This window comes from Schistocerca americana, chromosome 5 (assembly GCF_021461395.2).
Source record: "Schistocerca americana isolate TAMUIC-IGC-003095 chromosome 5, iqSchAmer2.1, whole genome shotgun sequence".
Classification (NCBI taxonomy): domain Eukaryota; kingdom Metazoa; phylum Arthropoda; class Insecta; order Orthoptera; family Acrididae; genus Schistocerca; species Schistocerca americana.
In genome coordinates, this window is record NC_060123.1 from 138,927,159 (window position 1) to 138,999,247 (window position 72,089).

Here is a 72,089-nt window from a genome sequence, read left to right on the forward strand (position 1 = left end):
AGCTCCTCTTCTGGTTAGTGGTTGGTGACACCTGAAGATGAAGTTTTAAGCTTCGAAAGCAGTCGTTAATTAAATTAAGGAAATAGCTGGCAACTGAAGCGTATTTTTAGTCTGTAAATATGTTCCTCAGTCGCGGATGTTCTCCTGATCAAACATTCTCCATGTGAAGACAGTCTTGACCCAGAGCCCCTCTGTTACATCACGATCCATCCTTGGTCAGCGTAGAAGACACTGGTGCTTTTGCTCGTGCCATGTCCAATTATTGTTACCTTACTCTTCCTCCTCTTGAATATTGTTTGTTTTACGCACTTTCGAGCAGTCTAGTCAACCGTGGACATTTTGTACAGGATAAGTTGCCTCCTTGTTCATCTTCAGGTTCTGAATTCCTCCTAACGTTGCACATCATTAACGCTGTTAGCGGCGGAGCAGTAACATCATTCGAACGGTAGAGCAAGTAACCGGCCGCTTTGTACAGTACGTGCTTGGATGTCAGACGTCCATCATTGGCAAGCGCACCTGCGCGGAAGAGCCCGTTTTCTCCACAACTGACACAAATATCCCCGCGTGATTAAGCCCGCTGCTGAATATCTTAAATTCTGCATCTCGGCCCACGCCTTGGCATCGCTTTCACATTCGCGGTCGGTTCCTAAGAGATGGCATCTGCCCGCGGAACATCCCGCTCGCTCCCGCTGGGGGTTTCGCTCGTTTCCATAGCGACCTGCGCCCGCGACCGACCCGCCTCCTATCGCTTTCGCCGTCTCACGTCCTTTTGTGCAGCCGCGCCGCTGGAAACTACATGCACCCACCGTTTCCTCCGCATCTCTCAGCCTTATGAGGCAAAAGGCGTAACGGCGAGTATTTTCTCGGTCCCAGGAACCTTGGGCTACGTCTAAGGACATACACTGAGACCAAAAGTAGTGCTTGTATCAGAAGGTTTCCCTCTAAAAATTAACGTGAAGAGTAGGGAGGATGCGGCATGTTATCTTGGATGGAGAATCACCGACAGCTGTAGAAATAATTTCGGGTGTTCCCCAGGGAACTCAGTTGGGACCCTTGCTGTTCACGTTGTACAGTAATCACCTTTGGACTTTTCGCACATGATGAATTCACGTATAACGAAGAACTGTCTGAAAGAAGCTGCACAAATATTTAGTCATATGTTGATAATACTTCAAACTGGTGCAAAGCCTGGCAGCTTGCTTTAAATCCTCAGAAATGTAACATTCTGCTCTTCACCAAACGAAGTAACGTAGTGTTACATGACTACAGTAAGTAAAAGATGGAATCGGTCAAATCGTACAAATAGCTTGGCGTAACAATTTATGTATACGAGGTAAGTTTTAAAGGTATGGGGATTTTTTGTTTTTTGGAAATAATTTTCTTTATTCGTCTGCATTAATGTTATCTCCGTCAAAGTAGTCCCCATTAAACATTATGCACTTATGCCAGCGCTTCTTCCAGTCACCGAAACTCTTCTGCAACTCGATGTTTGGGATAGCACTTAGCTCTTTCAGCGATGCGTTTTTAATCTCAGATGAGCTTGTAAAGCGACGGCTTTTTAAGGTTCTCTTTACTTTTGGAAACAGAAGAAATCCACAAGGGGCCATTTCTGGATAATATGGAGGCTAGGGCATCACTACAACTTCGTTTTTCACCAAAAATTCACCAGCAAACGATGAAGTGTGAGCAAGTGTATTATCGTGGTGCAAAAGCCGTGAATTGTTTCGTCCCAAATCCTGGTGGTTTTTCTTCGGATTGCTTTCCGCAAACGTCGTTGAACTTAGTAGTACTCTTTACTGAGCGTCTGACGTTTTGGAAAAAACTCATAATGCATTACGCCGTTAAAAGCGAAGAAAAAAAGTGAGCGAAACTTTCACTTCTGACCGCACTTGCTAAGGTTTTTCCGCTCTTCACAATCCACAATGACGTCACTGGGATGATTATGCCTTAGTTTCGACGTCATACCCGTACACCTATGTTACGTCACCAGTTACGACACATTTCAGTAGTTCTGCGTCGTTGCTGACTTCATTTAACGACTCCTGACCAACTTCTATTCGCCGCTGTTTTGCTCGAAATTCAACAGCTTTGTTACAAATTCTGCCGTCACGCGTTCCATACCCGTTGTTGTTGTGGTCGTTGTTGTTGTTGTGGTCTTCAGTCCTGAGACTGGTTTGATGCAGCTCTCCACGTTACTCTATCCTGTGCAAGCTTCTTCATCTCTCAGTACGTACTGCAACCTACATCCTTCTGAATCTGCTTAGTGTATTCATCTCTTGGTCTCCCCCTACGATTTTTACCCTCCCCGCTGCCCTCCAATACTAAATTGGTGATCCCTTGATGCCTCACAACATGTCCTACAAACCGATCCCTTCTTCTAGTCAAGTTGTGCCACAAACTCCTCTTCTCCCCAATCCTATTCAGTACCTCATCATTAGTTATGTAATCTACTCATCTAATCTTCAGTATTCTTCTGTAGCACCACATTTCGAAAGCTTCTACTCTCTTCCTGTCCAAACTAGTTAGCGTCCATGTTTCACTTCCATACATGGCTACACTCCATACATATACTTTCAGAAACGACTTCCTGACACTTAAATCTATACTCGATGTTAACAAATTTCTCTTCTTCAGAAACGCTTTCCTTGCCATTGCCAGTCTACAATTTATATCCTCTCTACTTCGACCATCATCAGTTATTTTGCTCCCCAAAATAGCAAAACTCCTTTACTACTTTAAGTGTCTCATTTTCTAATCTAACTCCCTCAGCATCACCCGAATTAATTCGACTACATTCCATTATCTTCGTTTTGCTTTTGTTGATGTTCATCTTATATCCTCCTTTCAAGACACTGTCCATTCCGTTCAACTGCTCTTCCAAGTCCTTTGCTGTCTCTGACACAATTACAATGTCATCGGCGAACCTCAAAGTTTTAATTTCTTCTCCATGAATTTTAATACCTACTCCGAATTTTTGTTTCGTTTCCTTTACTGCTTGCTCAATATACAGATTGAACAACATCGGGGAGAGGCTACAACCCTGTCTCACTTCCTTCCCAACCACTGCTTCCGTTTCATGTCCCTCGACTCTTATAACTGCCATCTGGTTTCTGTACAAATTGTAAATAGCCTTTCGCTCCCTGTATTTTACCCCTACCACCTTCAGAATTTGAATGAGAGTATTCCAGTCAACATTGTCAAAAGCTTTCTCTAAGTCTACAAATGCTAGAAACGTAGGTTTGCCTTTTCTTAATCTAGCTTCTAAAATAAGTCGTAGGGTCAGTATTGCCTCACGTGTTTCCATATTTCTACGGAATCCAAACTAATCTTCCCCGAGATGGGCTTCTACCAGTTTTTCCATTCGTCTGTAAAGAATTCGCGTTAGTGTTTTGCAGCCGTGACTTATTAAACTGATAGTTCGGTAATTTTCACATCTGTCAACGCCTGCTTTCTTGGATTGGAATTATTGTATTCTTCTTTAGTACCCGTGGTCTAGGGGTAACGTCTTTGATTCATAATCTAAATGTCTTCGGTCCCGGTTTCGATCCCAGCCACTGCCTAAATTTTGATAAATAATCAGCATTGGCGGCCGAAGACTCCCGGCATAAGAAGTCAGCCTCATTGTGCCAACGGCCATCTCAAAGAGGGCGGAGGAGCGGATAGAGGTTCAGGGCACTCTCTTGTCCTAGGGGTGGGAAATTGCCCCTAAAGGCGGAAGAATTGGCAATGATCAACGACATGAGGCTGCAGAAGGCAATGGAAACCACTGCATTAAAGACACGTAACGTGTATCCACAGGACATGTGGCCTGTAATTGAAGAAGTGTCATGATGATCTCTCCATTGGCAAAAGATTCCGGAAAAGTCCCCCATTCGGATCTCCGGGTGGGGACAGCCAAGGGGGAGGTTACCATGAGATAAAGATTGAATAATCTACGAAAGGACAACGTTCTACGAGTCGGGGCGTGGAATGTCAGAAGCTTGAACGTGGTAGGGAAACTAGAAAATCTGAAAAGGGAAATGCAAAGGCTCAATCTAGATATAGTAGGGGTCAGAGAAGTGAAGTGGAAGGAAGACATAGATTTCTGGTCAGATGAGTATCGGGTAATATCAACAGCAGCAGAAAATGGTATAGCAGGTGTAGGATTCATTATGAATAGGAAGGTAGGGCAGAGGGTGTGTCACTGTGAACAGTTCAGTGACCTGGTTGTTCTAATCAGAATCGACAGCAGACCAACACCGACAACGATAGTTCAGGTATACATGCCGACGTCGCAAGCTGAAGATGAACAGATAGAGAAAGTGTATGAGGATACTGAAAGGGCAATGCAGTATGTAAAGGGGGACAAAAATCTAATAGTCATGGGCGATTGGAATGCAGTTGCAGGGGAAGGAGTAGAAGAAAAGGTCACAGGAGAATATGGGCTTGGGACAAGGAATGAAAGAGGAGAAAGACTAATTGAGTTCTGTAACAAGTTTCAGCTAGTAATAGCGAATACCCTGTTCAAGAATCACAAGAGGAGGAGGTATACTTGGAAAAGGCCGGGAGATACGGGAAGATTTCAATTAGATTACATCGTGGTCAGACAGAGATTCCGAAATCAGATACTGGGTTGTAAGGCGTACCTAGGAGCAGATATAGACTCAGATCACAATATAGTAGTGATGAAGAGTAGGCTGAAGTTCAAGACACTAGTCAGGAGGAATCAATACACAAAGAAGTGGGATACGGAATTACTAAGGAATGAAGAGATACGTTTGAAGTTCTCTAACGCTATAGATACAGCAATAAGGAATAGCGCAGTAGGCAGTACAGTTGAAGAGGAATGGACATCTCTAAAAAGGCCCGTCACAGAAGTTGGGAAGGAAAACATAGGTACAAAGAAGGTAGCTGCGAAGAAACCATGGGTAACAGAAGAAATACTTCAGTTGATTGATGAAAGGAGGAAGTACAAACATGTTCCGGGAAAATCAGGAATACAGAAATACAAGTCGCTGAGGAATGAAATAAATAGGAAGCGCAGGGAAGCTAAGACGAAATGGCTGCAGGGAAAACGTGAAGACATCGAAAAAGATATGATTGTCGGAAGGACAGACTCAGCATACAGGAAAGTCAAAACAATCTTTGGTGACATTAAAAGCAACGGTGGTAACATTAAGAGTGCAACGGGAATTCCACTGTTAAATGCAGAGGAGAGAGGAGATAGGTGGAAAGAATACATTGAAAGCCTCTATGAGGGTGAAGATTTGTCTGATGTGATAGAAGAAGAAACAGGAGTCGATTTAGAAGAGATAGGGGATCCAGTATTAGAATCGGAATTTAAAAGAGCTTTGGAGGACTTAAGGTCTAATAAGGCAGAAGGAATAGATAACATTCCATCAGAATTTCTAAAATCGTTGGGGGAAGTGGCAACAAAACGACTATTTACGTTGGTGTGTAGAATATATGAGTCTGGCGATATACCATCTGACTTTCGGAAAAGCATCATCCACACAATTCCGAAGACGGCAAGAGCTGACAAATGCGAGAATTATCGCACAATCAGCTTAACAGCTCATGCATCGAAGCTGCTTACAAGAATAAGATACAGAAGAATGGAAATGAAAATTGAGAATGCGCTAGGTGACGATCAGTTTGGCTTTAGGAAAAGTAAAGGGACGAGAGAGGCAATTCTGATGTTACGGCTAACAATGGAAGCAAGGCTAAAGAAAGATCAAGACACTTTCATAGGATTTGTCGACCTGGAAAAAGCGTTCGACAGTATAAAATGGTGCAAGCTGTTCGAGATTTTGAAATAAGTAGGGGTAAGCTATAGGGAGAGACGGGTCATATACAATATGTACAACAACCAAGAGGGAATAATAAGAGTGGTCGATCAAGAACGAAGTGCTCGTATTAAGAAGGGTGTAAGACAAGGCTGTAGCCTTTCGCCCCTACTCTTCAATCTGTACATCGAGGAAGCAATGATGAAAATAAAAGAAAGGTTCAGGAGTGGAATTAAAATACAAGGTGAAAGAATATCAATGATACGATTCGCTGATGACATTGCTATCCTGAGTGAAAGTGAAGAAGAATTAAATGATCTGCTGAACGGAATGAACAGTCTAATGAGTACACAGTATGGTTTGAGAGTAAATCGGAGAAAGACGAAGGTAATGAGAAGTAGTAGAAATGAGAACAGCGAGAAACTTAACATCAGGATTGATGGTCACGAAGTCAATGAAGTTAAAGAATTCTGCTACCTAGGCAGTAAAATAACCAATGACGGACGGAGCAAGGAGGACATCAAAAGCAGACTCGCTATGGCAAAAAAGGCATTTCTGGCCAGGAGAAGTCTCCTAATATCAAATACCGGCCTTAATTTGAGGAAGAAATTTCTGAGGATGTACGTCTGGAGTACAGCATTGTATGGTAGTGAAACATGGACTGTGGGAAAACCGGAACAGAAGAGAATCGAAGCATTTGAGATGTGGTGCTATAGACGAATGTTGAAAATTAGGTGGACTGATAAGGTAAGGAATAAGGAGGTTCTACGCAGGATCGGAGAGGAAAGGAATATGTGGAAAACACTGATAAGGAGAAGGGACAGGATGATAGGACATCTGCTAAGACATGCGGGAATGACTTCCATGGTACTAGAGGGAGCTGTGGAGGGCAAAAACTGTAGAGGAAGACAGAGATTGGAATACGTCAAGCAAATAATTGAGGACGTAAGTTGCAAGTGCTACTCTGAGATGGAGAGGTTAGCACAGGAAAGGAATTCGTGGCGGGCCGCATCAAACCAGTCAGTAGACTGATGACCAAAACAAAAAAAATCTTCTTGAAGTCTGAGGGTATTTCGCCTGTCTCATACATTTTGCTCACCAGATGGTAGAGTTTTGTCAGGACTGGCTCTCCCGAGGCTGTCAGTAGTTCTGATGAAATGTTGTCTACTCCCGGGGCCTTGTTTCGACTTAGGCCTTTCAGTGCTCTGTCAAACTATTCACGCGGTATCATATCTCCCATTTCATCTTCATCTACATCCTCTTCCATTTCTATAACATTGCCCTCAAGTACATCGCCCTCGTATAGACCCTCTATATACTCCTTCCACCTTTCTGCTTTCCCTTCTTTGCTTAGAACTGGGTTTCCATCAAAGCTCTTGATATTCATGCGAGTGGTTCTCCTTTCTCCAAAGGTCTCTTTAATTTTCCTGTAGGCGGTATCTGTCTTCCCCTAGTGAGATAAGCCTCTACATCCTTACATTTGTCCTCTAGCCATGCCTGCTTACCCATTTTGCACTTTCTGTCGATCTCATTTTTGAGACGTTTGTATTCCTTTTTGCCTGCTTCATTTACTGCATTTTTATATTTTCTCCTTTCGTCAGTTAAATTCAATATTTCTTCTGTCACCCAAGGATTTCTAGTAGCCCTCGTCGTTTTACCTACTTGATCCTCTGCTGCCTTCACTACTTCATCCCTCAAAGCTACCCATTCTTCTTCTACTGTATTTCCTTCCTCCATTCTTGTCAATTGTTCCCTTATGCGCTCCCTGAAACTCTGTACAACCCCTGGTTTAGTCAGTTTATCCAGGTCCCATCTCCTTAAATTCCCACCTTTTTGCAGTTTCGTCAGTTTTAATCTACAGTTCACAACCAATAGATTGTGGTCAGTGTCCACATCTGCCGCTGGAAATGTCTTACAATTTAAAACCTGGTTCCTAAATCTCTGTCTTACCATTATATATCTATCTGGCACCTTTTAGTATCTCCAGGCTTCTTCCATGTACACAACCTTCTTTTATGATTCTTGAACCAAGTGTTAACTATGGTTAAGTTGTGCTCTGTGCAAAATTCCACCAGGCGGTTTCCTCTTTCATTTCTTACCCCCAATCCATATTCACCTACTACGTTTCCTTCTCTCCCTTTTCCTACTACCGAATTCCAGTCACCCATGACTACTAAATTTTCGTCTCCCTTCACTATCTAGGTAATTTCTTTTATTTCATCATACATTTCTTCAATGTCATCGTCATCTGCAGAGCTAGTTGGCATATAGACTTGTACTATTGTGGAAGGCATGGGCTTCGTGTCTATCTTGGCCACAACAATGCGTTCGCTGTGCTGTTTGTAGTAGCTTACCCGCATTCCTATTGTTTTATTCATTATTAAACCTACTCCTGCATTACCCCTATTTGATTTTGTATTTATCTCCCTGTATTCACCTGACCAAAAGTCTTGTTCCTCCTGCCACTGAACATCACTAATTCCTTCTATATCCAACTTTAATCTATCCATTTCCCTTTTTAAATTTTCTAACCTACCTGCCCGATTAAGGGATCAGAGATTCCACGCTCCGTTCCGTAGAACGCCAGCTTTCTTTCTCCTGATAACGACGTCCTCCTGAGTAGTCCCCGCCTGGAGATCCGAATGGGGGACTATTTTACCTCCGGAATATTTTACCCAAGAGGACGCTATCATCATTTATCCGTACAGTAGAGATGCATGCCCTCGGGAAAAATTACGGCCATAGTTTCCCCTTGCTTTCAGCCGTTCTCAGTATCAGCACAGCAAGGTCGTGTTGGTTAGTGTTACAAGGCCAGATCAGTCAATAATCCAGACTGTTGCCCCTGCAACTACTGAAAAGGCTGCTGCCCCTCTTCAGGAACCATACGTTTGTCTGGCCTCTCAACAGATAGCCCTCCGTAGTGGTTGCACTTACGGTACGGTTATCTGTGTCGCTGAGGCACGCAAGCCTCCCCACCAACGGCAAGGTCTATGGCTCCCAAACGATTTCACAGCATGAGCCAGCTGGTACGCCAACATCATCAGAAACTTCTCTGACTGTGGTTCGGTGATCTTAATAATCATTTCCTTCACTTTTTCCACCTTCTGATCGGTTGTTGAAGTGTTGGGGCCTACAAAACGTTAGTCAGCATCAACTTCTTCACAGACATCTTGGGAACAAAAATAGGGAAAAATCTCACGAATCGGACTAATATGAATTGCGAAATTACAAAATTTCCGATTCTTTTTGAACACACCTTGTACATGAAAGTGAACGATCAAATAGTCCCTAGTCATACGTAAGGCACGTGGAAAAGTGTGTGTCATTTGTGTAGTACCAACGAAATAAAATCATTCTCTAACGAGACTGTCTAATTAACGCTCATGCGAGCCATCCTAGAATGTGGCTCAAGTGTTTGTGACACATATCAACTATGAATAACAAGGGATGTTGTTCGTATACAAAGGACAGCAGAGATAGTTACAGGTTTGTTTGACCAATGGAGAGCGTCAGGGAGATGCTGGGAAAATTGAACTGGCCATCGCTTGAAGACGGACGTAAATTGTCCAGTGAAAGCCTATTTAGAAAGATTCAGGAACCAATATTAAGAGGCGAATCTAGGAATGCACTACTACCAACTACGTATCGTTCCCAAGGACGAGTGAGGACAAGATCAGACTAATTACAGGGCGCACAGAGTCGTTCAAGAAGTAAACTTTCCGCACTCGATACTTGAATGGAACGGGAAGAAGACCTAATAACTGGTACAATGGGAAATACTCTCTTTCATGTACTTGACAGTAGATTTCAGAGCATGGATGCAGACACAGATGTATTCATTACACATAGAGCGTCTGATAGACGCCTAGTACTTGTTGCGTACAATCTCTGTCAAGTGATGAAGCGAACGTGCAGACACGTGTTCATAGAAATTTCGAATGAGATTCGACACCGTACCACAGTGTCGACAGACGCTAACGTACGGAACATCTTCGTAAGTATACGATCAGCTAAAGGAATGTTTCATTGACGAAACCAGTAAATTAATACATACGCGACTGGTCCCAGGCAAACGTTATAGGACATCTCTTGTTCTGTATACTTCCAAATTTACTCACAGGCAACGTGGTAAGCACTAACAATAACGTATGCTGAAGAAAAATAATGTATAGTATCGTTCTCCATAATACTGGAGGGGAGGGAATTAGAAAGACTTGTAAACAAACCAAACTGCTACTTCCTGGCATATTAAAACTGAGTGCCAGACCGGGACTCGTACTTGGGGTCTATGCCTTTCGCGGGCAAGTGCTCTACCGAACGAAAGGTAGGATATGAGATACTGGGGGAAGTACACATGTGAGGGCGTGTCGTGGGTCGTGCCTGTATATCCCAGTCGGTAGAGCATTTGCCCGCGAAAGGCGAAGTTCCCAGGTTCGGGTCCCACGTTCCAGACACAGCCTGCCACACAGCTTCAGTCTGCCTGGACGTTTCAGACCAGCGCACATGCTACTGCAGAGTAAAAATTCATTCTAAAAAATAAAAAATAGAAAAGGCTGTTGCTAAGCTTTAATTGGACTATATTAATTTTTCTAGGAGTGCAAGTTCCGCAAGATATGCTGGAGAACTTCTTTGAAGTTCAGAGTGTAGGAGATGAGGTAGTCGCAGAAGTACTGTTGAAAGGCTGGGTCGGAAGTCGTGCTTGGATAGCTCAGTCGGTAGAGGTCCTAGCTTCGAGTCGCGGCCCGGCATATAGTTTTAACCTGCCAAGAAGTTTTAAATCGGGGCGGTCTTCCCTCTGGAGTGAAAATTCATTCTGGTACCTAATTGCTGTCGTGAATCTTAGAGTATCTGTATTTTGGGAAAGTATTCTTTTTCATTTAGTTTTGTTGGCATTTAGACTATTCAGCCAGCACCATATGATATCATCAGTACATCCCACGATCACAACAAATTTGTGTTTAGGACATATAGAGCAGTATATGTTACCGTCTGTAAAACGCTTCATAATTATTTTGTACGTTTTTGCTCTGATAGGGGCGATATTAATGGAAAGTGGTCTTTCATCTCACTTAGGCTTTTCCACAAAGTTATACACTGATCACCATACCACTCAAACGAGAAGAATTTGTGTGCTATACAACATTCTGTTGTTGGGTCGCACTAGCATTTCCTGTAGAGGCGACTGGGGTAGTTTTTGGGAAACTGGAGAAATAAGAATGGCTCTTCAGACACGTTCTTTTAATAGATTTCAGATTTTCTCAAACAGGGATGAATACAAAAAAATGCGTAAGTATGTATGGACAAATGTGATTGTTTTAACAGTAGCAGTATACCGATGAATCTATTCACATTTTTAAATTTAAATCTAAGGAGCGACGTATATAATATGTAGATACAAAATCAGTTGGACGGAGTGAAAATGGGTCAGTTATACACACTGGGAAAGTTTTGGGGACAGCGTACACTACTCTAATGTCATCAGTTCCTGAGTATTCGTCATTTCTGATACAGTGAATGTGATACCTTGGATTCCAAAATGACTTTTTCAATGCTTTGCAGAACTTATCTCGTAAATGTAATTCCGCATGTATAGCAATAAGTAAGAGTATAATAATTGTCAGCATAACAAGTCGTTAAAAACTGAGATGGCGGACTGGTTAAGACTCTGGACTCGTATTCGAGGGATGCGGGGTTCGCATCTACGAGCGGTTATACAGATAAGTTATCCTAAACCGCTTAAGGCAAATGCCATGGTTGTTGTATCGAAAGAGTATGGTTGACTCCTTTCTTCTCCAATCTCAACTTGTTCAGACGGCTCTAAGCACTATGGAACTTAGCCGGCCGGAGTGGCCGTGCGGTTCTAGGCGCTACAGTCTGGGACCGAGCGACCGCTACGGTCGCAGGTTCGAATCCTGCCTCGGGCATGGATATGTGTGATGTTCTTAGGTTAGTTAGGTTTAATTAGTTCTAAGTTCTAGGCGACTGATGACCTCCGAAGTTAAGTCGCATAGTGCTCAGAGCCATTTGAACTATTGGACTTAATATCTGAGGTCATCAGTCCGCTAGACTTAGAACTACTTAAACCTAACTAACGTAAGGACATCACACGCATACATGCCCGAGGCAGGATTCGAACCTGCGACCGTAGCAGCATAGCGCTTCCGGACTGAAGCGCCTAGAACCGCTCGGTCACAACGGCCGGCTCTCAACTTGTGATACGTCCCAAATGACCTTCATGGTATGCTTCCTGGTGATCTGCCAAGTTGTTGTTTCCATTTTATACATTTTAGTATACATAAATATGACAGAACATCCGAAATCAGGGCATGATTCAATAGCGCCAAGAAAAGTTGAGAGATCTAATGACGTTGTTTAACATTTCTTAGTTACATTACTCGTACGTTTTAAGCCACATTTACAAGCTAATTTACATTTATGTCTAACGATATAACCGGGTAGGACCACATCTATAACGATCCATAAGATTCGTCGTGCGTATCTGTTTCTTGTGACTGCCTCCACTGACTCTTAGGAGTATTGTAATCTTCCAGATTGTCTCAGAGATCAGCACCATGTCGCAATTTCAGGAAGAACGTCAACTTTGATCCCACATAATTTTGGTGCAAATCTGCTACTGTTAGAAGGGATACATAAGAAGAGGCAGGAACTTAGTGATCAGTATCGTGAAGCTTTTTATGATTAGCCCGATTGCTGTCAACAACAATCACATTCCCGTGAATAAGCTGCAGTGTTGTTGCCGTCTCATCAAGCAGGTAGACAATTACTGACCACTGCTCGATGGGTCAACTTGCCGAGCGTGCAGAGCATCTATCGCCAGTGGCAGTCACTGAGTTTTAATTGAGTCAAGCTCCGACCACGGAACGTAGCGATTGTTTCAGTCCTGCCCTACGGATTCGCCCTCCAGTGCGACACACTTTTTCTGACAATGGATGTCTCGGTGGAGACATTGGTTCTAGAAATATACGTACTGGCACTTCAGCAGACGTTCCTCCTCAAAAATTACTACATCTACATAAATGCTTCGCAAACAACCATACGGAGCATGGGGGTGAGTAAGCTGTACCACTAATGTTCATTTCCTTTCCTGTTCCACTCCAAATATAGCGAAGTACAATAGACTGAGTGTCTTATATGTCTGCGTAGGAGGCTTATTTTATCTTGTCTTCTGGGTTTTATGCAAAATTTATGTTGGCGACACTAGAATCGTACTGCATCCAGCCGAAAATGCCGGTTCTCAATAGTGTTTAGAGGAAAAGACGGTCATCTCCTTTTACATCTACATCTACATCTACATTGATACTCCACAAGCCACCCAACGGTGTGTGGCGGAGGGCACTTTATGTGCCACTGTCATTACCTCCCTTTCCTGTTCCAGTCGCGTATGGTTCGCGGGAAGAACGACTGTCTGAAAGCCTCCGTGCGCGCTCTAATCTCTCTAATTTTACATTCGTGATCTCCTCGGGAAGTATAAGTAGGGGGAAGCAATATATTCGATACCTCATCCAGAAACGCACCCTCTCGAAACCTGGCGAGCAAGCTACACCGCGATGCAGAGCGCCTCTCTTGCAGAGTCTGCCACTTGAGTTTGTTAAACATCTCCGTAACGCTATCACGGTTACCAAATAACCCTGTGACGAAACGCGCCGCTCTTCTTTGGATCTTCTCTATCTCCTCCGTCAACCCGACCTGGTACGGATCCCACACTGATGAGCAATACTCAAGTATAGGTCGAACGAGTGTTTTGTAAGCCACGTCCTTTGTTGATGGACTACATTTTCTAAGCACTCTCCCAATGAATCTCAACCTGGTACCCGCCTTACCAACAATTAATTTTATATGATCATTCCACTTCAAATCGTTCCGTACGCATACTCCCAGATATTTTACAGAAGTAACTGCTACCAGTGTTTGTTCCGCTATCATATAATCATACAATAAAGGATCCTTCTTTCTATGTATTCGCAATACATTACATTTGTCTATGTTAAGGGTCAGTTGCCACTCCCTGCACGGATTCCCTTCTGAGTTGACGGAATATCTCCGTAATACTAGAGTGTGTACTGAGGCTACCAGTAACAAATGTAACAGCACGCCTCTGGATTGCTCCACGTCTTCCTGTAATCAGACCTGGTGGCGATCTCAAAGAGTCAAACAGTACTCAAGAATGGCTCGCGCTGGTTTTCTATACGCGGTGTCCTTTACAGGTGAGGTACACTTTCCAATTTTCCGCCAGTGAACCCAGTTGACCATTCGTCTTCCATACTGCCGACCTTAGCTGCTTGTTCCATTTCATATTGGTTTGCACCGTTTCGCCCGTATACTTAACTGCGGGGATTGTGTCAAGCAGCACACCACTAATACTCTATTCTAATACCACACGATTGTTTTTCCTGCTCATCTGGATTAATTTACTCTGTTTCACATTTAGTGCAATTTGCCATTCACCAAATCAAGTAGAAACTGTGTCTAAATTACCCTGTATCCTCCTACAGTCACTCAATAAAGAGACTTTCGCGTGCCCTACGTCGTCATCAGCGAACAATCGCACATCGCTGGTCATTCCACGCGTCAGATCGTTTTCGTACATAGACCACAATGGCGGTCCTATCACACTTCCCTGGGGCAGACCTAACGACACCCTTGTCTCAGATGAAAAGTCGCCGTCCAGGACAATGCACTGGATTCTATTATATAATTGTCAATCTGGATAAGCCTGCCCCTCAATGGTTTCTTCACCCGAGAAACAGGAACAAGTAGCTGGTCGACATAACAGCAGAGTGAAGTGCTGAGACAAAATTTACTAGCCCACACAAGTAGCATGCGTGACTCTGTACCGCTTAGAAGGAACCGGGACCTTGTCATGGATCAGAAACATCCTCTTGAACAGTATCGACCGACGATTCGTCTTCAGAGTCTTCCGTAACTTAGTCAATAGATATCGGCAATATGCTCCTGTGACGGTTTGTCTCCTTACGAGTACCACATCCAAAAAACCAAAGAAACCCTCGTAATCAGGTTACCCCAGATATTTGTGTTTCCGCCTTTTCCGGCGGTGACGGATCCACATATTTCCACTGCTTGCCCTGCTGCTTTGCCCCGCGCTCATAGTGCTACATCCACCTTTCGTCCGTGGTGATCAGGCTACATCTGGATTGCAATGACACTGCTTCATTGTCAGCTGAACCCGCAGTGGCTCAAAACAAACTTGATTTGCATCCTCATAGCGGCGTTGCTAGCGCCACTCTTATGCAATTGGCTCGAAATTTGAATAGCTACCATCTTTCAGCTACAGAAACTGGCCCACTAATTTTAGTTTACGTCGCACAACTCCTTGGCGTTGGGATGTTTTTCCGTCAGTGCACTGCTTAAAAACCCTATATTTAAAAAAATTAGGTCAGTAAAAAGTAATTAAATATTTCAATAAAATGACTGAATGACGATAATCATTTCGACTGCGCATTCAGGAAGAACGCTCTCGTGTCCTGGTTGTGTTTAACGCCTGGAAACTGATATGGAGACTATCTGTGCTATTTCGCGCCATCTCCGTGAACCGGGCATCGCTAGCCGGAAGCAGTTTGGCGGTACGAGGAAGGCGCGGTGGCGGCGCTGAATATGCATGGTGGCCGTGGACAATGCGTGGTGACGTCAGCAGACAGCAGAGCGGAGGCCCACCCTGCCGCCGGTGCGGTGGGGAAAGCAGGCAGGCTTTTACATAAGGCCGAGGGCCCGGCTCGCCAATGTTTGTTTTTGCCGCGGCTTTCTCCCGCCGGTAGATATTAAGCGCTCCTTTATCTCGTTTTGTGCTCCGCCCAGCCCACAGTGGCGAGCTTTCCCACATCTCGGCTGAATGACTGTGCGAAAGGGCGAGGGCGGATCCTCTATTTCCCTTTACGGCAGGGCGACCACTCCAGCGAGCCTCGTCTCTTCCTAGCTCTCAAGCCGTTTCAAAGTACAGTGTCGAATGTTCACCATTCTTTCTCCTCTGTAACTACTGCTACAGTTGCGATAATTTTGTAAGTATTTCGAATTTTCAAATAATTTGATACGACAGACGTTAGGTGGTTCACACAGCCTCCTTCTCCTTCTGCACTTGAGAAATCACAAGTGTGCCTATTCCCGTTACAGTGATTCATCTTCTACGTGGTCTCTGTAACTGCTTTTCCCTCTGCAGCAATTCTTTAGACAATCATTTATCATCGATTCTCCTGAAACAGTTTTTTCCTTATTAATGTCACGTTGTATAATTTAGAGAGTGTGTATTCACCTTCTGTCTTGTATCCTTATCCTTTGTCTATCTGGTAGAGAACGTGTCAAAAAACTGGTTACCTAAGTTGGCCACATCACCAGTATCCTTTCCCCACCGCTGTCATGTCCTGTTACATTGGTAACATAACTAATAGCATTCCTGTCATGACCATGGCATAGTCGTCACCTTTCATTTCCTACAACTGGCTATCGTAATTAACCCCAGGCTTCTACTTAATTGCAATAAACGTGATTAAAACTGCTACTAGGAATGATGGGCAGTGGGGAAGCTCACACCACTGATATATTAAAAGTTGTATTTGGGCTCTAATAAAGAGTTATATCAAAATCTTCAGTTACATTTACAGGGGAACACACTGTAAAACCAAAGTACGAGTAGACTTCAATAATTAAGTTACGCATGTCGTCCCATGCTAAGACCATTGCTCAACAGGACTGGTACATTGCCTGAAGACAAGTGCATATCCTAAGTCTCCTGCACACATAGTTCTGCTGCGGTACCGTTAACACGTGGACCACAGTCTGTGAATGCAATGGCACGGTAACTGGAAGCGTACTCCAAAGTTAAAGTATACGGGACAGTATGATTCTTGTTGGCAAAACGCCTAGACTGCACACAGATTCGGCGTGGCAGAACGGTAGCAAATGGAGAAAATGCAGTTCGTGTCCACTCGTAGTGATACGCTACCAACAATTTGACCAGGGCCGTTCAGACGTTGCACTTGCGACGTAAAATTGCGAATGAGGTTTGTGCCCATGTTGATACTAGATAGGAGTATGGGAATAGTTATTATGGACGCTATGATAATAGTAAAATAGTCACAGGTATTTTTGTGGCCGGCCACTCTTTTTAATGACGCGTTTCGAAAATATCATCATCAGATTCTGAAAACATATTTTTCCAAAACCATTTTCTAGTTGCGAATATATTGTACAAATGTAGTATAGCCAGGTATTATACATATTAATTAAGGGAACAGACACAATGTTCTGAGTCAAAACAAATGTACGATATTGAACACGAACTGATCAATCGCGGCTGGAGGGCCACGCAAGAGAACCACAGTGCCACAAGGTAGCAGCATATCATACACATGCGAAGGTAATGAATGCTAAAAAACGCGTACGGAAAGGCAGTAATCACAAATACAACAGTAAAAAACGTAATGTACATACAGTTTTGCATCTTGTAGCAAAAATTACAGTTAACGTAATGAAAAGTCATAAGTGCCATATTACTATACAACCGTAAAATGACACCAAATAACAATGCGTGTACACGGAAATATAATGTATATAAAAAGATAAATAAACTTACAGCTTTCGTATGCCTATTATTACACAACTGTATCAGAACATAGCACAAATGAAACTCAAGAAATAAAGAGTGCAACTCGTAGATATAACACGAAACAAATTGTTGAACTGGCCTATTGTTAGTGGTCTTTTGCTGTAGTAATTACATAAAAAGTAGTGTGCAACATGAGGTCTTGCACTATACGGGCTGCTTATGAAGTACAATTTGAAGCAATATCTATCGTTCGTAATAAAATTTTGTACCACATCAACTAACAACTTTATTACGTTAACTGTAATTTTTGTCACAAGATATAAAACCATATGTACATGATCTTTTTTACATTTGTACTTGTAATTACTGCCTTTCAGTGTGCGTTTTTTGGAATTCGTTGCCTTCACTTCTGTATTATATGCTGCCACCTCGTGGTCATTGTAGTTTCCTTGCGTGGCTCTCTAAACACTGATGTTCAATCCCTATTCAGTTTGGCACAATCAAGTTGACTCAATACATTGGATGGTGTCTGTTCACTGAACTGGTATGTACAGTATCTGTCTATGCCACGTTTGTACAATGTGTTCGCAACTTGTAATTGGTGATGTAAAAATCTACTTTCAGAATAACTACCGTTCAGACTTGGGTCATGTTATCAGGAAGGAAGGTCATGGGCATCAGTCACAGACGTCAATGTCCAAACAACTGAGTAACTGATTCACAGGAACTGCCGGTTTTCCAACATTGAGGACGTTCGTTCACACAGCGGTTCTCGAATGGCTCCGTGACCAAGGAGTGGATTTTTATTGTCGAGGAGGTGAACGACTGTTGGAACTTCCCGACCATTGTTTACTGACAGTTGGTGCCCATGATGAAATATAGTGTCACGTATCTGTGTACTGCAACATTCAACAAAAATTGTTTGGTCTGCCAGAATAATGTGTAACCCATTTTGAAGTCTCCTGGTAACTGAACTGAATGTACAGCAAGGTATTAAAACATTTAACATTACTAAAGTCTCTATATCGACTGTACCTTCAAGGTGTCGCTATTGTTTTCATTAAACGAGTTTCCTCGACTAGCGAATATTAAGACGATTAAAATGATCATTTGTTGAAAACCCGTAACCTTCGTTAAGCTTCTGAGGCTTCAGCACTCAGGCAAATGTCAAGAAATTGCTTCCGGACAGCAGTTCCACTGTAATCCAGAGGTTGTGTGCTCTTGAAGTCCATCTAAAAAGTGTTTGATTCTGCTCTTCTCTACTCCTAATTAAAACATTTGGCTCCGAAAAAAATTGCCGCCTTACTCCATTTTTGGTATGATGTTTGTAGCAAGTTCTGAAAAGACTGCTATAGGACAATAGGTGGCCAGGCTGTAGTGACTTTTTACCTCGAGATTTCCTGGTAGCGGTACCCCTGTACACTAAAGCAGGCTTTTGCCCCCCACAAAGACTTGATTTTCAAGAAAATCGCCAGCTAGGCGACAATTTGTGACTTATTAATATCATTCTTTATAGACTCACGAAAGTCCCGGAACAGCATTTTCTACTCTCATCTCTCGCTCGCTCCGAAATAAAACTACCACTAATAATCACTTTCATACTCACTGACTGATAAAGGTTCATCATTAATTTTTCAGCCTCACTGAGATCCCTTATTTAATTCTGTGTAACCAAGGAACACAACCTCCATGCTGCCACCTGTTGAGGGTCTGGCATGACACAGAACTATACACTTCCGTTTCTAAGTTAAGTTCTGATGTCTATATGATTAGATCCCTTTCCTTTGAGGTGGAGCATCACTGTAATATCTGTATTAGAGATCTGTCTTCAATGTCCTCTTTGTTATCATACTTTAGTGCTCAGTGTATCAAAGCAAATTCTTATTCACTTTTGATCTCATCAAAAACACCGCGCTCCACGACCGTATTAATGAGATCCAAGATAGGAGGAAGGGCACCACAATTCGTAAATTTTTAATCTGTTTGTTGCAGATTGATTTCAGCTGCTGTGCAGTTATTTCCAAGTCATGATGACTCATCGTAAGTAAAATGGTACCACAATAAATGTTTGTTATGCGTAATTTTATTTAGGATTAGTCGTCATGACTTCGGTATAACTGCACTGAAGATACACTTTGTGGTCAAAAGTATCCAGACACCTGGCTGAAAATGGCTTACAAGTACGTGACGCCCTACATCGGTAATGCTGGAATTCAGTACTGTGTTGGCCTACCCTTAGCCTTGTTAACAGCTTCCACTCTCCCAGCAAACGTTCAATCAGGTGCTGGGACGTTTCCTAGGGTATGGCAGCCCATTATTCACGGAGTGCTGCACTGAGAAGAGGTATCGAAGTCGGTCGGTGAGGTCTGGCACGAAGTCGGTGTTCCAAACCATCCCAAAGGTGTTGTATAGGATTCAGGTCAGGACTCTGTGCAGGCCAGTCTATTACAGGGGTGTTATTGTCGTGTAACCACTCAGCCACAGGTCGTGCACTATAAAAAAGGTGCTCGATAGTGTTGAGAGATGCAATCGCCATCCCCCAATTGCTCTTCTACAGCGGGAAGCAAGAAGGTGCTCAAAACATCAATGTCGGCCTGTCCTGTGATAGCGCCTCGTAAAACAAGGAGTGCAAGCCCCCTCCATGAAAAAAACGGCGACACCGTAACATCAACGCCTCAGAATTTAACTGTTGGCACTACACACGCTGGCAGATGACGTTCACCGGGTATTCGCCATACCCACATCCTGCCATCTGATCGCCACATTGTGTACCGTAATTCGTTACTCCACACAACGTTTTTCCACTGTTGTCCAATGTTTACGCTCCTTACACCAAGCGAGGCGTCGTTTGGCATTTACCGGTGTGATGTGTGGCTTACGAACAGCTGCTCGACCATGAAATCCAAGTTTTATCACCTCCTGCCTAACTGTAGCAGTACTTGCAGTGGATCCTGATGCAGTTTGTAATTCTGGATAGATGTGTGCCTATTACACATTACGGCCCACTTCAACTGTCGGCGGTGTCTGTCAGTCTGTCAGTCAACAGACGAGGTCGGCCTGTACGATTCTGTGGTGATCGTCTCCTTTCACTTTTCTACTTCAATATCACATCGGGAATAGTGGACCTTGGGATGTTTCTAGGAGTGTGGAAATCTCGCGTACAGATGTATGACACAAGTGACACCCAATCGCCTGACCCCGTTCGAAGTCCGTGAGTTCTGCGAAGCGCCCCATTCTGCTCTCTCACGATATGTAATGGCTACTGAAGTCGCTGATGTGAAATACCTGGAAGTAGGTGGCAGCACAACTGCCCCTGATATGTATTTGGGGATGTCCGGATACTTTTGATCAGACAGTGTAGCTACAAATTAGGTGAAATAGTTCAGCAGTAAGCAGACTAAAAATTTGCGAAATATGCTGCCCTTCCTCCTATCTTGGATCAAATTATTATTGATACGCCGATATTTATTTCTGGTGAGCAGTATTGATATTGTTTGTGTCATAATGTCACATCTGAGATGATTACAGTGTGATTCTTTCGTGATTCATTACCATTTCAAATCTTAGATGTATTTTTTGGCTCCTTAAAAGCTATTAATTAAATTACATTTTACTTGATGCTGTGCTTTGTTTGTTGGACGCCACTTGGAGATCATGTTCATTTTCATAAACGATCATTTAGTCTTATTAGGCCTAAATAGCAAGTAGCTGATTTATAAGTGTTTGCTGCCAGCTACATATTTCGGTAACACAGAGGCTAATGAAGGAAAATCGTTTAACTTTTGCTTATGATGTAATGTTATCGCGTTAGTTACAAACCACTTGCGATCTGTAACAATTAAATAGACATCATTATAAGTGAAAGGTGACGTATAAATATTGATAAAAATTAAATACCATATAGAATGCAATTAAGTTAATTTACGAAGCCCTTTGCATGTTTTTCTTTTCTAAGCCGATCAGCCATAAAGATTACGACCGTCGACCTCCTATCGATATGAACCCGTCCATTCGATAGCAACGTCACCTGGCGTGGGATGAATGCTAGTCAGACACACGTATGGCTCATGTAGTGTCAGTGAGAGTGTTACCCGCTTGTAGAATGGGAAGGAGCGCGATCTGTCTGAGTTGGACAAAGGGCAGGTTGCGATGGCCCGGAGGCTCGGCGCGAGCATTTCGGGAACTGAACGAATCGTCGGGTGTTGGAGGAGTGGTGCGGCGAATAACTTCAACACCTGGCGAAACCAAGGTGAAACCACGTCCAGATATCGTGGGGACGGGCGGACAGCCCTCATTCAGAAATGTCGGAAGTCGTAAGCTGGGCAAACTGGTAAAAAGGACAGGCGGCGAACTGTAGCGGAACTAACATTATACTTTAATGCTGGGCAGAGTACAAGTGTGTCTGAACACACAATGCACCCAACACTCCTAGCGATGCGTCTCCGCAGCCGATGACCCGTTCATGTGCCAATGTTAACATATCACTAACTGCGACTGAAATGAGCACGTGACCATCGACACTGGACGTTGGCGCAGTGGCAGAGCGTCGTATGGTCTGATCAATCCTCATAGCTTCTTCATCATGCCGAAGAGAGGGCGCGAATCCGTCGTCTTCCAGTGGAACAGCTCCTTGACACCTGTACTGCGGGACAGAGTGCGGCAGTTCCATTATGCTCTGGGAAACATTCCCGTAGGCATTTCTGAGTCCAGTGGAGCTCGTGGAAGGCACCATGACGGCCAAGGACCATCGTACACTATTTTTTAACATTTTTATGCAGCGACAGCAACTGATATTGTTTATATAAGAATATACAGCCTACAGTTGCAGGTTAACTTTATCGTTTACCTAGGTTTCAACGTTAGTAATAACGTTTTCTTCAGAACATAAAATATTATTAAATGATTGCCTAAAACAGGCCATGTCCTAAGTCAACATTATAAAACTTGACGCGTAACCATAAGGTTTTGGTCACTTCTATTAAACAGCTGTAGGAGATTCACTTTAAGCCCGTTGTATGGGCCTCGTTGGAGCACCACGTACAGTCCTTCATGACAATTGTGTTTCCCGACTGCATTGGCATTTTTCAACGGGATAATGCGCCATGTCACAAGGCCAGAACTGCGGGTGTGGTGCCAACTCCCTCATCACCTCCATGCAGCGACGCGTCGCCGCTGTTATCCGTGCCAGAGGTGGTTATAATGATCTGGGTGATCAGTGTATACGGGGTAGGGTACTGGCCTAAAGTGAAACCAAGATCTACGCAAATCAGAAACAACCTGGATGTTAAGACTATTAAAAACTGTTATTGTTAATTTAAATAGTATCTGAGGATTTTTACACACATACGATGTCTGTTGCTGTCCTGAAGTTGCTTATTATTAATAAGTGTTAATAATAAGGATTAACACTGTGGCAGTTTGTAGGAAATAATACAGTCGCGGTAAAGCGGAATTACTAGCGTTGCAAATTATTGCACTGTGTAAAGGTTGGAGAAAATTATACGATACTAATTATCTTCAAGCAAGTCAAAACAACTGATAAATAGCTGTGCCGCGAATAATGAATTTTTCGATTCACTTCAAATTAAAATCAAATTACGTAGAGTGTAGTAATGATCGAAGAAAAAGTTTAAGCAAAAGACCTTCCTTCGTATGTACCTTCTGTTCTGAAAGTGATATGTATTTCACTGAAGGAACATTTTAGGACTACTAATAAATGCAAAGAATAATTTCAGGACCTGTAAATCTGTTGCTGCCATAAAAGAGACTAATATGGAACCACTCGACTGTTTCTTCGAACGCTTGCTGAATTCTGTTTACGCTAATACTGTAATTCAGTGCTTCTGCTACCAAGTTCAGTAATGAATGTGGAAGGAATGGACCCCGACTGCTCCATGTACGTAAACCTTGTACTGTGCCATAACAGCTCATTAGACCAACCATAGGGAAGCAATTTATTAGTTTAATTGCCGCAGAATGACGTTAATAGTCGTCCGGACACGCTGCAGGACGCCCGTGAAAGCATAGTTTATTGTCGAAGTCGGGCGCCTCCTCCGAAACCGGTGCGGAAAACGATAAAATAAACCATCAGGGTGTAGCTAGTGACCCGTTGTGGGTTTTTCATCTCTGCCAAGACATCCAATTTGCCAACTGTTTGTTATTATCGTCAGTCCTCAAACGAAACTGCCAGCACAGTTGGGTATGCCATTGAACTCTTGTCTCGAACATGAGAGGGCCTCCAAATTACATTCTGCTAACGCGCCCTCTGTAAACTCTCCAAACATCCGTTTCCCCCTTTTTTTCATCCACTTGCATTCGAGATATCACCAAAATATGTAGATATACAAAAATATAAATAAAGAATAGATGATATCCCTCTCATTCATTTAATACGGATGTTTAACCACTTTAAGTATGAGTAACTTCAATCGTGATTTATTTGCTGATCCCGCTGAAACCTACGCAGGATAAAATTCATGAGAGAAAGAAGTAGAACAAACTCTACGTCATGTAAATCCACATAACAAATGGAGCCTTCTTTTCAAAGAGCTGGTGATTCCCACACTTGCATTACAGTACTCCAGTAAGCGATTTCTTGATGGCAGTATCATATTGTTTAGAAGGAACAGCAATGTTAGATCAGTAAATATAAAACAGAAGGAATGTGTTTACCTTTCCGCATACGATTGCTCATGAAAGTGTACAGAAATCCAAAAGATCTGAAGGACGTTAAAGAAATTTCTCATGTTTTTAAATGTAAGCTGGAGGCTTTCTCCTGGCAAACTCATTTAGTTCTGTGCGGGAGTACCTTAGGTTCACCTAACTGATACTTTCAGTTGTAATTCGCGAATAGTTCAAACAGACAATACTGGTCATTTGTAAGAACTAATAGAGGAAATCGGCCTGAAAATAATTTACAATAAGGCTACTGAAAAGTATAATCATTACGTGAAACAGAATGCTGTGTAGTTTAGCAACGAAGCCATACTCCTACCGTCTGCTAATGATATTCTTATATCAGTGACAAACGGAATTTAAATGCGGAAATCGTTATTACATAGGGAGATATAGTAGGACAGAAACGAAAATAAATAAATACGGCATAGGACAGACTGAGTGCACCGTGTAATTATATCTTTAACGAAAACGAAGTGGAGTTGGGCTGTATTGATTGCTGGCTTACAGCCTACAACGAAGTTAGCAGTGATCTAATCAATATATCACATACTTAGGCTAATTAAGCTCGATTTGTGGTCGAGGATGTTTTGTGCTTTAGTGATGAAAATCTTGTCATCAGACTATCTATAAACACCCAGCATAACGCATTTGTCGTCTATTTCGTTTCATTGATGCATATTAATATCGCTTCCAGACATAGTCTGGTGGCAGCCCGTCATGTCTTCAGGAACTTCTTTTTGACTCAGACCGTTGCGTTACAGAGGCAGGATCTACGAGATAGTACATCAGGAGCTGTACCTGGAGTCACAACGAACAACCCACATAGCAACCTGTGTAGCTACGCAGTGACCTGACAGAGAGTGAAACTGTCATTCCCGAATGTGAATTCGATGTCTTATGATTCCATATCTACACCTACATGTAAAAGCGCAAAACAACCACACGGGCATGGTGGAAGATGTCTTGTACCATTGCTTCTCATCCCCTTTCCTATTCCACTCGCCAACACAGAGAGAGAAAATTGATTGTGTATATGTTTTACTATCAGCCCTCATTTCTCCTATGCTGTCTTCGCGTTCCATAACGAGACGCATGTTTTTGCAGTAGAATCATTCAGCAGTTTGGCACAAATACCGGTTCCCTAAAATTGCTATATAGCGTTCCACAAAAAGAAAGTCGCCTTCCATCCATGGATACCCGTTTGAGATCACGAAGCATATCCGTAGCACTGGCGTGTTGGTCGTAGCTACCGCTAACAAATCTAGCAGCACACTTCTGAACTGCTTCGATATCCTCCTTTGATCCGACCTTGTGCGGATCTCAAAGACTGGGGTTATACTCAAGAAGAGGCCTACTGGTGTTTTATGCTCAGTCTTCTTTACAGCATGAACCACACTATTCCAAAAATTCTCTTAATAAACCGAAGTCGACCATTGTCCCGTCTACCGTGCTTACGTGCTTGTTCCATTTAATTTCGCTTTGCAACGTTACGCCTAGATATTTAATCCTCCTGACTGTTTCGAGTAGCACACTACTAAAGCTGTATTCGAACACTATTGGACTGTTTTTTCCTGCTCAGCTGCATTAACTTGCTTTTCTCCACATTTAGAGAAAACAGTCTTCATCATACCAAGTACAAATTCTATGAACGTCATCGTACATCCTCGTAGAGTCACCCCAAGACGATAATTTTACGTACACGACAGCCTCATCAGCAAAGGGTTGGATATTACAGCTCACCCTACACCTCAGAGAGTTTATGTATGTAGAGAACAAGCTCGGTCTTACCACACATCACTAGTCCACTGCTGCATTTTGCTAACTGGTTCAGTAACGTTTCAGACATACAGGGCTACTGTAAGGGGTTCATTAATCTTCACAGCTCTATATTTTCCAACATATTACTCGTAAAAATACGATTTCTGCATAAATAGAACCATAAACCTCAGTGAAAACCATTTAACTGTAACTCGATACTGCAGTTACGAAAGATGCGTGACATGATGCACAATTTCTACGTCAAATCTTCACAAAAATGAAATACTACTCTACTCGGAAGAAAAATAACTGTTTGAGACTATCTACACTATTCACTGTAAACTAATCTGCTTGCTTAGCGCAACATTCGTAAATTGTGACTTTGGACAGTTTCCACACAAGAACACAAGGCGAGATCTGCCCCGAAATAAAAGCAGCTTCACTCATGCTCAGCATGTTGCTTTGTGTCTGGTGTACATACATAACTGGCCATTAAAATTGCTACACCAAGAAGAAATGCAGATGATAAATGGGTATTCATTGGACAAATATATTATACTAGAACTGACATGCGCTTACATTTTCACGTAATTTGGGTGCATAGATCCTGAGAAATCAGTACCCAGAACAACCACCTCTGGCGGTAATAACAGCCTTGATACGCCTGGACGTTGAGTGAAACAGAGCTTGGATGGCGTGTACAGGTACAGCTGCCCATGCAGCTTCAACATGATACCACAGTTCATCAAGAGTAGTGACTGGCGTATTGCGACGAGCCAGTTGCTCGGCCACCATTGACCAGACGTTTTCAGCTGGTGAGAGATCTGGAGAATGTGCTGGCCAGGGCAGCAGTCGAACATTTTCTGTATCCATAAAGGCCAGTACAGAATCTGCAACATGCGGTCGTATATTACCCTGCTGAAATGTACGGTTTCGCAGGGACCGAATGAAGGGTGGAACCACGGATCGTAACACATCTGAAATGTAACGTCCACTGCTAGTGATACGAGGCCGTTGGGATCCAGCACGGCGTTCCGTATTACCCTCCTGAACTCACCGATTCCATATTCTGCTAACAGTCACTGGATCTCGACCAACGCGAGCAGCAGTGTCGCGGTACGATATACCGCAATCGCGATAGTCTACAATCCGACCTTTATCAGAGTCGGAAACGTGATGGTACGCATTTCTCCTCCTTACAAGAGGCATCACAACAACGTTTCACCAGGCAACGCCGGTCAACTGCTGTTTGTGTATGAGAAATCGGTTGGAAACTTCCCTCATGTCTGCACATTGTAGGTGTCGCCACCGGCGCCAACGTTGTGTGAATGTTCTGAAAAGCTAATCATTTGCATATCACCGTATCTTCTTCCTGTCGGTTAAATTTCAGATCTGTAGCACGTCATCTTCGTGGTGTAGCAATTTTAATGGCCATCAGTGCACATTGTCGAAAGCAAATAGAAATCAGTAGATGCAGCATCGAAAGAAAAATATGAACTATGCACAACAGAACTTTTTTTTTGCTTGTCAGAAACAATCTGTGGTTTTGCGTGGCGTAAGGTGCAATGTACAGATGACAAAATATTCAAAATTTAACTAAGAATGATGAAGGAGTTGTCCTTGAAAGAAAGTCGTTCTTGAAAAATTAAACTCTGATTATTGTCAAAAACGACTGTACAACACAAGAAGACAATAAAAACTATGAAATTCTCACAACAGAAAAATTACAGATATTCCAACAAATTGTGTCATCTGTGACATAATGAAAAGAAAGAGATCAAACTAACATTAATCATAAATGTTATTGGTTGTCTGAGAGACAAAAATTTTCTTCAATTAATACTTCTGAGAAAGAAACATTTTATTCTTGCGCATGAACTGTTCACACTGAAAATGCCGGCCGAAGTGGCCGCGCGGTTCTGGCGCTGCAGTCTGGAGCCGCGAGACCGCTACGGTCGCAGGTTCGAATCCTGCCTCGGGCATGGATGTGTGTGATGTCCTTAGGTTAGTTAGGTTTAACTAGTTCTAAGTTCTAGGGGACTAATGACCTCAGCAGTTGAGTCCCATAGTGCTCAGAGCCACCTCACACTGAAAAATTCTTCTAAAAGATCTTCTACATCAATAGACTGAATAACATATCTTTACAAACAAGTTTTCATTTCTAAAATAAAGAGTTTCTGATAATTTCTCTCAGATTCACAGATATCAAATCTCCTTCAGTAAAAATTCAACCGCTCGCCGTTTTGCCTCAAATAAGAATGCCCAGCTCTGCGCAGTTGAGAGACGAGCAAGCGAACCACAGATAAACTCACACACGGAGTCTAGCATCTTACTCACTAGTCGTGCAGCGAGCTCGTTTATCTTTGTTCCAGTACAGCAAAGATGAATTATTTACAATGGCAGAAAACATATGAAGACCTTACATTGTAACGCATGAATATCTCGCAAGTTCCAGAACACAAAAACACTTTTCTTGCTTTGTCACCATTTTGTCAAGGCGCCATACTCGTAACTCCAACTGATGGATACCGCAAACTCGGTGAATTTTCGGTTATATTCATGATGCAATCATATTTGTACGTGTAATATTCTTGGAAATACAGAACTCTGCAAACGAACGAATCATTTATACACCAAAGCGCCGAAGAAACTTGTATAGGCATGCGTTTTCATATACGGCACTGCGGTCGGCAACCCCTATATTCGACAAGTATCTAGCGCAGTTGTTAGATCGGTTACTGCTGCTACAATGGCAAGTTGTCAAGATCTAAGTTAGTTTGGACGTAGTGTTATAGTCAGCCCAAGAGCGATGGGACACAGCATCTCCGAGGTGGCGATGAAATGGGGATTTCCCGTACGAACATTTCACGGGCGTACCGTGAATATCATGAATCCGGTAAAACACAAGCGAAACGTTCAACGTGACAGACGCGCAACCGTTCCGGAAATTGCTGCAGACTTCAATGCTGGGCCATCAACAAGTGTCAGCCTGCGAACCATTCAACGAAACATCATCGACATGAGCTTTCGAAGCCATAGGTCCATTCGTGTACTCTTGATGACTTCACGACATCGAGCTTTACGCTTCTCGTGGGCCTGGTAACAGAGACATTGGACTGTTGATGACTGGAAACGTGTTGCCTGGTCGAACGAGTCTTGTTTCAAATTATATCGAGTGGGTGGACTGTACAGGTAAGGAGACAACCTCATGAATCCATGAACCCCACATGTCATCAGGGGACTGTTCACGCTGGTGGAGGCTGTGTAACGGTGTGGGGGAGTGTGCAGTTGGAGTGATGTGGGACCCCCGATACGTTTGGATATATGACTCTGACAGGTGACACCTACGTAAGCATCCTGTCTGATAACCTGCATCCATTCATGTCCACTGTGGATTCCAACGGACATGGACAGTTCCAGTAGGACAATGCGACACCCCACACGTCCCGAATTGCTATAGAGTAGCTCCAGGAACACGCTTCTGCGTTTAAACAATTCACCTGGCCAACAACTTCCTGAGATATGAACATTATTGTGCATATCTGGGTTGCCTTGCAATGTGCTGTTCAGAAGAGATCTCCACCCCCTGCTACTCTTACGGATTTATGGACAACCCTGCAGGATTCATAGTGTCAGTTCCCTCCAGCACTACTTCAAACATTAGTCGAGGCCATGCCACGTCGTGCTGCGGCACTTCTGCTTGCTCTCGCGGGCCCTATTAGGCAAGCGTACCAGTTTCTCTGGCTCTGAATTTCAAACGCCGTTGACGAAATTATTCATTTAGCCCCTGTCCCAGGTTACCTGGAAAGTGACTACGTGTACGATAAATAGAGAGGTTGTTCTGCTTGAGCGCGCCAGCTCACGGTGCATTACTCGATGAGCTATCGGCGACGCTGCCGGGACACGGAGCTGTGAACAGCGAGCGGGCCAGCAGCCGACTTTGCGCAACAGCCTGTGGCGGACAATAGACAGGGAGAGCGGGGCGAGAACACAGGAGAGCAGAGCAGAGTGCGGGGAAGAGGCGGCGCCGGCAGAGTCCGCGCCGGAGCGTGACTGTGGCCGGGCGTGGGGCCGGGCCGCGGGGCGCCGGGGTCAGCCACGCGCAGACTGGCGACCGCGCCAGGAGCTCCGCCGCCGCGGGTTCCTGTTGACGTTGGAGAGTGGCACCTTCAGTTTATTTGATATATCCCCAGTAATAACGTTATCCGCAATCACAGTGGATATATTTATCCCGTGGTCATTCCTTGTCCAAGCTTGCAGCTCCAGGGCATCTTGTTGACTAACGTGTTTTATACTTTGTACTGTCCATGCAAACACAGGACGACACTCATATGTGGAGGAGGGGAAATGCAAGGGAGAAGAACTGGTATTGGAATGTTGCAGACGAACAAAGGGGTAGGGGAGGCACAAGTGCGTGTAAGAAAATATAAAAGGGTATACCTTACAAGCAAAGCCATGTGAAAAGCACACTTTGGTCTTAAACAGTAGCTTCACTGTTAAGGATATGTTCACAGATTTTCAGAGCAGCACAAGATGCAATTGCACATTACAAACAATACAGATCATTCTTTGATATATTACTATGGATCTTTGACTGTCACCCTTTCTCTGCAGGAAACACATTTAGAAAATGTTCAGCCCTACGTTTATTCCTTTCCAGTAGCCATGTCTGTTTCACTACCACTGACAGTACCAGTTGCTTCACTTCCAGAATCACTATTGATTGCATCACTATGACCATTACTATTCGAGTCCCTACCACGTCCCACATTTAAGATCAACTCCACTGCCTGTTCCAGTGAACCTTCACTTGAAAGATATGGACCTTCAATTTTCTTTGCATGCTCACAGCGTTTCTTCCAGTCTTCTTTTGTTATTGAACCAATCTGTTCATCTATAAGTTTTAATAATGTGTCCATTCTGAATGTTACACTGCATTCAGAAATTCCATAGTTGAGTGTTGCCCATATCAAAAATGGTTCAAATGGCTCTGAGCACTATGCGACTTAACTTCTGAAGTCATCAGTCACCTAGAACTTAGAACTACTTAAACCTAACTAACCTAAGGACATCACATACATGCATGCCCGAGGCAGGATTCGATCCTGCGACCGTAGCGGCCGCGCAGTTCCAGACTGAAGCGCCTAGAACCGCTAGGCCACACCGGTCGGCCATTTGCCTGTATCAGCCTGTAGGATTCACTTCTGGATGGAATGGAGATAAGATGTTACACTGTATAACCATGTTCAGTTAAAATGTTGTCTATTTTATATGTGATGTGGCCTGATTTATTTGTTTTTGATCAATGAATATAACTAGTGTCTCAGCATGTCCTTGTGGAAAGGAATTTCCTTTCCTTTTAACCTGAGCATTATTTATCTTCTTGTGGTGTTAGATGTTGGAGTACCAGTCACTTACTTTTTGTGGTGAGGGGTACGTATGAGGACAGCATGAGGTAGCAGATTTAATCTCTCCATGAGCCCCTTTTCCATCTAGTTATGATAATCCCCGGACGGATTAAATCTTTCTTAGGCATTAAGTAGAAAATGGTAATTCCCACCAGCATGGATGACGATAATTCCGCTTCTTTACGAAACAGGTTTCAATATACTCTGTAGTGAATTGCCACACCACCTTACTATGAGGATACTACTTTTTGTAGCATCACATATCAGTACTAACCCACAGGCATCTTTAAATTTGCAACGGAATTATGAGTTTCCGCCAGATGCCGATAGTGGTCACACGGGATCTGGCAGACCCAATGGGGCGCTCCCGCTGTGCCGCACCTCCGGCGGTTTGTTACTACGTGCGACCTCTGCTGCTGGAATATAGGATGGCTGACGGCAGTCATCCACTCCACTCCTACTTGGAGCCTCCAAGACGCAACTCAGACGCCGCCGACTTGGAGCTCTGACTCCATCGTTTGTGCTGTAGCACAGAGACCTTACCCCTTGTTAACATTAATAGCTGGTTTCTGTTTCTTGCTGAGTTATTTACTGTGAGTCTTCATATGCTTGGGCCGGCCGGTGTGGCCGTGCTGTTCTAGGCGCTTCAGTCTGGAAACGCGTGACCGCTACGGTCGCAGGTTCGAATCCTGCCTCGGGCATGGATATGTGTGATGTCTTTAGGTTAGTTAGGGTTAAGTAGTTCTAAGTTCTAGGGGACTGATGACCACAGAAGTTAAGTCCCATAGCGCTCAGAGCCATTTGCACCATTTTTTTTCATATGCTTGGAGAAATACATGTTAAGTAAATCTTCCGTTTACTGTGTTAACTTTTTCTGCTAATTATTCCTGCTCCTGTCCAAGTTTTCTACAACAACAGTTGCCACACCGCTTTGTAGCCCACCTCTCCTTACCGTTTTGTACAAAGTTGTACCGAACAACTTGTGCCTGGAGAACTTTCCTCTTACGGTATTTGCTGTCTTCTTACGGTATTTGCTGTCTTCTTCCACTGAAACGCTAAGGTGTGAAGAATTTGTACGAAGGGTTTTTTAATTTCCTTCGAAATTTATTAAACGTTGTAACTTTTTTAATGAATTTCCCTTTATCTATAATAGAAATTATTCTTCACACGACAGGCGATGTGCTGATTAAAAATGTCTGAACTGGCCTTCCGAGATTCGCCAAACGGGAATAGTCGATACACCAGTTGCTTTGACCACCCATTTCAGTGTGGATTTAGTTTCAGTGGCGCTCGCAGCACAGCTTCTTTCTTCATAAACTGGTAGACATTTGCAGCCACTTCATTTGTCTGACTGTGAAGAACTTTGCCGTTTAAGTTGATTTGTACTGGTGGCGTCGTCAACTTCGGATGTCTTCTCTGCCGGCCGCGGTGGTCTAGCGGTTCTAGGCGCGCAGTCCGGAACCGCGCGACTGCTACGGTCGCAGGTTCGAATCCTGCCTCGGGCATGGATGTGTGTGATGTCCTTAGGTTAGTTAGGTTTAATTAGTTCTAAGTTCTAGGCGACTGATGACCTCAGAAGTTAAGTCGCATAGTGCTCAGAGCCATTTTTGATGTCTTCTCTCAGAGTCGTCATTAGTAGAGCGCTCCGCCTAACACGATGGCAAACACGTCCGACGTCGGTGATTGACTCAGCGGGCTTTGCTGCACATCGTGTTTAGAGTGTTCGCGACCGTTTGCATGAACTGCAAATAACTAATGAAAATTGCGTAATGTTTGTTTATTTCGCTTCCAAAATAAAAACAGCTACTCTAGTGAGATGCGTTCAGCTATCTCTGCGTATCAGTGTTACCACCTTCACGCCAAATGAAAACAGTACAGCGCCATCTTGAGAAATATGCAGACCTGTAGCTGTCATTGTGTCTGCTAGTTACACTCGTTGATAACGTGTCAAGACAGTTCCCAGAACGGTTACTACTACCCAAGTGCCCCATGTCGGCTGAGGCTGCTGCTTCTATTCTAGTGCGTCATGACGTCATTCCTATGGTGTCAGGCAAACCTTCCGTTATCTATTACGAATCAGATCAATTTGTATGCAATTTCAAGACCTGTTTCTGGCCAGTGATATAGTTAAATCGGTACATGTAAGTGACATTGTGAGTCCTCCACAAATTATCGGTTCTGTTCGCTCGCAAATTCGCGTTTAAAATATTGTAATACAATGAAGTGCAAAACTTAAGGACGAAATTAGTTTATGCATGATGCATCACTGCTAAGTAACATAGCTCGATGGAACTGACATGGGAAGAAATGCTGCAATGTAGTACAGAAAGTAACTGAAAGAAATACGCAATGAGACGAAGGAAAATGGCACTTTTATTTGAGGACAATCATTCTACTCGAAACACCTTGGTTTATGGGGCTCCCCTGGACATTATAAGAGGCGGGACATGATTTTTAATGGGGTGTGTGATCACCACGGGCGGTAGTGTATGCCGCGAAACGTTCTCACACGCAGGCCACAAGGTGGTTAAGGAGTTCTTCTGGTAGAGCATTTCATTCCTCCACCAAAGCGGCTGACAACTAACGGAACTAATGGGTGGTCTCTGGTGCACCTGGACGTCTCCCCAGCACATCCCGCACGTGCTCAATGAGATTTAAATCGCGCAACGTGCAAGTCATTCCATTCACTGAATATCGTCTCATTTCAAGAGCTCCTCTACCTGCGCGCTTTGATGGGGTTGCGCCTTGTCGCCCGTAAAAATGAAGTCAGGGCGAGAATGCTCTCTTGACAGAAGAACTACAGTTCCCAGGAAACATTGTCGAACATGACAGTTTAGCCGGCCGCTGTTGCCGAGCGGTTCTAGGCGCTTCAGTCTGGAACAGCGTGACCGCTACGGTCGCAGGTTCGAATCCTGCCTCAGGCGTGGATGTGTGTGATGTCCTTAGGTTAGTTAGGTTTAAGTTGTTCTAGGGGACTGATGACCTCCCATGTTAAGTTCCATAGTGCTCAGAGCCATTTGAGCCATGACAGTTTTGGTGGTCCAGGTGTTATGGTGTGTGGAGGTATAATATGTCATGGTGTGCTGAGGTGTAATATTACGTTGGCATACTAAGCTCCTAGTCTTTCAGCACGGTATACTCGTCGGTCAATGCTATTGTGACATCGTTCTGCCACCCCACGTGCGTCTTTTCGGGAGTTATTCTGCTGTGACTTCCTCTTTATAGATGACAATGCTCGACCACATCGAAGTGCGCAGTGGAGCAGCTCTTGCAACGAGAGGCTATTTGGCGAATGGACTGGTGTACCCGCTCTCCCGAGTTAAACCTCATCCATCATGCATGTGATGCATTGGGGAGAGGTGTTCCAACACGTCCACACGCACCAACGACCATCCACCGGTTGTCAGTCGTGCTGGTGGAGGAATGGGGCGCCCTGTCACCAGAACTCCTTACCAGCCTTGTAGCCAGTGTGCGAGGACGTTGCACGGCATACACTGCCGTCCGTGTTGATCACATCTCTAATTAAGAAGTGTGCTCAAACTTTTGTAATGTCCAGGAGGCCATCATGAATCTTTGGGACTTTGGTGTTCGTCTCATTGCGTATTTCATTCATGTACTTTGCTATACTGTAGCACTTCTTCCTGTGTGTAGTCGAGTTTCATCGAGCTATGTTACTTGGGATTCACACATCATACAAAAGTATCTTCGCTTTAAGTATTGCAAACCAGTGTGTAGTGACTGAAACGGACGAAAGTGTCTGGAAAAATATAAAAAACAAAAATCGATAGAAACATGCAAAATAAAAATCTAACAGAATGGTATCATGATATATATCACACGAATCAATTTGGTCACAGGATTAGGAAACAGAAATTAGATATTTTCTAGAAAAATGTATTACAGTAGTTACCGATGTAACAGTATCGATTTCTTAAATAGTAAATAATATATCGTCTGTTAAGTAATACTAGTTACCGAGATCGAGGCTTAATCTCATTTTTAGTTGAAACAGCACCGTTACTTCAAAAAGCTTTTCTGAAAAGAGTCAAAATTAAGGCGACTCTGCTTGACTAGTTTCTGGAAAGTGTCCCCCACTAACCTACTACGTCACTGCGGTAGTTCTGACCTCTTATATGTCTTCTACATCTACATCTACATGGTTACTCTGCAATTCACACTTAAGTACCTGGCAGAGGGTTCATCGAAGCATCTTCATACTAACTCTCTACAATTTCCACTCTCGAATTGCCCGTGGGAAAAAGGAACACCCAAATCTTTCCGTTCGAGCTCTGATTTCTCTTATTTTATTATGATGATCATTTCTCCCTACATAGGTGGGTGTCAACAAAATATTTACGCATTCGGAAGAGAAAGTTGGTGATTGAAATTTCGCAAATAGATCTCGCCGCAAAGAAAACCACCCTTGTTTCAGTGACTGCCACCCCAACTCGCGTATCATATTAGTGACACTAACACCCCTATTGCGCGATAACACGAAACGAGCTGCCCTTCTTTGCGCTTTTTCGATGTCCTCTGCCAATCCTACCTGGTAAGGATCCCATACCATGCAGCAATATTCCAGCAGAGAACGGACAAGTGTAACGTAAGCTGTCTCTTTAGTGGGTTTGCTGTATCTTCTAAGTGTTCTGCCAACAAAGTTCAGTCTTTGTTTCGCCTTCTCCACAATATTATCTATGTGGTCTTTCCAATTTAAGTTGCTCGTAATTGTAATTCCTAGGTATTTAGTCGAATTGGCAGCCCTTAGATTTGTGCGATTAATCGTATACCCAAAATTTATCGGATTTATTTTGGTATCCATGAGGATGACGTCGTACTTTTCTTTGTTTAATGCCAATTGCCACTTTTCGCACCATACAGAAATTCTCTCTAGACCATTTTGTAATTGGAATTGATCGTCTGATGATTTTACTAGGCCGTAAATTACAGATTCATCTGCAAACAATCTAAAGGGGCTGCTCAGATTATATCCTAGATAATTTATATAGAGGAAATCACGAATCCAGTCACACAACTGAGACGATACTTCGTATGCATGTAATTTGATTAATAGTCGCTTGTGAGGAACGGTATCAAAAGCCTTCTGGAAATCTTGGAATATGGAATCGATCTGAGATCCCTTGCCGACAGCACTCATTACTTCATGGGAAAAAGGGCTAGCTGTGTTGCACAAGAATGATATTTTCTGAATCCGTGTTGGTTATGTATCAATAAGTCATTTTCTTCAAGGTGATTCATAATGTTCGAGTATATCCTCCAAAATCCTACTGCAAAGAGGTCAGTGATATGGGTCTCTAATTCAGTGGGTTACTACTATTTCCCTTCTTGAATATTGGTGTGACCTGTGCTACTTTCCAGTCTTTAGGAACAGACCTTTCGATAACTGACCTGTTGTATATCATTGCTAAGAAAACCGCTATTGTGTCTGCATGCTCTGAGAGGAACCTGACTGGTATACCATCTGGACCGTAAGACTTGCCTTTCTTAAGTGATTTGAGTTGTTTCGCAACCCCTCAGATATCTACTTTTATGTCACTCATGCTAACAGGAATTGTCTTATTAAAATGATATGATTTCCAAACGTGAAACGTATTACAAAAATTTTAACCACGTGAAGAAAGCTTATAAAAACAAGCAGGCAGTTCGATATGGAGGGAGAGTATCGGGAAAGTCAACCAATTTCATATAGTGGCTGAAAGTGTCTGTTATGTTACACAAGAACCAACTTTTGTTATTTACTATTTTACATTTCATTTTACAAGGCAGTTTTCATCTGAAGGAAACGATCTGGGATAGCCCAAGTTATCGCAGTCGGTCTCGGATGTTTGAAAAGAGCGGCGAATCCAATAGTATACACTGTATTTCACAAGTCCCAGTACTTCGGCACAGGAGATGAATTAAAATATCTATTTACAACCTGACTTATGTTTTGCGTGGTTTTCCTTCAACAACTCAGAGCATCAAGATGATACATTCACAGAGCCGACTTCTTGCCTCTCTCCTCTTCAACTAAGCAAACACAAGCAACAAAGCGATACAGAAAGCGGTTGCTATATTTTGTTTACTTTTCGTTAGAAAGGCATTCGATAGAGTTCTGTGGACGGGTAGTGAACAAGGGGAACATCGGCCAAGATTTTTGATTGGGTTCAGGTCTTTCTAGCAGAGGGAATACAACACGTTGTTCTAAATGGCACTAAATCGTCGCCGTGAGGGGTAGCCGTACGGACTTAGGCACCGTCCCTCGGTTGAGCTTCGAGTCCTCCCTTGATCATGGGTGTGTGTGTTGTCGTTAGCGTAAGTTAGTTTAAGTTAGATTAAGTAGTGTGTAAGCCTAGAGACCGATGACCTTAGCAGTATGGACCCATAGAACTTACCACATGTTTCCAAATTTTTACTAAATCGTCCGATGTAACTCTGATTCTAATCGTTTCTCAAATGAGTTTTATAGAGATATTATTATTTTTTATGCCTAACAATTACGTAGTCTATAACGGCAAAAGCTGTTTGCGGATGATGCTGTTGTGTATGGGAAAGGCGTAACAGTACAGAATTGAAGCAAAATGTAGGCAAACATGTATAAAAAGATGTAGGCAAACATGTAGAGAATAGGCAATGGGTGCAAGCACTATCAGTTGACACTTAAATATATGTAAAGTATACCGGAGTTGATGAGAAACCCATTATTTTCGATTACATCTACATCGACATAGGTAGTCTGCAAGCCACTACTAGTCATTTCCTTTTCGAGGGGAAAACGACTGTCTGTATGCGTCCGTACGAGAACTCATTTCCCGTATCTTATCTGTGTGGTCCTTAAGCGCAGTGTATGTCAGCGGCTGTAGAATCGTTCGGCAGTCAGTTTCAAATGCCGGTTCTCTAAATTTTCTCAATAGTATTTCTCGAAAAGAACGTCGCTTTCCCTCCAGGGATTCCCATTTGAGCTTGCGAAGCATCTCCGTAATACTTACGTTTTGTTCGAACTTACCGGTGACAAATCTTGCAGCCGGCCTCTAAACTGCTTCGATGTCTCCCTTCAGTCCGATCTGCTACGGATCCCAAACACTGGAGCAGCACTCAAGAACAGGTCGCTCCAGCGTCATATATGCGGACTCCTTTATGGGTGAACCAGTCATTCCTAAAATTCTCCCAATAAACCGAAGTCGACTATTTGTCTTACCTACCACAGTTCTCAAATGCTCGTTCCAACACATATCGCTTAGCAGTGCTATGCCCAGATACTTAAACGACTTGACTGTGTCAAGCTGCACGCTAGCAATACTGTATCCGAACGTTACATGTTTAATCTTCCTAGTCATTCATATTAACGCATATTTTTCGACATTTAGGGCTAGATGTCATTCATCACACGAACTTGAAATTTTGTCTGAAGTCGGCTTGTATCTACCTACAGTCACTCATCTTCGATACCTTACCGTACATCAGAGCATCATCAGCAAACAACCGCAGATTGCTGCCCACCCTGTCAGGAAAATCATTTATGTATATAGAGAACTAGAACGCTCCTAACGCACTTCCCTGTGGCACTGTTGAAGATACCCCTGTCTCTGATAAACACTCGCCGTCGAGGGCGACATACTGGGTTCTACGAGGGGGAGTTGGAAAATAAGTTTTCCCTGTCGACTGTGGTCAGATTTGTGTGTGAAAGGAAAAAAAAGAGAATGAGACATTAAAGATAACACATATCTTTATTTTTCTAGATAATTTCCAAGTAAATTGAGACATTTGTCATACCGCTTTATAAGCTTCAAAAAGCCTTCCCGGAAAAAAATCAGGGCGTTGCATACAGAGGAAGTGTTGAACGGCTTGTTTGACGTCAGTATTGCTGCCAAAGTGCCTTCCACCGAGAGTCTTCTTCAAAGCAGGAAACAGATGGAAGGCACTTGGTGTGAGAACCTAACTGTAAGGCGGATGGTGCAGGCGCTCCCAACCAAGAGTTGCAATATCGTTTTGCGTTGTCGTCACCGTGTGTGGTCTCGCATTGTCATCCAACAGCAGAACGTCAGATCTGATTAGGCCAGGCCGATTTTTCCGAATGACCTCTTTCAATTTCGACAGAGTGGCGCAGCACCGCGCAGCATTGATGGTTGCATCCTCCAGAAAGTCCAGCAGCAAAACTCCTTTGGCGTCCCAGAAAACGGTGAGTAGCACTTTACCTGGAGACGGAGTTCTTTTGAACTTCTTTCGGACAGGTGATGACGGATGTTTCCACCCCATGGATGCGGCCTTAGATTCGGGAATGTAATGGTGGACCCATGTTTTGTCTCCCGTCACAATCCGAAACAGAAGGTCATTGCCAGATTCGTGGTAACGCACGAGCTGTTCCAGGCTGAACGCCACGCGTCGTTCCGTGTGTGTCGCGGTCAGTTGACGGGGCACCCATCGTGCCGACACCTTCCTGTATCGAAGAATGTCGTGGATGATCTTATGAGCTCTCTGATGACCGATTCCAAGTTTTGCCGCCACTCCATCGATGGTGATACGCCAGTTCGCTTTAATCATGTCATCCACCTGCCTGACATTTTCATCTGTAGTGGCCGTGCGCATCCGTCCAGGTCTCGGTATGTCCTGCAGTTGCTGACGTCCACCATCTTCGCACCATTTGTCTCGACATCACACCTGACCCATACACCTCAACAAGGTGGTTATGAATTTCTGTGCCTGATACTCCACGTGGCCATTCATAGAGGATAACAGCTCTCACTTCCGCCTTTGACCACGACTTCAAAACGCACCTTCTCTCCATAGCTCCGGGAAAAGACTGATCGGCTGGCCTCCTCTTTGCGTAGGCACTGCGACAGCGCCATCTGCTTGATCGCAGTCGACCTCTACCCAATTGGGTATCGGTGTCTTGCACGTGCGCGCTCACCTGCCGTGTCGTCTTTCGCCCGTATCACACAACTCTGCCCAAAGTCGGCAGGGGAAACTTTTTTCCAACTCCCTCTCGTATTATTTAAGGAGTCTTGGGGCCACTCACATATCTGATAACATATTCCACATGTTCGTAACTTCATTAACAGCCTACAACGGGGACCGAGTCAAATGCTTGACTGATGAATTATTACTAGAAACACAAATAACCGTAAAATCTCCGGAACTCTGCCTCTGAAGCGCCCCGGTGCTGGCTGATCGTGTAACACTAGTTGCAGGGAAAACGGAAACCCCAGCGATATTCATTGTAAGAATACCAAGGCGATGAAATTCACTCACAAATTAGGTAGTTTACAAATCTATCGTCTAACTGAATCTTGAATTTTTTGCAGACAGTTTTTGATCATTACTATGTCACATTAGTTGAATAAATAGAGAACATCCAAAGAAGAGTGCAGAATATTTTCACAGGTGACTTTATTAGGTACAAGAGCACCCCGGAGATTTCATAAAACTCCAGTGGCAGATGTTACATGAGCCGCGTCAAGAGTTCTGGGAAGGTTTACTACCGAAATTCTCGGACGTACAAGAACATTGAGCCAACAAAACACCAATGGTGGAAAAAGTAAAGAAAATCGACTCACATGCAAAATTCCTCAGAGTCTTTCCTACTGCATACTTTTCGCGAACAAAATAGAAAACGAAGGGCCGCATATTGTAAAATTTCGTGAGAAGATCCCGCCGCAACGAGAAACGCCTTTGTTGTAATGATTGCCATCCCAACTCTCGTGTCATATCAGTGACACTCTCTCCGAAACATAGTAGATTCCTTTTAGTACTCATTTGCGTGACTTCACACTTTTCATCACTTAAAGACAATTGCCACTTCTCACACCATACAGATGTCGTGGCTAAATCATTTTGGAATTAGTTTTGAACTTCTGATGACTTAAAGACACGGAATAACAACAGCATCATCTGCAGTCAGTCTACGAGCGCTGCTCAGATAGTCTTTATACAGGTTAGTAGCAGCAGAGGGTTAGTAACACTTCCTTGAGGAACGTCAGTAATCACTTCTGTTTTACTCGATGCCTTTCCGACAGTTGATATGAACTGGGACCTTTGTGAGAGGAAATAATGAATCCAGTTGCACAACTGAGACCAAACTCTGGAGCCACGAAATTTGATTACAAGTTGCTTATGAGGAACGATATAAAAAAACCTCCTGGAAATCTACAAATTCGGAATCAGCTTGAGATTCCCTGTCGATAGCACTAGTTATTTCATATGGATAGAGAGCAAGTTATGTTTCACCAGATATTTTTCGAATCCGTGTTGGCTATGTGTCAACAGCTCGTTTCACAATGTGCCAACACAGTATCGGATCTTTCGTCGAGCAAGAGGTAGCATATGGATCTAAGTATTGAGTTAATTCACGTTTCCCACACCTCGGAAAGGATTTTCTGTGTTAATTAGGCTGGGAAGTATGACGGCGCCGGCCAGGAGAGAACGTGCTGGCCGTTTGTGAGAATGTACTTTGTTTGGGTGGTGCCTGAAAGAAGAAAATGACAGTAGCGCTCAAAGTAGACTCCGCCACAACCGTAAAGTAGCTTTAGGAATCTCAGAATGGGTGCAGTTGTACCAGCACGTGTACTGATCGATTTATCAATAGAATGTTGAATTCAAATCTTTATTTTAACAGTCCTGTCTGCACAAAACAGCCAATTCCCGCACTGCTATCGTCCCATGACACATTGACATGATGACCAAATCCGCTTCAGATTGTCTCGTTTGTGTAACTCTTTTTAGTGCATGCATAGTATAGAGTGCCTGTGTTGGTCATGGGGACACAAGACAGGGGTCTATAACTGACTAACATCTAGACAAACTTCGATCTGAGCTGCTCCATCAACATGTGCGGAGCACTATAATCATTCTACCATACACAGCGTGGCAGTTTGGAATTTAATCAGTTAATCAGTAACCGTAGCCACACATCTGCTCCACGAGCCAGGCAAACCTAGGCTTTGAAATTATTTTCATTGCCATAATCTGAACCAGGGATCTCCAAGTCTAGAGCCACCGTATAAACGCGCTTTACGACTTTTTAAGTGCTACTACAAAACGTAATTTCATTACGTAAATAACACCGATTCAGTAGCGCAGCAGCACAGAGGATTGTTCTGCGTCTGCCAGCAAATGTCTCTCAGTGAATCTTTGGTGCAGTTATTTGCGTAATTTGTTTTGCGCGCCACAGACACTAGCAGGACATAGCACAACGCCACGGAAGCTGCCAGGAGGGAGAGAAGAAACATTTCACTGCATGTGAAAGCCGATGTGATATTAATGGGAGCCACTGCTGAGCGGTGTTTTCTATTAACTTCCTTTTCTTCTAGACCAGCCAGTTATTTCCAGTGCCTCGGACCTTACGCCCAATTTAAATGGCTTGTTTGCACGAAGGTATCCTACCGAAACCTCATTACGACGTGTCGTAGTAAGCTGTTACATTTACCTCTTTCATCAAGTAAGCACTAACATGCACGCCCGATTAGCCATGCGGTCTAACGCACTGCTTTTCGAGCGGGAAGGCGTTGCGGTCCCCGGCACGAATCCTCCGGGCGCATTAGTGTCGAGGTCCGGTGTGCCGGCTAGTCTATGGATGGTTTTTAAGGCGGTTTTCTATCTACCTTGCCGAATATGAGCTGGTTCACCTTATTCCGCCTCAGTTACACTATGTCGGCGATTGGTACGTCAACACTGTTCCCAAGTACGCGTACACCATAATTACTCTACCACGCAAACATTTTGGGTTACCCTCGGCTGGTGTGAGACGTTCCCAGGGGGTCCACTGGGGGCCGAACCGCACAATAACCCTGGGTTCTGTGTGGGGTTTCTAGGTGCCCAGTTAAATACAGTACAATACAATACAAGTACTAAGATCATATTTGTGAACAGGATATGATAACTAATTAGCATTAAATCTACTTTAGCCCTTTGTGGCGATAAGTCTCCATCCACGGTTACATATGTACTCAGCTGGCCGCATTACAGTAAATAGCAGAGGTTCCATGGTACCAAGGTTATTGATTTTCTTTTCTATTCTATTCTATTCGCGTTATGAGCGAGAGGAAAATGAATCTCTACTCCCCCTAAGTTCGCATATCTTACTGCCATGATCACACCGTAAAATGTATAGAGAGATTATAAGTAAACTTCCGCTACTTGAGAGGGCCTCCAATGAAAAACGAGTGACTGCAGGACGATGAAATCTTGTGGAAACATTTGTAAGTACTTTCGGAAGAAAAATAACGAATAAACCATTGAGAGAAACACATTTTAATTTCATCATGATGCGTTTCAAATCCGGTGACCTTAGTGGTTACGCATTTTGGCACCATCGGCAAATGATTCGGTTTTCTTCAAACGTCTTACAGAGTAACCGAGTAACATCACGAGTAATGTGAGGTGCAGCTCCGGTATGCATCAAATCAGTTGAGCCCCAAGCATTTCCCTACCGCAGATCAGGGATCGCATGTGCCGTTCACAGTGCACGTCCTTGGTCCTTGGGATGTCCAGGTTCCTCAAATAAAGATACGCCAATCATGAGCTGTGCCGCGAAGCCACACCGCACAGTGGCGCGTTCACGCTGCAGGGGAACTTCATGAAGGCCCGTTGGCGTCGACGATTCCCAAATCCGAAAATAATGAGTGTTCATAGGGAACATAAAGTGTCCTTCATCGCCGCACAAAATGTTCCAAAACCACAAGTCGTCAACTTCAACCCTTTCTAGAACCCTCAGAGCAACTTCTGCTCGAAAGTCTGCGTCACGCAGCAAAAGTTGGTGAGTGATTCGAAGTTTGTGCGGGTACTCTATCACAATTGTTATTAGCAGGCTCGCTTCGAACAGTGGACCATGGAATTCTGAGCTGTCGTTACACAACTCCTACAGTGCCTGAAGAACGCATATTGCGCGCGGCATTCTCTGCTATGGCAACAGTAATTTCTTTCAACAATTTGTCATGCAATTGGCCCCAGACCTCTTGTAGAAGCAAACCGAATCACTGCCCGATCGTTTGAAGTGCGTAACCACCAAGTTCACCAGATTTATACCATCGCACGTAGACAATAAAATGTGTTTATTTCAATGGTTTACTCGTTATTTCTCTTCCGCACGTCCTTAAAAATGTTTCCACAAAGTTTTATTTTCCTACGATCACTGGTTTTTCATGTGGAACCTCTCATAGATAAAAGTTTAATAATAACCACCATGTATGTTGGTGGCATCATAATGGTCGCACAGCTTCCTTAGAATACAGATTCTCTAAAGTTACGCAAACGATTTCCCCGAGAACTATGTCATCTTGCTTTCAAAGATTCCCATTTAAGTTCCCCGAGTTTGCTGTTCTATAATAGCTTCTCTCACAAATGTCTATCGTCAATTATTGCCGATGGAAGGAACGAAGGAAGATGGTGGTTAATGTTAAATTCATTAGAGACCGCATCGACAATAACCAGATCACATACCTGCGTCATACCTTTTTTTTTTAATTCAGGAAACCTGTGGTTGTAATATGTTATTGCAATTTATGGATTCGTCCATTACACACATCTGCGTTAATACCAGGGCTATACTACATGGGAGAGAAAGAAGGAGGTGGTGACTGTGTCAGACAACTGCGTGAGGCTGTGTACTTAGGCGGCTTTGTGGCATTCTCACTTTACGGTAGAGGACAGCATGTGACCGGTTACGTAGTCATGAATGTCAGTTTTGTCGAATCGGATTTGCGATTACTACCTCACAATCGAAAATAATACAGCTCACTTCAGTAATGAACAGAACTAAAATTATTTTAAACACTCTGAGGTAGAATCTGCAATTGTGCATTTTTCGTGTTTTGGGAAGAAACAGTAGGCTGATCATAAATAATACAGCCGCTTAGGTTTCTCAAAGATAGGCCTGCTAGTGGTTCGATCGTATCGGTATATAGTACCTTTGTCGTCCGAGAAATACCGGGTGATCAAAAAGTCAGTATAAATTTGAAAACTGAATAAATCACGGAATAATGTAGATAGAGAGGCACAAATTGACACACATGCTTGGAATGATATGGGGTTTTATTAGAACCAAAAAAAAAAAAAGACTAAAGTTCAAAAGTGTCAGATAGATGGCGCTTCATCTGATTAGAATAGCAATAATTAGCATAACAAAGTAAGACAAAGCAAAGATGATGTTCTTTATAGGAAATGCTCAATATGTCCACCATCATTCCTCAACAATAGCTGTAGTCGAGGAATAATGTTGTGAACAGCACTGTAAAGCACGTCCGCAGTTATGGTGAGGCATTGGGGTCGGATGTTGTCTAGAGATGTCTGTCGATCACGATACACTTGCCACTTCAGGTAACCCCAAAGCCAATAATCGCACGGACTGAGGTCTGTGGACCTGGGAGGCCAAGCATGACGAAAGTGGCGGCTGAGCACACGATCATCACCAAACGACGCGCGCAAGAGATCTTTCACGTGTCTAGCAATATGGGGTGGTTGTAATAAAACCCCATGTCATTCCAAGCATGTGTGCCAATTTTTACCTCTCTATCTACATTATTCCGTGGTTTATCAAGTTTTCAAACTTATATTGACTTTTTGATCACCCGGTATAATGCACGAGTCCACCGCGTACTCGGTAACTTTTTCCACAGAAATTTCGATACTGATTAGAGTTACATGTATACTGCTATTGTGACAGCAGATTTTTTGAAGTATATTCTATTAATTTCATTTTGGCAGTTGTGAAATCGAAGTTTTCTTTGGTTGCTACTCTATGAGACGCTCAAGCTTTTGTAACATTCCTGTGCGACCATTTGCGAAATAGATTTATAATTTGTTTTCGATAGTACACGAGTTTTAAAAATAGCAGCATGGAGCTTGGAGCTCGTTCTTAAGGCAGTGCTCTTTTAAGGATTTGAAATGATCAGTAATACTACAAATTATCCACTGTATAGTCTTCGCTTTCACTTTACAGTTTATGGGCGATTTCTCTTCTTACGAAGCTAGCGCTGCTTTTAGTACAGCGCACAAGAAGCACCGTCATTGTCTAATAAAAAGTTTACGGCAAAGCAGGAAGTTTGAGGTGCTCATAACACGAAGGACAGCCGGCTAAAAGGCCATAACTCTGTTCCTCGTGATTTTCGTTAAGGCGCCGTAGCTACTACACAGACAGTCACACGCGACGTGTTCGCCGTGCAGTGCTTAGCGGGGCTCCTTCCTGGAGAGCGCGGCGGTAAAATTTCACGGCTGCATGATGTCTGGTGCAGTATATAAGCACTGTTTACACAGCGGATGCAGACTGCGCACCCTGCGGTACTCAGAAGCAACAATGCGTCATAAACATGAGGTGGGGCAGAAGCTGCCGCAGTCTGTGTATGTGTGCGCTGCGCTGCAGGACCCGAGGAATGGAGATGCTGCCTACGCAGAATACGCATGCGCACCTGATCCGGAAGGCGTCCCACAGCACACAGCAATAAAGCCGACAAAGACAAACTGTGTGCGCCGACGTTATTTCGACGCCCTAACGATCTGCGAAGAACTACTCGTAAAAATTATTACTATTCTCATAAGGTATTCAATGTCATACGTTTCTAGAGTTCTTAGTACGACCAGCTCTGTTTCGTTGCACATTGGTTTTCACTGTGACAGGAGGTCGTCGTTGACTTGATAAATGAAACCGCCATTGACTGGCTCTGAGCACTATGGGACTTAACATCTGAGGTCATCAGTCCCTTAGACTTGGAACTACTTAAACCTAACGAACCAAGGACATCACATACATCCATGTCCGAGACAGGATTCGAACCTGCGACCGTAGCAGCAGCGCGGTTCCGGAGTGAAGCGCCTAGAACCGCTCTGCCACAGCGGCCGGCTGAAACCGCCATTGAGAACATTTAATCGCTAGCAATTTCCATGCCGTCCATGAGCATCTGCTACATTCAACACCATACTTGCAGTCGATTTCCCTGTGCAGTATTGAACGAAGAAATTAGTTTTGTGTCCCCGCATAACATAGCCAAATTTTTAGATTTTCTTGTCATTCGTTTCATGGTTTCCTCTCGTCCTTTTGGGAACGTTAATGAACTTCCAGTGAGCTATGGAACGTCAGTGTGCTACTTTCATCCTAGGTCACTAACCGCTCGTAAAATTTACTATTGCTCTTGGTACCAATCAGCGGTTTGGGCCAATCTGATACTGTCAGTATAGGGTGTAAAACAGGAGGTTTTGTGTTTATTTTTTATGTGACACATAATTGGCGACCTTATAATTGTAATTAACTAGTGTTAAACTATAAATTATGAATTCCTTTGAATAAAATATGGAGCTTAACATTCTCTCTTCTTTAGTGTCCTACGCTTAAGTTCTTCGTAAGTTCCGAAATTCACCTTCATTATGACGTTCGTGCGAGGTAGACTGCATTATCAAAGTTCATGCACCACATAACAAGATTCTCCAGCAATAACGTTTGAATAGTCGACGTGTTTTGAGACACTGATCTTGATTAAACGGCATCTGTAAGGGGCGTTTAATACGAAACGAGCCGGAGGCATAATAACAGGAACCATTATCAGTATGTTAGAAGTTTGACTGTGGCTGTTGAGACACTTGTCCCACAGTGACACAAGACGGTGAATGGCTGGCTCTTAAAATTCCCGGGGCTGCGACGTCAATCAGTTCCGCACGTACAACTGGACATCGTCGTCCGAGGTGAATCGTTTACCGCTCAGAGCCTTTTTAAGGGTACCAAAACTTCATTCCTCCTGATTCACTTCCTGCAGCACGGGACAACAGTGAATGCCCAGCGTTACTGGCAATCCTTGACCACCCTTTGCCAAGTGATCAAAACGACCAGGCAACCTCACCCATGGGGTCATTGAGCTCCACGACGATGCGAAGCCTCATACGGGCAATATAGCTGCGGCACTCCTGCAGAAATTCAAATTCGAGGTTCTCCGCCACCGTCTATACAGTCCGGACCTCTCTCCCTGTGATTGCGTCATTTTTCGTCCCCTTAAAAAGGCTCTGAGTGGCAAACGATACACCTCGGACGACGACGTCCAGCTATACGTGCGGAACTGGTTAACATCGCAGCCCTGGAAGTTTTATGAGACAGCCATTCACCGCCTTGTGTCACAGTGGGACAAGTGTCACAGCAGCCAGGGTCAATACTTCCAACATACAGGTACTGGCTTCTGTAATTATGCCTCCGGCTCGTTTATTTTTGAACGCCCCTTATATCTCAAGCTAAACCCCACAGCTTGAAAAGTAATATAGCGGTATCAGCATAGAAAACAAAAATAACGCTGTACTTAGATTGCTTTACCGTTATTCCTACCAACATATTGATTTTCTCGTTTGATCTATTCTGAAACAACATGATCACGGATCATGTTACGTGACAACAGGACTGAAAAAAAAAAAACTTCGAGGCCAATAAGAAACTGTGCTGCAACATATACGGAAGTCGGCGCGTATGTTTGTACATCTGAAAGATGGTGTCAATTCAAACCTCGCACTAATCGCATAAGAGTGGCGCTAGTTGCATCATGCCGGCCACTGTGACCGAGCGGTTCTGGGCGCTTCAGTTCGGAACCGCGCTGCTGCTACGGTCGCAGGTTCGAATCCTGCCTCGAACATCGATGTGTGTGATGTCCTTCGGTTAGTTAGGTTTAAGTAGTTCTAAGTCTAGGGGACTGATGACCTGAGATAGTAAGTCTAATAGCGCTTAGATCCATTTGCACCATTTTTGAGCTAGTTGCATCACTATGGGGAGGCAGATCAGGTTAGCTTTAAACACACTGTGTAATGGTCCTGAGCGTTGGTTACCTTTGAGATTAGACATGCTCAGCTGAGTGCCTTTAAGGTGACAAGGACGCCATTATCAACACCTCACTGAGTTTGAAAGAGGTCAGTTGGGTTACAGGGCTACGAGAAGCTGCGATATTACAGAAATCCTTGGTAGGAATGTACCCACTGTATGTGACTGCTCGCAGCGGTGGTCACGAGAATGTACAGTCGCAAGAAGACTGGGCTCCAGGCGGCCACGTGCCGCTCCCGAGAGGGAAGACACGGTGTTCGGATTTTGGCAATCGCGCATGGTACTGCATCTGCAGGAGATATTTTAGCAGCGTTTGGCACCACAATGACACAAAGAACTGTTACAAATTTGCTACTTCAAGTACAGCTCCGAGCTAGAAGCTCTCTGTCGTGAATTCCACTGACCCCTATACCACTACTTACTACTTCATTGGTGTCAAACGAGAGCTCATTGGAGTGCTCTGTTGTGTTTTCTGATGGAAGCTGGTTGTGGCTCGATGCCAGTGAAGGCCGTGTGTTGGTTAGGAGGAGGCGAGTTGAGGGCCTGAAACAAATTTGCCTACCTGCTAGATACACTGGACCTACACGTGGGCTTATGATCTTGGGTGGGATTTCCTATGACGATAGGAGCACCCTCGTGATTATCTCACGCAACCTGGCTGCAAAGTTGTACGTGAGTCTGGTCATTCACTCGTCCTAGGCGCTACAGTCTGGAACCGCGCGGCCACTACGGTCGCAGGTTCGAATCCTGCCTCGGGCAAGGATCACAAACACCAAATCATTTTCTCGCTAAAAGAATCCTTTCCTGGAATGTTGGCTGATTTTTTTTCCACTGAGATAGCATCTTTCTCAAGAGCATGAGAAGCAAACTGAAGCATTACTTGAAGAATCTCATCTCTTTTTATGCATAAATTATTGCAAACAAATTTTCTTGCACGAATGTGCTCTTTTTTATTGAAGACATATTTCAGGTTGTCTATGATAAAATGTAATAAAACGTATGTGTACTGCAAATTTAGATCAACAGTATCACGGAAATTAGCCTGTGGATGAAACGAATCGGAGGAATTGTATTTTCGTATGTGTATTAAAAAAAAAGATAAAAACAGGGAAGAAAGTCAAACTAAATTTTTCCCAGTTCTATAAAGATCGAACATGTCAGTCGTATTTTGTGAACCTCTGTAGTAGATATAGTTTTCATTTTTTTAATAAATTATCTTAAAAACGGATTATATTCTTATCATTTATAAATTATAGTTCTCCCCGCAAAGTTGTACATGAATTATAGTTCAAATAGCTCTAAGCACTATGGAACGTAACATCTGAGTTCATCAGTCCCCTGGACTTAGAACTACTTAAACCTAACTAACCTAAGGACACCACACACATCCACGCCCGAGGCAGGATTCGGACCTCCGACCGCAGCAGCAGCGCGGTTCCGGACTGAAGGGCCTAGAACCGCTTGGTCACAGCGGCGGGTCATGAATTATGGTTTTCATAATATTTGTTTCAGAAAAACTAGCTGGAACCAAGAGCTCAGCAGATCACTGCAAAGAGAAACAATGTGCCGCATGCAATTCGCTTTCAGCCATTGACTTTATTGTGCTATAAGAAAGGAAGCTTCTGAGATTATTTGCGGATCATTTAACAATAATTTTTAAATGATTGTGAGCAAGCGCAATTTACGTTTGATCTGGCCTTTGTCTTCGAACTGTGAATCTGCTGCTCTAGCTTCTGTTGGATACAGGCCTCACAGAAGTGATGGTGGTGTTAAACTACTACGGCTCGTAAATGGAAAAAATCTTCAGCAAACAATTTTATTCTAAAATCATTACATTCTTTTTAGACGCATGTGAGCTGCAGTAAGAAGAGTCCAAGACACCATCAACCTTTGCTCCATTTCTCAATGATAAAGAAATTAAATTCATTCGACAAATTTATTTTTTGCACATTTTGCTACTCTATTCAAAAACTAGAGCAAAACGCGTCAAGATAGCATGTTTTGGATAAGCTTTGTTGTCTGCTTTACGAGATTGGGAAGTGCCACTCTGTCAAAGAGTCTGGGAAAAGATTTGAGCTCTCATTTGTTTGTGTGTGGGAATGTTGACCATTGGTTCATAAAGAAAATTTCCATAGGTGAGACAAGTAACTTTATTATTAAACTTACTATTGGACAGAAACTTCGGAGCTAGTCCTCTGACTGGCAGAGGAAGGGGAACGACATTACAATACCTAACTCTGGAGCAGAGAAGTCTTGGCACTCTTGGAGTGAAGTTGTCTCGAATCTTGGCCTGCATTATGCACTCTGCGCGTTCGCTCCGGACGCAGAAAATTTCGCGCTGATGAGTTGCAGAGGCAGAAATACATCAGAGATGAGGAGCTGGTTTTTCGGGCTCATGTACCTGTGGCAACTCATGTCTTCCAGCTGTAGTTTCCGGTACGCAACTGTTAAGATATATGTGTGAAGAGGAGCTTCGGGAACTTGATGAAGGTTAGGCGCATTTGAACTAATCTGTAATCATCGTTCATGTTACTCACCTGTGACTTAATAGGCAAAGTGTGGTATCTCAAACTATGTGTAACATTCAGCACTTGGATTTGCAGCTCCTTGTGTTTACCGTTGAGAGGTGGCATGAGCCCCCTCTCATTTTTCTATCTTACGATTTTCCTCTCTAATTGCATGCAGTGAAAAGTTGCTATTCCTTCACACGCGGACTTCCCACGCAGCGTCTCTCGTCACCCAGGTGATCCGGTGACAGGCGGGCACTGCCGATCTTGAAAGGGTAAGCCGACGGGTGTGAGGGAGTCGAGTGAATGCTTTCCAGACGCCGACATTGTCGAAAGACACGCCCGGAGGGGCCTGAAGTAGCGGCTGGGCTAGAGGTTCCGTTACTTCGCAGAAAGTTGGTGAAAACACTTTCTGGCGGGCTACCAGCGAGGCGTGGAAATGACTTGTGTTCCCAAGCAGCCTTGGCGCGCAAATTTCCGCGTTTTCTGCCGTATAGTAACTGTGATTGGCTTGCTCAGGGCATAGCTCTGTGACGTAGCAAAATCGGCGCAGAAATTGGCGCCAAGAATCTCCATTGGTGAAATGGTAGTGCTCCGGCAATAGAGTGGAATTTTCCGCCGGTTTTCGAGCTGATTGGAACAGTTAACCACGGCCACTGTCGTGGGGGCGGGAATGTTCTGTGTTCGGTTTGTACGGGTGCTCTTGTGGAGGGCCGGCTCTCGCCTTTCGGTCGGAGTAGGTTACAAGACTGAGCTCTCGCTGCTCTGGACAGCCTGCTTTCCGTTGGCTGTCTAATATACTTTTTTTTAATTGTAACTGTTTGACGAAGTTGCTGAAGTTTCGACTTCAACGTAACTTTCCGAGTACAGTTGGCAATTGAGCGTTCTGTGTACAAGAGGCCTATGTTGTCTGTCTTGAGCAGTTTTAATCAATCACTGTACCGTCAGTGATTGTGTGGCGAGCCTTCTTCGTCTCCCTCAGAGGCGCATTTGTATTACTAGGAAGTCTTTAGTCTGGAATAACCAGGCCAGGATAATTTGTTTCGGGCTATACTCGCGACATTATCATCGCCACGACGGGACGTCGAAGCAACCAACCATCGCTTCCAGTACGCCAGATCGTGTCCTTGCAGCTAAGAAGACAGCTGGGTAATGTACGTCCGCAGCACTGGCAAATCAGGCATTTTTGATAGGCGATAATCAGAGCTCAGCAGAGCGCGCCTGTTCGTCTTTTCTAACTTTGTTCTATCTTGGGTGTTCATCGTCTGAATTCTCACGAATGTAGCAGCAATTAATGTTGGGTTAGCTGCGTGTCTCTCTTAAGATTTGAGTGGCAAGGAATTGGCTCCAGATACCACTTCGTCATAAACCTCACAATCTAGTTTAGGGACAACTTCACCTTCACAGCGTTTGTTTGAGTATCCAATTTGAGCCAATTTGATGTATTGTAAATGTTTCATGTGTTTTTGTTTATTATTTTGTGTTTAGTCTTAATAAATCATATTGTTATTTTGGACAGAACTTTCATTCTGTTAATCGATAGAGCAACCCCATCATTTCTCACTACGTTAATGAAACCTTCCTTTATTTAACTTATTTATCAAATTAAATTATTGCAGGTGCCAAACTCTTTTCTACTCCACTTGCAGGGTTGATTACAGTCAGTTCGCGTATTTTTTTTAATCCATGTGCAACAGCAAAAGTCGGAGTTAGAATAGGGGGGGGGGGGGGGGGGCTTAGAGCATCATTTACATATGTAGATTCTAGAAGAATTTAGTGTTAAATACACTGCTAGCCCCGGCACCTCGCACCGTGTACGCAGTTAAAATGTAGGATGTAAGATCCGCCAGTTATGCAAAACACCGTTTTTTCCGAGTTCCCAAACATGTTTCAGCACCACTGTGCCATCATCAGTGGGTTTCCGTTATATTTAATCTTTACACTTGGTGTGCATGATTTTCCAGGACCACTTGTGTATTATTTATTACAGGTAGCTTGTCATGTTTTCGTATGGCAAGCCCTTTTATTCTCAGCATCATGGTGAGATGTTGTGAAGCACACGTAAATATAACACGTATTTTCACAATTAAGGTCGTAAAAGCATTTTGCACTTCACCAAAACACAGTGTAAGTGTGGTTGTTGTGTGTAACATTGTGGTCATATCCGTGCAACGACTTGCACAACTAGCTACTAATTGTAACCCAGTTACGATATATCATGAGAGGAGGATGGCTACAAGGTACCTACGGCTTGGCGGACCGCGTGTGTTGTGTGCCCGGCAGCCAACAGCACCCATGAACCGGGTTTAACAGCGTAAACGGCGGCCGCGAGGGAACTGCCGTGAGGCCTTCATCCCTCCCTGCAGGAAAAACTACCCCTTGGATACAAGGTGCCGATTTGCTATTGCCTTCCGGTCACCAACTGCAGCGATTAATCACTCTGGGCCAGCCAGGGGCATGCTCACCGGAATTAGCTCGGTGAACACGGCCAACGAGTGTAAATTTATGTACGCTGGCACACCTGTTACGCTGCAGGTAGAGTAGACTACCATAAGTTGTAGACATTGTTAAATATTGGTAACCTTAGGACATAGCAGTAGTGGCCGTAGTGGAAGAGTAACAGAACTAACATTCTTAGAATAAAAAGCTGCAGCAGTAATAATTGTAACAGTATCAAGTAGGATCCACTAATGTATTAGGTGGTGGGTTGCTTTTGTATCATGTATTTTAAAAAATCAACAACGAGAGTCTGACTACCAACCATTTACCAGAGTGGCACAGGCAACGGACAGCCGATACGCATCATTCTATCAATCACCTACTAGAGTTGCCTTCCGATCACCCTCCAGGATAGCACAGGCAATAGATACCGTAAGGTCACTCCTCGATAACAACCCCTTCAGACAGTCCTATGACATCTCCGATACGTGGCGTAGGTAGAGACCGGATAGCCGAAAATGAAAGTATATAAAGCAAGACCTTCACCGTTATGCAGCATTCAATCGCCCTGAAGAGGACCACAGCAAGTCGTTCGAAACGTCGGCACTTTAGGTGATTTTGTAGTTTGGTGGGGCCCAATACCCAAAATTATTTTATCCACTGTGATATTATTCATTCAGTACTCATTATCACTATGATATTGTTACAGCTATATAGCACTAATTAACTGTATCAATGTGATTCTTGAGTTTCTCCCGGCGTATTTGATAATCAAAATATCCACGGGTGTACTGCTGGTCTACAGTGTCCAACGGGCACAATATTTCGGCGATCATACATGTCGCCATCATCAGGTGAACTGACGGACTGAGCTCCTGTGAACGTGCCGGTACGGATATCCGTACGCTATGGCTGCTCAGGGGGAACTGGGTTCGGTCACGGCGGCGGCCGATTTAAATACCCTCCACCCGCGGCGCACTACCTCCGCTGTCCGCGCCCCGCGCCACGGTCGCGCGGTGGAACAGATTGCGTCGGCGTCTGAGATGACGTCGGTGTGATGGCTCTGTCCGCCGTGGTCGTCACAACTATACGTTTGCTCGATTTACTCTTGATTAACCCAATCGCTGGTTCCCAAGCCTCTCCGCCAAGCTCTGCGCCCAACCACTACAGCACAACCTGTGGAGATGGATGAAATCACGAGGGAGGAGGTAGGCACTGCGTTTATTCCATAAACAGGCGCACTCTCGGGGAAAATCGCCCGCATTTTGAAGAAACACCGGGTCGGAACTGTGTTTTGTCCTCGGAATAAAGCTCGTGCACTAGTGGGTAGCGCCAAAAATGACCTCGGTTTGAGGAAGGCCGGCGTGTGCCAGATTCCAAGTCAATGTGGCAAGTCGTATATTGGTCAGACGATGCGTACCGTCGAGGATCGATGCCGTGAACACTAGAGGCACAGTCGACTGATGTATCCGAGCACGTCGGAGGTCGCTGAACATTGTTTGTCGGAAAATCACGCTATGGAGTATGAACGCACGAGGATTCTGGTACAGACGTCGAGATACTGGGACAGCGTTGTTAGAGAAGCCATCGAAATTCGCACCAATGACGACCTCATAAACCGTGACTGTGGCTATAATCTTAGCAAGGCTTGGGAACCAGCGATTGGGTTAATCAAGAGTAAATCGAGCAAACGTATAGTTGTGACGACCACGGTGGACAGAGCCATCACACCGACGTCATCTCAGACGCCGTCGCAATCTGTTCCACCGCGCGACCGTGGCGCGGGGCGCGGACGGCGGAGGTAGTGCGCCGCGGGTGGAGGGTATTTAAATCGGCCGCCGCCGCGACCGAACCCAGTTCCCCCTGAGCAGCCATAGCGTACGGATATCCGTACCGGCACGTTCACAGGAGCTCAGTTCGTCAGTTCACCTGATGATGGCGACATGTATGATCGCCGAAATATTGTGCCCGTTGGACACTGTAGACCGGCAGTGCGCCCGTGGATATTTTTATTAACTGTATCAATGTTTGTTACGTAGTATGAACCCATTATGTCGTGAGACTTCATGATATCACATTACCGTATGTTTTTGATGTCACGTGAACACATACAGAGGACATATATATTGTAATTCCATTGGATCTCGCATTTAATTTACGTATTTAGAAATTCTATCACATTTCATTTTAGGTATTCTAAATACAGAAGTGTCGACTCCATAATACAGAGGACATATATATTGTAATTCCATTGGATCTCGCATTTAATTTACGTATTTAGAAATTCTATCACATTTCATTTTAGGTATTGTAAATACAGAAGTGTCGACTCCATAACCCTGTTACTTGGGCCAATTTTGATTTTATTTAAATAATTACTTTTCATTAAAATAATTAGCATTTCCACTCATAAGCCGGCCATTGTGGCCGAGCGGTTCTAGATGCTTCAGTCTGAAACCGCGCGACCGCTACGGTCGCAGGTTCGAATCCTGCCTCGGGCATGGATGTGTGTGATGTCCTTAGATTAGTTAGGTTTAAGTACTTCTAAGTTCTAGGGGACTGATGACCTCAGATATTAAGTCCCATAGTGCTCAGAGCCATTTGAATCCACTGCATAATAAATTTTAATTTTCCAGTTTTACCTGTGGTCTGATTTTGGGAAAATCCTTCCTTCCTCTAAGGCTGCTGACACAAGTATTGTCTCAGCTTCTGTGCAGTTCCTAACGACTTCTGTAAATCCCCTCCAATACCTATCGCTGCTTCAACGACCACGGCGGTCTCCCGTACCGTGAGTAAAGCGTTTGTAGTTTTCCAGATCAGTATTCGAACAGAATAATTAAGCCCTTTCTACCTGTATAGAAAAGATGCACTACAGACTTCTCCGTCTTCTGTAACTGAGGACGCCAAAGTAGGCGATGCTCGGTGAGCAGGAGTAAGTTTCCGTACCGGCCGGATAGATAGAGGAACAGCACTGGAGTGCGGTTTCTCGACGCTGACCCTCTGCAGGCATTTGCTAAATTCCAAACCCCCCTTCTCAGCCTCTCGTGAACAGAGATTGTGTGACGTTACGGATGGCCATATACCTAGTTTGACAGGAATGACCTGTGTAACGGTATCAACTTTCAGCCCCACGCTTCCTTTCCTTCCACACTTTCCATAGCACTGAAGATACAACACTGCACTGTCCAAGCATTCATTGAAATGAAACACATGACACAGATGCTCACCCGACATCGTCCGAGGCGGAAGGTAACGACCACCCACACCAATATCGAGCAAGCCTCTTTGGAGATTGTGAGATTGATCCTTTTTTTTATAGTACGTTGGCTATGGGCTCATTAAGTCTCTCCTGGGAATTTTCTCTTAACTGCCAAGTAGGCTATATATTGTGGTGTCACCGCCAGACACCATACTTGCTAGGTGGTAGCTTTAAATCGGCCGCGGTCCATTAGTACATGTCGGACCCGCGTGTCGCCACTGTCAGTGACAGCAGACCGAGCGCCACCACACGGCAGGTCTCGAGAGACTGACTAGCTCTCGCCCCAGTTGTACGGACGACTTAGCTAGCGATGCAACACTGACGAAGCCTCGTTTATTTGCAGAGAAGATAGTTAGAATAGCCTTCAGCTAAGTCAATGGCTACGACCTAGCAAGGCGCCATAGCAATTGATAGTTATCGTATGAAGCATGTCTCATCAAGAACGATGTATACAAATGATGGATTAAAGTTAAGTATTCCAGAAGCTACGTACTTTTCTTTATAGCATTCATTACGTATCCTGTTTCAGACCTCACGCCATCCTGCGTGAGCTTATAGCGTGCATTTCGGCCTTCTCTAGCAATATAACATATATCTTCTGCATCAACACGCTGCCAATCTGTTGCGACACTGACTTTTATCGTTTGAAGTAATCTGTTCTGCAAATTACACTCGAGAGTTATCTGATCTAACGTGGATACGATTAATTTACTGTCCCATTACATATAAGAGCTCGTGGCAGAAGTCACTGCAGGGGGCATTGTGGCAGCCATCTGGCATAAGGCCGGAACGTAAGCAACGAACGTCTCCACTGCCAAATTGCAAGCCTCATCAAATCCGGAATCGTGGACGACATAGGTCACGTACTTCGTATAATCAGCCTAAAATTAAGCCAAAATAAATCCAAAGAAGCGGCTGGATCGTAAATAGCAAGCACATATTGTGTGTGACAAACATCTTCGTACAGAAAATCGAAGTGCCTACCCATCCGTGCGCAGCCGTATTTAATCAACTGGGAATGCCTCAAGCTCTTGCTCCGACACACAATCTCTGTCGTTCATATAGATACCGTCTTCCGCCTGGAATACAAGCGGCACATATACGCTTGACTACAGCATCAAGTGCCTTCCTGAGATGCCAAATTTCACTTTCTTACAATAGAAGTCGTACATCTTGTACTTCGTAGCAATATAATGTTATTTATTTCCTAAGTTCATTCTTAAGGTAACTCTAAACAATCAGAGTGGTTTAAGGATAGCTTCTTTGACTAGTAATGAAAACTCTATATGTCCATCTTTTCAGAGATGGTTGCTGCACTCGGTTGTTCGATACAGGATGTCAAATCAGACATCTTTCAACCGTCTAGTTTCCGAACTTATTTTATTTAGCTACCAGTTTCGGCAATTTACTGCGTTATCTTCAGGTCCATGACCGACGAGTAGGATGATCTCGGTTCTGATCAAAAGAGGGGCCAGCATTCGAATGCTGGTATCTGTAGATTTCTGCTTGCTATACCGATTACAGTAACCATCATCTGTCGGCAGATGCCAATCGTGGAGGAAGACTTCCAGCATAGAAGTCACCCCCTTGTCGAAGAGGGCGGAGGAGCGGACCGAAGTTCAGGGCACTCTCTTGGCCTTATAATGGGAAACTGCCCCTGAGCGGCAGATGGATCAACAGTGATCAACGGCATGAAGATGTGGAAGGCCATGAAAGCCACAAATTAAAGGCATGTAATTTGTATCCATGGAACATGTGGCCTATAACTGAAAAAGTGTAATGGTGTTCTCTCCATTGGCATAACGCACACCACTTAGTAATCTGAAAATACCCGAACTATCATTCCTTGTCATTACTTGCAGCGCAGTTGTTAATCTTGAATGTAATCTCTGCATAGAATAAAGTTCTTTCCTTGTTCAAATATGTGTGAATGGCTAAGGGACCAAACTGCTAAGGTCATCGGTCCCTAGCCTCACACACCACATAAACTAACTTAGACTAACTAACGCTAAGGAGAACACAACACCCATGCCCGAGGGAGGACTCGAACCTCCGACGGAGGCAGCCGCACGACCGTGGCAAGACGCCCTAGACCGCGCGGCTACCCCGTTCTTTCTTTCAGGCACTAGGTAGTTCTCTCGGCTTCCCTTGTAAATGAAAATAATATTGTGAGAATAATATATATATATATATATATATATATAATTAAAATAATATTGTGAGAGTTCTTTTCATTGAAGAATTAAATTTCTTATCGACTTTGTGTTTATTGATAAGTATTTGTACGACTGTCGTCTCGCGTAGCGGAAGTGAACAAACAACTCCATAATGCACACCGACTAGCAATCTGAAAATCCATGCACTGTCATCTGCAATAAGAGGCCTTTAAGCCAGAATTACTTAAACCTGTCCTTTAACGCAAGCCCGGAATTTCTGTGTCAGTATGGCTGTGGCTACTCCATGCAGGAAATCCGATGGCTTCCGTAAGGGCGAATCTTCAGTCAAACATCACAGAAGCTGCAGAAGAAACATAAAGAGCGATGGCGGACGACCGCGTGGCACTGATGCAGGATTAATCACGAGTAATTTAAACACAGAGTGAATAATACAATAATATAAGTTCTCTTCTTATTTAGGCTACTACCTCTGCCTCGTCGCTTCCACTGTAATAGTAACATTGACAAAACCAGATGCACAGTCTATATGCTAATTCCATTCCGCATTTACTGCTGCAGATGTCACAAGTCCTCATTCAGAAACTGCGAATCCCTCCCCGACATTCTCAGACAGAATTTTATGTTTAACATCCTCCTTGTGAGGTATTCGACGTGAGAGATAAATATCTGTAGTCCGCTGGTTGTTCTTTTTTGATCTCAACTTGTGGATTGATCCTGATATCTAGAAAAAATATGTCTGACTTTCTTACAAGCTCTCCTTTTAAACTTCTGCCTTTCTTCTTCATTTAAACTTTGGGGCCCATATGATCTTAAACGTACAGGACGATTCCGTGATGATTTTACGGACCTTCGGGGATGATGGACAACTGTAACTGTATCGATTTGAGGTAAGACACACTGGTCAAGAAACGACCGAGTCGAAAGTTATTAGCGAAAATCATTCTGATACCTCTCACTCTGAAATACATGTGCCGGTACAGTTGTTGCTAAGATTGTGCAGTAGGGAATCCTGACGTTCACTTTAGTATAGCGGATCGGATGATAAATCACGTAATGCACATGGTGTACCGAGTACTGACATGAGGAATCGTGGTGTACATTGTCTGTATTGTATTATTGGCGCCTGTGTTTACATGCTGAAGTACTAAAGTCGATCAACACTAACCAAACGGTGCTGCAACTGTCCCGGACCTGCACAAATGATTTTTGTGTATGGGAAATCAAACAGAAGCAGCAGAGAAGCGGAACTGTTGTACAGTGCCAAATATCCGCACAGAAGACATGCGGCTCAGACTATGTTTCCTACACTGTTCCAACGATTAAGTGCAACAGGGCAGTTGGTATCACAGTACAAAGACTGAGGAGGACGATGAAATACACTAGTCCCGACTTCGAAGATGCAGTGCTCGTTCGAGGGGAATGAGGCGCCTGCAGTCAGGACTCGATTGATTGCACAGGAATATTTCGAAGAGTACGGTGCGGCGAGTATTAGGTGCAATTCAGCTATAACCGTAACATCCACAAGAAGTGCTTCCTTCGATTCCTGCTGAATTCGGACGTAGAGTCGTGTTCAGCCAACGGCTATTGCAACGTTTAACAATGGACCTTCACTTTCCTCCTATGTACGTTTCGCGGACGAAGCCTGTTTACCAAGGCCGGAGTGCTAAATAGCCGCAACAGTCCAGTTTGTAGCGATGAGAATTCCCACACTACAGCCGTGAAGAGCCATCTACACAGATTATCAGTCAACGTGCACGCAGTCACTTTCAATGATTACGTGTAAGGGACGTTCAAACAGAAACGAACCGGAGGCATAGTTGCAGAGGTATTGGGTCTGGCAGTTGAGACACTTGTCCCACTGTGACGCAAGGCGATGAATGGCTGTCTCATAAAATTCCCGGGGCTGCGATGTTAACCAGTTCCGCTCGTACAGCCGGACGTCGTCGTCCGAGGCGAATCGTTTGCCCCTCAGAGCCTGTATAAGGGGCGTAATCACAAGGAGAGAGGTCCGGACTGTATGGGGGGTGGCTGAGAAATTCCCATTTGAATTTCTGCAGGATTGCCGCGACTATATTGGCCGTATGAGACTTTGCATTGTCGTGGACCAGAGCCGCGCGGAGTGGCGAGGCGTCATGTCACGTACTGCGTGGCCCCTCTCGCTGGAGGTTCGAGTCCTCCCTTGGACATAGCTATATGTGTTGTTCTTAGCATAAGTTAGTTTATGTAGTGTGTAAGTCTAGGGACCGATGACCTAAGCAGTTTGGTCCCTTAGGAACTGACACACATTTGAACATTTTTCTTGGAGCAGAATGTCCACACAGGTGAGATTGTCTGGCCGTTTTGATTTCATCGCTTGGCGAGCGGTGGTCAAGGTTTACGAGTAACGCGGGGCATTCACTGTTGTCCCGTACTGCAGGAAGTGAATCAAAAGGGGGCCATCTTGGTCAAAGAAGAACGTCAGCATAACCTTTCCTCCACTCGTGTCGATGGCCTTAACTTTTTTTGGTGGTGGTGACCCTTGATGCTTCCACTGGAGAATTTGTCGTTTTGATTCTGGTTCGATGTGATGACGCCATGACTCATCTCCAGCCACCACTCGTGCCAGGAACGCATTGCCTTCCCGAGCATAGCTCTGCAGATGAGCAAGACGGTGGGCCATTCGGCATGCTTTCTGGTGTGGTTGAAGACCGTAGGGCACCCATTGGGCACAGACTTTGCGTATGTGTAGTTGTTCCTTCATGATGGAGTGAAAACTTCCGACGCTCAATCCTACCACGGCGGCTATGGTTTTAACTGTCACTCGGCGTTCCTGGGTAATGGGTGCATCCACCAGCTGGACGATGTCATCGGTAATGCAGTGTGGTGCTCCAGACCGTGCATCATCGGCTAACGACGCCCGTCCTTCCCTGAAACGCTTGTGACACGCCTTGACCCTTGCAAGGGACATGCGGTGTTCGCCGTACACTTGTGACATTCATCGACGAATGTCCGTTCCCCCAACTTCTTCCGCAGTCAGGAAACGAACAACACCTCTTTGCTCTTCTTTTGACTCCTCCATGTCACTGTTTGCATTGCGACTGGCACCGTTGGACGATGCATGCTGCTGCCAGCTCTGTATAGTCACGTTACGTGTACGCGTGCCCTCTAGCGACGGGCTGTGAACTTCCACGCTCTGATCGGAACCACGCCCCTTTACAAACGGCACGACATTACCCTCCTGTCACCGGTTTGTGCTTTCCAGACTCCGGCTCGTTTCTTCCTTCTTACTCGCCTCTTAAATGCGCCGCTGTACACGGCGTTCGTCAGACACATTCCACCCATGTTTCCGGAACATACGCACTTGTTATTCATCAACAGATGTGGTTCCAGCACGATGGTGCCACATCTCTCATTGGATTGAGGCTTCGTGAACGCCTGGATCATAAATTCTCAGAAAGGTGGATAGGCAGAAGAAGTCCTGTTTCTTGGCCAGCATTTTCATCTGATCTAAGTACACTTCATTTCTCCTTATGGAGCCACGTGAAAAGTCCTGTGCTCGAGACGTCTATGGAGACTGAAGAGGAAGTCCTGACAATAATTCTCGCTGCCTGAGGCATTGCTCTAACGACACCGCAGTATTTGAATGGTAACGAGAGAATTTAGAGCCAAGCCTACATTGACTCTGGCGGATGCCATTCCGAACAACAATTGTTATGTATCGTAGCCGTGACATAAAGCCACGAAGAAGATATGCGACCACGTTGAAAAATATATCTAGTCTGCAGATTACAAAATATGTCACTAAGGGAAAAGTCATTGACTGAATGAAGATTGACTTTATTAATCCGGTATTACATATTTCGGCCTTTGCCACCATCAGGTATCCGTGAACTTGTAACACGGAAAATGCAGGCTGCATGGCACCTGCTACCGACATATAACCTTTTTTTGAATTGTATGTAAATATTTGTAATTTAAATGCTTTCTTTCGATAAGTAAAGCAAGGACATTGCTTAACTCTATGTGTACATTTAGGTAGAAGTCTGTTGGTGCTTCATTGTATTTATCTGTGTTTTACTGTGAAACTTATAAGCTCTGGGAAAAAGCCAAAGAAATTGTTATTTGTATCGACTAGCAACGATAATAGCAGTGCTTGTGCGTTGTAAAATCTTTGGGTAGGGAGTCGTGGCGCAGAGCGCGGGGAGAGAGCGAGAGACGGGTTCCAGCGCTTGTAGTGTGCGGAAGTGTGGTGTTAACGCTCTCACAGTAGAGAGTACCATTTTCGGCGGCATCATGTACGCGCGCCGGCCAGATGTCTAGAGCAGGAGTAAGGACAGTGGGCGGGCGGAAGAGGCTGTATTAATTACGATTGCCCGTTCCTATAATTATCCGGGTCTCCACAATATGCTACCATCTTCAACAACAGCAACAGTTCCAGCAACACAGTTTCGTCGTCGGCTCCGAGTTTCGTCGTATGCACAGCACTGAAGTAAGACTGTTCATTGGTAGAAAGTATTAACGGCTCACCCAGCAGCACAACTGAATGTGATTTGATTGATAAGATTTATTTAAATAATAATCAGTTAAATCCAGGGCGATTGTGTCCTCATTGCCCCCAGACATTGTTACCAAGCAGGACCCTTGTTCCTTTTTTTCCCAGTATGCTAAATGAGTGTCATAAGAATCAAATTTAATAGTTACAGCCAGTTTATTAATGAATAAATTCTCTTTTAAGAATTTCAGCCTCAGCCTACTTTCAGTTAACTGTTGTACAACATAGGCTTCAGTATATGTCTAAAGTAAAGCAATTTAATTTTTCAAGTTTGAGAATCAATCATCGGAAAAAATCCAAATCTAAATAAATGCACAAATTAAGAGTGTGGAAGTTTTATTTATTTTACATATAGCTTGGAGCACATGGCTGTTGGGTTTGGTACATATTCTAGTATTTAATTCTGTTCAAGTCAGTAAAAGAGAATGCTCAGTTGTTCAGACAATAATAAGAAATCCAATTTGCAAACTAAGTACGCAAAGCAAAAAGTGCTGGCTTTTTTTCTGAATTTCTTTGATGACGTTAAGCTGAGGTCACTGAAAGTCATTGTTCACGTAATCAAGTTCAATACTAACACACAGTTTAATTGTATATTTTCAAATCATTATTCAATTGCCTTTTTCAGAATTTAATGCCAAACATAACGTAAGAGTGACTTCTCACTTTTCTTCATCATTACATACTCACTTAAAATTAGTGTCAAAAACGTGACAGCCTTCAGTTCCCACGTCAGTGTTTAATAATGCATGTTTTTCTTTCGCATCATCTTGTACAGGATTTTGGTTGCAAATTGCCCTAGTGGGTTGGCGACCGGTAATTATTTCCTTTTCGTTCATTAGTGTAAATTTTGGATTCATGATCAGTGGTATCCCTTTTCTGTCCAGTGTTGTTCGTGAGTGAATATACAAAATAACTTTCATTTTCCAAATTACAGCCTCGTTCGTTTGAATTACTTTTTACTTTTAGTAGACTTTCCATCAGAAGAGTCGGTTGTAAACTTTCCTCCTACTTATCGGTATCACTTCTTTGGGAAATATAGCCTTATACAATTAGAAAGAATCCATTAGGCATACACGCGATCCACGGTCATATTTTATATCGCAAGTAGGATAGGCCTATTAGTAAGAGGGAGGTAACAAACTTCAAACAGTCAGCAGACATAGCAGGTACATGTACGGGTAGGCATAATAGTTACGTGTTGTAGACGTAACAGTCATGAGTAGACATGAGTCTGTTCATATCCATAACCTTTACAAACTGTAATAATTAAACGATATTGCAGTGCACTTTTTGTTAAGACGAACATAGCAATGTTTCTTCGAACTTGCAACAATATCGTGTTTATCTGCCGATACCAGGCAGCGACTTTCAATTAAAACGTCCTCCCTTTACTGGAATTTCATAATGTGTGCGCGAGTATAAGGTGTGACGCAAGAACGACAACATGGAAGTCTGGATCTGGTCGAGTCGTGCACGGATGGCCAAAGCGGTTAAGGCGACCGCTCACGTAAATCGGGAATTCCGGGTCGGAGTCCTGATCCGGCACAAGTTTTCATTTCGTCATTCCCTTATTCAGCTGAAAAAACTAAATTCTGCCCGAACAGGCCCTGAAAGCCCAACTGTACCCTTCCGTCCGCCGTGTGATCCCCAGTTCACAGGCGTCACTGGACGCAGATATGTAGAGGCATGTGGTCAGCACACCGCTCTCCCGGCTGTATGTCAGTTTACGAGACCGGAACCGCCACTTCTCAATCATGTAGCTCCTCAGTTTGCCTCACAAGAGCTGAGTGCACCCCGCTTGCCAACAGCGCTCGGAGGACGTATTTCATAATGACTGTAGTCGTAGCAGTGTCTGTTTCTACGGACATGCATGCATGTTCGAAGAAACATTGCATCGTGCATGCCTGCTCATGTCTGTTACCTTTACAACGTGCAACTAATATGTCCACTGGCACATGTCGCTAATACGTCTACTGGTTGATTACAGTTGCGGGATATCTGATGATAGCAAACGAGGAAAAGCATAATACTGAATTAATAAAGTCATTTTGGATTCGCTCAGTGACTTTGTCACTTAGCGAGCGATTCACCAATTTGCAGACTACTCATGTAGTTCCAAATGTAGAAGCTCGTGAAACTTGTGCAAGTAACTGGAATTCATTATCACTGTACAGTAGGCTTAGCCAGAGGTACTGGCAGAAGTAAAGCTGTGGGTACCGGGCGTGAGTCGTGCTTCGGTAGCTCAGTTGGTAGAGCACTTGCCCGCGAAAGGCAAAGGTCCCGAGTTCGAGTCTCGGTCGGGCACACAGTTTTAATCTGCCAGGAAGTTTCATATCAGCGCACACTCCGCTGCAGAGTGAAAATCTCATTCTGGAAACATCCCCCAGGCTGTGGCTAAGCCATGTCTCCGCAATATCCTTTCTTTCAGGAGTGCTAGTTCTGCATGGTTCGCAGGAGAGCTTCTGTAAAGTTTGGAAGGTAGGAGACGAGGTACTGGCAGAAGTAAAGCTGTGGATACCGGGCGTGAGTCGTGCTTCGGTAGCTCAGTTGGTAGAGCACTTGCCCGCGAAAGGCAAAGGTCCCGAGTTCGAGTCTCGGTCGGGCACACAGTTTTAATCTGCCAGGAAGTTTCATATCAGCGCACACTCCGCTGCAGAGTGAAAATCTCATTCTGTATGTCATGATCAGTTTGAGCGCTGCGCGCGACTGTACCTTTCGACACGGTCGTTACCGGACTACGGTCCGTTACCTCAGATGGATACATTTACCCTTCTCCATCATCCTTGAATATTTGTGTACAGCCGGCCGGAGTGGTCGAGTGGTCCTAGGCGCTACAGTCTGGAACCGCGCTACCGCTACGGTCGCAGGTTCGAATCCTGCCTCGGGCATGGATGTGTGTGATGTCCTTAGGTTAGTTAGGTTTAAGTAGTTCTAAGTTCTAGGGGACTGATGACCTCAGATGTTAAGTCCCATAGTGCTCAGAGCCACTTTTTTGTTTGTGTACAATCTCACCTCCTTCAAAGGTCGCTCAGGTCACTGTATACAACTGCCTCCAGCCTGTCATCTGATCTTCCACTGCTGTCTAAATCACTGTAGTGAAGTGGTGTGCACGTGCCACACACTTCTAAGCAATCAAAGCGATGTGGTGGGTTGACATAGAATATCAGAAACGGTCTAGTCTTTGGAGGTGCCCGTGATCACAATGTGAAAGGTGCTCCCTGCTTTGTAGCTGTATCAGCAGGGACTAACGAACGGGTCTACAAAGAACGGATTATCCCCGGTAGCTAAATAATAACGGGTAAGAACCTTTGTCATAAAAAGATCCTAGCCGAAAGGAACTGAAGACGAGTGTCATACCTTGGTAACGACAAACTGTCCAACAAACACAAGGTAGAATGATGTAGGCGTCAGCAACGATTTAAAATTTGCACCAGAGCCAGGATTCGAGCCTGGGTCTGCTGCTCTCTCTTTCTCTCTCTCTCTCTCTCTCTCTCTTTGTCATAGTACATCTTCCTACCCGATACAAATTCTAATACAAATTGATATTCCCCTTCTAAACTCTCATCAGTATTGCCTGTATTCTCCGATATTGGAATAGCACCTCAGGAATAGCACGTCAGCAACGAGAAAAATGAGTTTAATCTTGAGCGTATTTCAGGCGTAGGTGATATGTTAATCATATACGGTTGCTGTTCCTACAACATATCGAGTCTCACCTTTAACTACGATAATTAATCCTGGCGCTGGTACAAATCTTAATTCATTGCTTCTGCCTACATGATTATGATAGATAAAGGTGAGACTCCATATATCTAAGTCCAAAGTGATGTGGAACCACCTCCATGAGTTCCTCAGCAAGCATTGTGAAGGGAATTGTATGCAATGATTGCTTGGAATCGAGTACCGCTAAAAAAATTGCTCACTGCAGTACATAAAGCTACTCTCTTTCAATGGGACAAACAACCTACGTACTTACCGTAACTATTTGGAGGCTTGTCGCGTGGTCTGAGGAGTAGTCTATTGTCTCTGTCCAAATGATGGAAGGCAGAGAGAGCACAGACGGCCTAATGAAGCGTTTAACCGAGCGGTCTAAGGCACTGCAGTCATGGACTGTGCGGCTGGTCCCGGCGGAGGTTCGAGTCCTCCCTCGGGCATGGGTGTGTGTGATTGTCCTTAGGATAGTTTAGGTTAAGTAGTGTGTAAGCTTAGGGACTGATGACCTTAGCATTTGAGTCCCATAAGGTTTCACACACATTTGAACATTTTTTTGAAGCGTTTAACACTCAATGTGTGGTGGGTATAGTTCAGGCCTGAGGTGTGTCTGTGAAGTTGTGGGAACATTGTTCCTTCTGTGACTTGGGCCTACTCACTCAGGTTGTCGCGAACGTGGACTAGGATGTTTCTCACAGCATTTTCGGTGACCAAGTGATGTACTTTCTTCTATATCTCCATCATGAGTACGATGTGAACACTTGAGTCTTCCAAGAGAACATCTGTGTTGACAGGGCTGCAAGCATAAGTTCTGGTTTGACGAACACTCACGCATCCTATCACTTTGCAACTGCTGTTGAAACGTTGCAACCAGCATCTCCGAAATTTGGTAGCGGCACTTATTCATCAGTGATTCGCTTCGTCTGGATATAGCACCCATCAAGATACTTGTGGATTTCCTTTCTCCCATAACTGAGGGCATTATCAAGGCTGCAGGCGGAGTTGCACGGGATTCACGTGATGTGTCCTCGGGTGACTAGTTTTTTGTTCAATTTGGTTACCAACATCCACGTATTTGAAAACTGGTGATGGATACACCTCGTAATTTGCCTACAGACAATTATTTTGAGCTTGAAGTTTACTTTGAAGCTGACAAAAGTCGTGGGATACTTCCTAATACCGTGTCGGACCTCGTTTTTCCCAATGCAGTGCAACACCTCGACGAGGCTTCGACTCAACAAGTCGTTGGAAGTCTCCTGCAGAGACATTGAGTCACGCTGCCTCTATACCCGTTCACAGCTGCGAAACTGCGATGGGATTCATGTCGGGAGATCTAGATGGCCAAGTAATTCGCTCGAAATGTCCAGATAGTTCTTCAAACCAATCACGAACAATTGTGGAGAGGTGATGGGGCACATTTGCATCCAACAAAATTTCATCGTTCTTTCGGAACATGAAGTACATGAAAGGCTGCAAATGGTCTCTAACTAGGTGAACAGAGCCATTTACAGTCGGTCTTTGGTTTATAAAATTAGTGAAAACCAGTCTACATCACGATGGCACGATGGTTATCTCGTTTAAAATGACCGGTTCGGCCTAGTGTGTATAATACTGGTTAATAAATTATTTCCGCCAGATACTATTACAAGAAAGAAGAGAAATAATTGTTAAGTAATTCTCCTGTTTTTGACCATCTGTTCTTTCCTGTTACTTATTGTAATTATTCACTTTTAGACTAGCGAGAGAGTGCGACATTCCTCCATTGCCAGAAGGTGACGTGCAACAGGACCTAGACGTAGACAAGAGGGCTGAATAACTGGTGAGTGCAGTAAACAGAGCGGTGAAGGCATCCGTTCCAACCAGGAGGAGGGCCATGGCGGCCTCCCCGTCACCATGGTCAGCTGAGCTAGAGGAATTGCGTCAGTCTGTCAGCAGGCTGAGGAGGCACTACCAGCGCAGTGTCGTCTGGTGGGAAAAGCAAAGGTGGCTGTTGCAATACCGGGAGACAAAAGAAAAATTTCAAAATGAATTTGGAGCAGTAACAATACAGAGTTGGGAGAGCTTTGTATTACATTAATTATCATTGGAACCATGGGGTGTACCATATGAACTAGTTAGGGAAAAGATCCACTCCCCAATGATGATATCAACGATCAGGCGTAGGGACGGGATGACGGAATCCAGGCAGGAGACTGCCGAGGTCCTTCTCCGATCCCTGTTGCCTGATGACGGTATGATTGGAGATACCGAAGATCAGTATCAGCTATGGAATGAGGATCTTGACAGACTTGTAAACGATAAGGCAGTCTATCCCTTTTCCGAAGAGGAGGTGGCTGCCCACATTAAATCACTGAAAAGAGGGAAAGCCCCCGGGCCAGACGGCATTGTGGAGGAGATTGTGCATTTCCTAGCACCCCAACTGGTAGCCCCACTTACCCACTTATTCAATAAATGTCTTCCCCAAGATCTGGAAGGTAGCGAATGTAATAATTATTAAAAAAAAGGACATGTTAAAGACCCAGCTGAAGCTAAGTCTTACAGACCAATTTGCTTATTACACATTTTTGGGAAATTATTCGAGAAATTGCTAGCTGACAGACTGACTGCACACAGAGTGCTGTGCGGGATGAGCAGCAGGCAGTTCGGTTTGAGGCCAGGGCCATCGGCAATAGATGCAGTCGCTCTGGCGACCGAGATCTGTTGCTCTACCCAATACAAGTACGTTGTTGGCATCATGGTTGACATCAGTGGCGCCTTTGAAAACCTGTGGTGGCCTTCGCTCTTCTCCTGCTTGCAGTGAGAACTGAGGGCTCACCAGTTCTCAGACGACATGAGACTCGCTACTTGGGAGATATCATTGATGAAAGGTGGAACTTCGGGAAGCACATTGAATGCGTAACCTAAAGCTCATTAGAAGTACACAATAACCCCATCTCCACAGGACACAAAAAATTTCACCTTCGCCCCATTTAATAAAATTGTACCATAACAGTATACTAACTTCAATAGTGGTTACAGCTCGGGAGTTTGGGCACACAGGCTCACAATGGTGGTGCCTGCCATCAGAGTGAGAAGAGTACAAAGTAACATGCTGTTGAGATCTGTGTGGGCTTATAGAACATCTCCAGGTGGCGCCCTATTAGTGATAATGGGGATCTGTCCTCTGGATATTAAAATTCGAGAGCAAGCATCATTGTACTGGGCTAAGAAAGGGAACGACATGAAAATGGAAAACATTCTGGGAGTTCAGGTTAGGTACAAGGGAGAGATAAGGAGAAGGGGTGAGGATTATGCCAGGAACCATGGGAAATGGATGAATCTGGCAGAAGAACCTTCAGTCTCTTGCCAAATGATAAAGAAAACTTAGGGATGAGGTACTTCAAACCAACCCGGGGTTTAATTCATTTTCTCACTGGTCATGGGCCCTACCCGACATAGCTATGCCGGTTTGGGAAAAGGGCTACACCTGAGTGTGACTGTGGCGCATCAGAGGGTACTCCCGACCACGCGGTTTACGAGTGCCCACTTTTCGACGATGTAGCAGTTACATTAAGACAGCAACTACCAAACAATAACACATACGACCTACTAAGACACGAAGAGACTTTTGAAACTGAATAACCTGGCAAATGAGGTATCACGTAAAATTCTGACTGCATACCTGAGGGACTTTCGCGATTAGAACCAACTACTGAACGTGTCCTAGCACCCTAACCCTGTACCGCCTGTGCGTGGACAGGTCGACTTGTTAGTTGGAATCCGCCACGTGCAGGGCTAGGGGGACTGGGGTACACCAACTTCACGATTATGACAGCACTGGATTTGACGTAGGTTAGTTAGTAGCATTAGAAGTAGATACTAAAGTAGGAACCTGCAGCGACTAGTAATTTTGGCCTGCCCAGTGTCAGGGGCACGCTCATCGGGATTAGCTCGATGAGCAGGGCCTTGTAGTAGGTTTGTATCTGTACTGACACATCTGTAACTCTGCAGGCAGTTAGGATTACTAACAACTAGGTAGTAGTGTATAGTTTAACAAAATCGTAAGTTTGCCCATTAACCTGCACTGTTCACACTGTCTGTAGTTTACAAATTAATTGTAATAGCTGTAATAACTGTAATAGCTGCAAATAACACACAACACTGTATTAACATTAGGACCCACTAATCATTAAGGTGGTGGGTTGTTTTGTATAATTATTATGTATTGCAATAAAGATTTAAAAAAAAAACAGTTTGGTTGTCAGTGACCGTTTTGCAGATCATTTTGCAGGCAAGATATCTTCATTAACAGTTATTATGTGATTAAGAAAATTCATTAGTACTTATATGCAATTAATTATGACGTAAATATTAGACTGTACAGTTCCATTACATAAATAGTTCTTGACAGTTTTATTTCTCTTCATGTACTTGCAAGGCCCAGAAAGGAACACGCATGTTGTGCTACACAACTCATTCACTGTTAAGAAAAGCACAAAACGTCGGAGAAAATCATATTAAGTTCC